This window comes from Malania oleifera, chromosome 10, assembly GCF_029873635.1.
Source record: "Malania oleifera isolate guangnan ecotype guangnan chromosome 10, ASM2987363v1, whole genome shotgun sequence".
Lineage (NCBI taxonomy): Eukaryota > Viridiplantae > Streptophyta > Magnoliopsida > Santalales > Ximeniaceae > Malania > Malania oleifera.
In genome coordinates, this window is record NC_080426.1 from 7,341,999 (window position 1) to 7,411,422 (window position 69,424).

General features: G+C 35.1%; 2 protein-coding genes across 7 annotated transcripts; one reads left to right on the forward strand and one right to left on the reverse strand.

Annotated features, from left to right (window-relative positions):
* Positions 1 to 9,045: 9,045 nt before the first annotated feature.
* On the forward strand, positions 9,046 to 20,881 carry LOC131165836 (probable methyltransferase PMT11). 2 transcript variants are annotated; one of them, XM_058123942.1, is made up of 9 exons: positions 9,046 to 10,030; positions 10,406 to 10,555; positions 10,650 to 10,920; positions 11,238 to 11,348; positions 16,812 to 16,971; positions 18,464 to 18,721; positions 18,818 to 18,940; positions 19,755 to 19,832; positions 20,227 to 20,881. In XM_058123942.1, the coding sequence occupies exons 1-9, from the start codon at positions 9,338 to 9,340 to the stop codon at positions 20,432 to 20,434; spliced, it is 2,052 nt and encodes a 683-aa protein (XP_057979925.1). In that variant the 5' UTR covers positions 9,046 to 9,337; the 3' UTR covers positions 20,435 to 20,881. The 2 variants fall into 2 exon arrangements, with proteins under 2 accessions (XP_057979925.1, XP_057979926.1); XM_058123943.1 differs by lacking the exon at positions 20,227 to 20,881 and adding an exon at positions 20,007 to 20,111 and having other exon boundaries at positions 9,123 to 10,030.
* A 575-nt stretch (positions 20,882 to 21,456) lies between these two features.
* Positions 21,457 to 36,290, reverse strand: LOC131165837 (protein HESO1). 5 transcript variants are annotated; one of them, XM_058123947.1, is made up of 9 exons: positions 35,962 to 36,290; positions 34,440 to 34,688; positions 32,515 to 32,679; positions 29,998 to 30,173; positions 29,810 to 29,905; positions 29,196 to 29,265; positions 24,659 to 24,789; positions 22,202 to 22,312; positions 21,457 to 22,109 (listed from the first exon to the last, which is right to left on the reverse strand). In XM_058123947.1, exons 2-9 carry the CDS (start codon positions 34,576 to 34,578, stop codon positions 21,711 to 21,713), a joined length of 1,287 nt encoding a protein of 428 aa, XP_057979930.1. In that variant the 5' UTR covers positions 34,579 to 34,688; positions 35,962 to 36,290; the 3' UTR covers positions 21,457 to 21,710. The 5 variants fall into 5 exon arrangements, with proteins under 5 accessions (XP_057979930.1, XP_057979927.1, XP_057979929.1 ...); XM_058123944.1 differs by having other exon boundaries at positions 35,807 to 36,285; XM_058123946.1 differs by having other exon boundaries at positions 35,912 to 36,284.
* Positions 36,291 to 69,424: the final 33,134 nt, after the last annotated feature.

The window sequence follows — 69,424 nt, forward strand, 5'->3', positions numbered from 1 at the left end:
AATCGGAAATAGAAGGAAGCCATAGACTTCGTCGACAACATTGCATTTCGGAAGAGAAAAACAAAAAGGGGGAGTTTCAGGGCTTCGTCGACGAATCCCCTGTATTTGTCGACGAAGGTTTAAGAGAATTCATAGACGAACACAGGGCCTCGTCGACGAGAAAATACCGAGAGAGGTTCAGAGGCAGCCTGAATTTCATCGATGAACACAGGGCCTCGTCGATGAAATTTGTGAAGGACTCGTCGACGAAGAACGGGCTCGTCGACGAAATCCTGTTTTATAAGAACGAAAAATCTGGGAGAAATATCACTTTTTAACGAAACCCCTCTCTCTCTACGACTCTCTCTCCCTTCTCTCTACATTTTCGGCTCCATCAGTCGTCAGATCGACGATCCGAAGTCACCATGACGCTCCTGGCGGAGTTCTCTCCAAATCTACTGGAGCGGATCGTGGGAGAAAGCTAGTTGGAAATCATCCCAAAGTTGAGGTAAGACCTTTTAAGTCATATTTGGTCTTACGCTAGTTAGAAGAAGTGTCATACGCATGAAAATACTGAAATTTAATACTAGGGGTTTTCAGTTTCGGAATATTGGTCAGGAAACCCCTCAGGTGTTAAACTTGAATGCTTTTGGGTGAAAACTTTCTACCCAATATTTGAGTTTTTAGCAGTTGAGGAAAATATTGTATGCTTCGAAATACTGAACTTTAATTCTAGGATTTTTTATTTTCAGGGTGTTGAGTTAGGAACCCTGCGGGTGCGGGGCAATTTTATTAGGGGCTATTCAGGAATCAGGTAAGGGGATAAACTAAGCTAGTTCTTTTTGTAATATGTATGTATATATTTATGACACTCGTTTTCAGGAAAAATACATATGTTATGTATATGTTTTATACTTGAGAAAACCCTGTTGAAAATAATGATATGTTGTATACGTGGAAAACTGGTTTAGTGTGGCATGAGTAGTAATGATTGTGACATACCGTTGTTCTGGGAATGTGGTGATATGGTTATTATGATGGGAAAACCAGCTTATGGACCGAGATTTTTATGATGAGATTTTGTGTGATTTTTCGGTGTACGGGTCGTGCCATGTGATGTGAGTTGCCGGCGTACGGGCCATGCTATGTGATGAGATTTGCCGGCGTATGGGCCGTGCGATGTGATGTGATTTGCCGGCGTATGAGCCGAGCTATGTGATGTGATTTGCCAGCGTAAGGGCTGTGCTATGTGTAGCTGGTGTACGAGCTGAGCTACGATATAATGTGTAATACCGGCGTACAGGCCGATGATTTTCATGATACACTTATATATGTAAAATGATATGATTAATGTGAAAATGAAAGATATGATATATCTCTGTATCACAATTTTAGTATATGTATATGTTATCAAAACCTAGTTGGCTTGGTTTAGGCTAGCACTTGCACAGTACCGTTGCTATGTGTCCATGGTCCTCGTGCTCATGATATCTATGTTAACGCCACTATACAGAGTGGTGTGAGATTGGATGGTCGATGTGGTCATGTTTGAGGAGTGTGTTATTATCGCCCTTGGTGTATAGACCAGTTTGGGTAGACCCATCGGACCTAAAGACTAGACTATCGACTTGATAATAGTCGGCCAACCATTGTCAGGTCCCGCCTTCGGCCCACACAATCCAGTCATGTGGAGGTAATACATGATAACAGCCAGCTAACCTACCAGGATGTTTTTATTTTATTATTATGATATGAGATGAGTTATGTTATGAAATGCAGTATGTTCTGCCATGATTTTGATATACGTATGTTTTCCCAAATTTGTTAAACAGTATTGGATATGATATGTATGATATATGTAGAACACGGATTACTCATGTTGCCACACACTAGTATTAGTTTATTTCCCTTATTGAGAGGTGTCTCACCCCTAAAATTCATACATTTTTCAGGAGCCCCTGATAGGAGAGCGAGAAAGGCCCCGCTGAACTAGATTAGTTGTTTGCCCTCTTTGGAAGGGTAAGTTTTGGTAGGGATAGTATGGTTTTGTGAGAATGGTCCCTAGATTTCATTTTTGAGATGTATATATGGGAGTACAGTGACTGTAGTAACTCTGGTACATTGTGATGTATGTTATGATGAAATGAATATGATTGTATATTTTCTGCTGCGTATGCTTCTGCTGTATGTTGTGTTTTATCGTTGGTACCCATGGGTCCAAGTGAATGGTGACCTGCTGAGTTGGATGTGGAATTTGTGTAATGATATGATAAAAAAAAAAAAATGTGTAAAATGAGCAGGTCGTGACATGATATGTTATCGGGGTTCGGCCAACTGTGCCTACGTCCTCGCCTCTAACTCGCAAGCCCAAGGATTCAACTAATGGCTCACTTAACGGGTGGAGCGGCACCATTACAACCAGGTCAATTAGCACAGGACTGACCTCAACCTACACGCCTTAACAGGATGGCGCACCTAGCTTTCATAACCGGGTCTAAGCCAATCCGGGACTATTTCAAAGGGCTAGTCTCTCTCTTCAGGCCCGTGCCTGAAAATACAACAGTGTTTGAAATACAACGAAATGGTACAGTGATTATGTTTTCATGTAAAGCAGATGTGTACCCAGATACGCGCAGTATACTTAATCAATCAAATGCACATCAACAATGTAGGTAAATGTAAGCTCAGTGATGTGTATTTTTTGTGCAAGCTACACTCAATAAGATATGATCGCTAATATGCTTAAAAGTGTTCTTAAACAAACATTATCTTGGAATCTAAGCAATGCACAACTCAATAGCAAATTAATATTCCAAATATATGAATCAGATAATCAAACTAGTTTAATAAGATTTTCCTCCATGAAATACGCACAATACTAGTTTGAAAATGTTTTGCTTGTTTGAAAAATATTTGCACAACAAAAACCAAGCTATTGGACACTTGTAATAATAATGCAAATATCCTAAGCTTACTAGGTTATCCCAACACAAGATTTATAGTATGAAAATCTGTGGGATAAACCTAAACTAAACCCCCTAATAATAGTATTTCAATCACACAAGCACACTGGGAGTATTAGCAATACTTAATATATACTAGCACAACAAATATACTCTCATAATACTAAAATATATCAAAGGAATAGAAAATTTGAAATTATTTGGACAAAAAGAGTATTTGAGATAAAGAGGATTTTTACTAATGATTTTTGCTAATCTGTTACTAATCCTCACTAATGAACCCATATTTATAGGCAAAGGTAAAATTATAACCGTTGGGGACTTGTTGGGAATAATTAGAAAAGATTCAAAAACTTAAAAGCTCATTAACCCAACTTAACCCAATTTTACCGTGGTTAATTTAATTTTAACTCGCCGAGGTTCGGGTGGCTGAACCGAGGTTCGGTCGCCCGTGTCGTGTTTCGGCAGCACGAATCAAAGTCAGAAACATTTGTTCGTGACTTCGGGTGCCCGGTCCTGGGTTCGGTAGCCCGAACTCTTGTGTTCGGTCGCCCGGGGTCTGATTTGAACTAAAAGGTTCGTTTGCTCGGGTTGGTGAAAAGTTCCCTTTAAAGGGTTCAGGTGCCCAAGGAAGATAGCTCAAAATGGTTCGGGTGCCCGAACAAAAGTCAACAAGTTGACTTGTCCAGGGTTCGGTCGCTTGAAGCGTTTTAAACGCAATGGGTTCGGTCGCCCGAACACTCATAATATTTTCAATTAAGTCCATTTTTATCCTATTTTAATTCCCCTGATATAGTGAATGATAATGGGGATTTTCTTTTGTGCGAGTGTTGGGACCTAGGGTCTTTTCTAATACGCCCAAAAACCTGGCGTCGGTCGACCGAAGGGTGCCCTAAAGTCATTCGGTCCCTATGGTCATTCTACGGTCTTGTTGAGAGCTTACAAATACCTACATGCATGACATGCAGAGATTATTACAGACCGATATAATTAGTTACTATTACATACCAAAATTACACAAAATATAAATTACAATAAGTCTTCATGGTCTTTAGTCTTCAAGTCTACATGTGCCATTAATTGGTTTGCTAATATAAACCTGGACAAAAACTTGGCAAACGTTAAATACCAAGAGTATTTGTCATTATCAAAACAAGGTGTGACCCATGGGGTCAACATATATATATATATATATATATATATATCTAATGTATATTATATTATTATTATTTAATTAATAATAATAATTTATTTATTTATTTATTAATTATTATTTTTTTATTCACAAACCTATCACTTTCTGGGGCGTTACAAAATAAGTTTAGTTTAACAACTATAATATATGATTATAAAATTTTACTGCTATAGATGATAGTAAAAGTTTTATACAAAATTTTTTAACTTTATATTTATTTAAAAGAAGTTTTGAAGTTATAATATTAAATACTATTTTACTAAATTATAATATTACGAAAGCTTATTTTGGCCACACACTAATCGTTATCTTATTTACTTACTGAGCGTCGTCTCACCCCAATCATTATTTTACATTTTAGATAATTTTGAATAGCGTACCAGAAATCTGGCGTAGCAAGTGCATGAGTGGGAGTAGAAAAAACATAGTAGAATAAAAATTTAGCATAATATAATTTAAAATATGTTTGTGTATTTTAAAATTTTAGAAATTTTAATTTTAATATTTGAGACATATATTTATAATAAAGCTAATTAGTGCTCTAGTAATAAAAACAATTGAAATTTATTGCGTCCGCTGAAAAATTTATATGTAGGAACCCACTCGGGTTCGGGTCCTTACAGTGTGTGTGTGTGTGTGTTTGTATATATAGTATAAATTTGTAGTAAAACTAATTATTAAATTTTATCTTTTTTCGCATACAATTTGTAATATAGCAAAAATTATTGATTACTAAACAAACTCTTATACAATAACAACAAAATCAAGCCTTATTCCCACTGGGTAGGGTCGACTATATGAATCATTTTCTACCAATTTATGCGATCATGGACAATTTCTTTTTATATAATCAAGGATATTAAATTCTTACTATCTCCTTCCAAGTTATTTTAGGTCTATCCCCACCTCTTCTATTGCCCCCCACAGTAACAAAGTCACTCTTCCTCGCAGGTGCACTATGTAACCTACGTTGCAAGTGTCCATACCATCTGAATCGTCCTTCCTTTATAATATCTTTTACAAGAGCTACACCTAACTTACAGGAGTTACACCAATTTATATTTAGCTTCACTAACGGCTTTTTTTGCATCTTTTATTACCTCCTTATATTTTTCAAAGTTATCTTTATTTCAGCATTTTTGCCATGTTTTATACCAAAATTTTGTTGTCTTTATGATTTTTTGTACATCTTTATCCCACCACCAACTCTATTTGCTATTCGAGAATCTTCTTCTTGATTCATCTAAAATCTTTTGCTATCTTTTTAATAAAACTAGCTAATCCATTCCAAATAGTATTTGTATCTATCCCATCCTCTATAGTCCAATCCCCATCTTTTATCATTTTATCTTTAAATTTTATTATATTTTCTCCTTTTAGGTTTCACCATTTAGTTCTCTTACACTGGTTTATTTTATTTTATTTTTTTCAATTATTTAATACATATATATATAACACCAAAACTCTATGTTGTATGGTTAGATTTTCACTTGGAATAACTTTATAACCCTTGCATGATAAACGATATATCCTCCTAGTTATATATATATATATGACTTCTATTTTGTCCACTTTTAAATATTATTAAGTGTTTTTCTCTCTTCTTAAAGTAAGTATTCATTATACTAAAATCATAAGACATAACAAAATCTAAAATCATCTTCCTATACTCATTTTTGCTTTCATATCCATATCCTCTATGTATCACCTCATAATTTTTGTCATCTCTTTTAATGTGTCAATTCAAATCTCCTCCTATAAATATTTTCTCAGTCCCTAGTATGCCTTATATAATACCATCTATATCTTCCTAAAATTGTCTCTTTAGATTTTTTATTGAGCCAACTTGAGTATAAGCACTAATGATATTTATTATCTCTTGTCATAATACCATCTTGATTTTTATAATTATATCCCCTACTCTAGTTACTTTCACAATGTCATCTTTTAAGTTTTTGTCTATAATAATGTTTATTCCCATTTTATGTTTTTCTTTTTTAGTGTACCAAAGTTTAAAACTTGATTTATCAATTTCTCTAACTTTCTCCCCTATCCACTTAGTTTATTAAAGGCAGATTATATTAATTATTCTTCTGATCATTGTATCCACAATTTCCATGCTTTTACCCTTAAGCATCCTTATATTCCAAGTTGCTAATCTAATCATAATTTCTTGAATTAACGTCTTTACCTGTCCATGTCCAAAATGATACAGGAACTCTCGTATATTTGACATCATACTCGAGCGCCGACACGGCGCGTCCCTTTTCCTTTATTCAGGCTTGGGACCGGCTATGTTAAAAAGGTTTTGTATACATATATCTTTATATTTATGTTATTTTTATTTTGTGTGCATTGGCTTTTATAGTTTTTCTTGGTATGAATACTTTAGAAATACATTTCAAAGATCATTAGCTCATGGAGATTAAAATTTCACGCCCAATGGTGCATTTCAATAACCTTGCATTACTAGCTTATTGCTTAATTTTATTGCATATTATGACTTTTTTGAACAACACGCATGCTTCTAAGGTTGGTAAAAAAAAAAAAAAAAACAAATATGACAAAGTATAATTCTATATATATATATATATATAGCAAAAAATAAGTAAAAAAATTAAAGAAAACAAGACAAAAAAGGAAATTTAAACTTGATAATGAGAAAATATAAAAATAAAAATAATAAAATGGGACGCTGAACTCAAAATTTGATAGTTTTGAATGAAAAAAGGTGGGTACAATTAGTAAAATACGTGAAATTATGTTATATTTAGAAAATATTGCCAAGTGAGGTTACAAGATTGCGTTTAAGCCATTTTACTTAGAATTTATTTGAGATTGTGATTGTAGTTAACAGTTATTGTGATATTTTGATTTATTACTACTGTTGGGGTTGGAAGATATACTTTATTTTTTTTTGTAATTTGGAGTTAGTTTTTAATTAGTAGTTTATTTTAGAATGGTATTTTTTTTTCTTTTTGTGAAATAGTCATTTGTCCGACAATAATTATGAGTCTAACTTGAAAAAGTACAAGTTAACATTTACTAATTAGATTGCTGTGACCTTGGCACATGCTTATTAAACCATGAGAACAAATATAAATTAACTTAAAAGATGAGCGGTTGTAGACTCTTGAACATTTTAGGAATTTTTAAAAATGCTAAAAAAACATTAAATAAGGAAAATTGTTTGTATTGGAAAAAAGAATAACATTTCTAACATTATCCCAGTGCTCAAATAATTTTAAATTCATCCATAATATATATATATATATATATATTTTGCCTTTGCACGCGTTACAATACCATAATACTTCTCTTTTGATTTTTGAACCAGAGATTCAACCTAGCGTAAACACGTAGCGCTAGATTTTTTTTTTTAACTTGTGTATTTTATAACAAGGGGCCCTGTGCAGGCCCCACTATTTTTTTTTAAAAATATATTTTTTCTAATAAATGCAGAGCCCACCACCTAGGTCTCACAAATTTTTTTTAACCTTTCTTATTTCTTTTTCCCTCATTTGCTCTCTTAATTATTTTCTCTCAGCACAGGTTAGCCCCACAAATTTCTTTAATAGTTTTAAGTTTATTTTTTTTATTTTTTTCATTTTCTTTTAATCCCGGGTCCCACTAAATTCCTCTCTCTATTTGATTTCATTAATTTTAAAAAAATATTTCAAAAATATTTTCTCTTTTTTATAGACAAAATTTAAAAATTCAAATATTAATGAATTTCACTAAATATTTTTTTTGAAAAATAAGTCAAATTCAACAACTTTCCATCACTTTCTTTTTTAATAATTTTATATTATAAAGTTAATTCAAATTACACATCTACTAAAAGTGTAGAATTAATTTTAATTATTCTACGTGTTTCAAAATAATATTTAGTTTTATACTAAAATGATATATTATTACAATTTTGTATTTTCCAAAATTCCCATTGACCTAGAAAGTTAGGTTAATACACTTTTCTCGTAATTTAATTGACAATTAATCTCACTAAAAACATACAAAAAAATTATATTTGAATTTTTTTTTGTACTATACATGTTTAAAGATACTATTTAATGAAATTATCTGTTTTAAATATATTTTTCTTATACAGTTTTACTAAAAGTAAGATTGTATTTACATTCAAACTTTATGCTATAAATATATGTTATTGCAATTTTGTATTGTTAACATTGGTTTTAATATTTAGATTGATTTTTTAACTTATTTAATATGTATTTTTTTTTCTTTTAAATTATCCCGCCTCAAAGAATTTTGTATTGTTAACCTTTACCTTAATATTTAGATTTATTTTTTAATTTATTTCTTATATATTTTATTTTTTCTTTTTTATTCCTGCAAAGTGCGAGTAGTCTCTCTAGTATTATTTAATATTACAAACAATTTTAAGTAGATACAAATATTGTCATGTTATATGTGTAATTTTTAATTTTTTTGAAGTATTCAAAATATTTTTGAATATTTAATTATAAGGAGATGAAGGATGAAAATTTCCCCTTTTTTTTTATAAAAAATATCTACGATTAGTTATGCAAACCCAAGATAATTTTTCAGTATTTTTTAAAATAAAAACTCTAAATGCCCACTAAATTGTATAAGTTTTCAAATAATAATAAACAAATTAAAATAAGAACAAAGATATAAATTATATTTTACAATATCTTTGATTTTAAATAAACCACATTCTTTATTTTCCCATAAAAAAATTTCTAAAATATCTATACTATATTTTAAAAATAAAAAACTAATAAATTAATTTTAAATTATTAAAATATCTCTACACACTAATACACGCCCAAGACTAATTTTAAATTAAAATAAAATTTTAATAATTCATTAACTAATTAATCAATTAATGTTTATTAAAAACAAGCAACCCATCCCAATTCCCACGGCTGTCTTAATTCTAAAATTTAAAATCGTGGACCCATAGTTATGAAACACTGCATGAAGCGGTGAACTATGAGGAGCCGGATCCCAATGCGGTCTATCCGGGTCCCCGCCCAACTTTCCACGTGCCTTGCGATCGATCAAGGTTGAATACTTGAATCCAATGCCATTCATGTAATGTAAATCCGGAGTTCCGCAGCTCTGCGCCTGCAGAGCTCTTGCGTGATCGAGGAGAAGAGGTGGTCGACGCCGCGAGATCTGATAGGCGAGAGAGTGTGCTCGTTGAAGTTCAGCTATGAATGCTCTCAGCAATGGCGGAGAATTTGCAAGAGCTTCGTTATTTCTCAAAATCTCCGCACTCCTCTTCACAGCATTCGCCTTCTTCTACCTCGGAAGGCACTGGTACGATGGGTACCAACAGCTCATATTCTTCACCAACAAACAGACCCCTTTCCTCTCCCCTAAAACCCCCAGCGTTGCCGTTTCTCCAAACAATCACAAGACATTCGACCTCTTGTCTCTCACTGTCAACAATCAAACCCAGGCAGTCTCCGACCAAACCCTACCTTCGAATCCTCCGTCTAGGGTCAGTTCGCCGCCGCCTCCGCCGCCAGCAATTCTCGCTCCTCCTCCGGTGCAGCGGTTTGGAGTCGTGGACGAGAACGGGGTGATGAAAGATGAGTTTGAGATCGGGGAGTTTGACCCGGAGTATGTGGAGAATTGGAACGTGACGGAGACACAAGTTGAGGATGGAATTGGACGTGGGAGGTCCAGGGTTAGGGTTAAGAAGTATGCGCTGTGTTCGCTGCGCATGAAAGAGTATATTCCCTGCATGGATAACTTGGAGGCTATTCGGAAACTGAAGTCTACGGCGAGAGGGGAGAAGTTTGAACGACATTGTCCGGAAAAAGGTCAGGGCCTGAATTGCTTGGTTCCGCCACCCAAGGGTTACAAGGTCCCGATCCCGTGGCCGAAAAGCAGGGATGAGGTGTGTCCTTAAAAAAAAGTTAATGTTTCCTAAATTTGTTTACTTCTGTGCTATGATTTTTGTGAATTATAACGTATAATGTTGTCAACCATGTGAAATGTGTTTGAGGTTTGCGGCTTTTGCAAATTCATTTCGACAATCATATTCTGGAAAATTTAGGAATAGCTTGCTTCGCAGTTTTAGATTAATTTAATGGTCACTTGAAGCAGTAAGTGCACAGTTTTTTACCACTTGAGTACAGTTTAATCCCTAGAAGAAGCTGGTCGAAGGGCATGGTACTTGAATATATATACTTTTTAGGAGAATCATTTAACAAGAAGTTTGCTCTTTAGTAAAGCCCAAGTTAAGTGGCTAAAAGTTGTTGTGCTATTACAGGTGTGGTTCAACAATGTTCCCCATACACGTCTTGTTGAAGATAAAGGGGGTCAAAACTGGATAGCCAAAGTGAAGGATAAGTTCAAGTTTCCAGGAGGCGGCACACAGTTTATACATGGTGCAGATCAATACTTAAATCAGATTGAACAGGTAATTCTGTTATTGAATTTAGCTCTTGGACTGACAGCATAAAAAATCAGGGTCTGTATCTTATGTTGATTCTTTATTACATTTGTAAATGTAGATGGTCCCTGATATTACATTAGGTACCCATACCCGAGTTGTCTTGGATGTTGGATGTGGAGTGGCAAGCTTTGGTGCCTACTTATTCTCGCGTAATGTTACTACCTTGTCTATTGCTCCCAAAGATGTTCATGAGAACCAGATACAATTTGCTCTTGAGCGAGGTGTTCCTGCAATGGTGGCAGCTTTTGTAACACGCAGATTGTTGTATCCTAGCCAAGCCTTTGAGTTGATACATTGTTCAAGATGTAGAATCAACTGGACTCGTGATGGTATGCCTTTCCTATCTGATACACCTTTCCTCTAATTTATTGGTAAAAAGACCGAATACATTTGTAGTAGACTTTGTTTTCTCCTTCAAAGTTTGTCTGTTTGCCATTCTGCAGTTCTCTTATCAAGTATGTTGAGACAAGCCACACTCAAAATCCCATGGCTCATTTTTTCAAAGGAAAAAACACTATCAATGAAAATACATTGGATATATTGTTACTGAGCACCAGTCAAGCTAGAATATTTTCTTCAAACTTAAGACTCTCTTTGGGGTATATTTTATGATGGGCTCTTTTACTTTCATTTCATTGTGATGAAGATGGAATTTTGCTACTTGAGGTCAATAGGATGCTGCGAGGAGGAGGATACTTCGCTTGGGCAGCGCAGCCAGTTTATAAGCATGAAGAGAACCTAGAAGAACAGTGGAAAGGTAATGCTTCCAATATTTTTCTTCTCCATTATCCACCATCAAGGCTTCAACGATGAAATAATTTTAGTTTTGGTAAAATGGTTTACATTTGCTTATTAAGAAACTGCAAAACTGTTAAACTTGTTTTAATTTCTACAATTTTTGTTTGTGGTCATTAAACTTAGAGCTACTGTAAATTAGCTACTATCCACCAAAAAATTTTGTCAATTTAATCATGTTTCCAATTTCCAAGAAAAATTGAATTATCTAAAGTCTAAACTTGGATTTCAAAACCAATGAAAAGCAGTTCGGCTTGTAGGATGGGTTAAAAATGATGAGAGAAGTCAAATAACCAATGATCACCTAAAGATGATTGGAGCTAATTATCTAAACAATGTAGAATTGAGAGAGAGAGAGAGAAAATAATCAATGATCTCCTGAAGTTGATTGGAGCTAATTATCTAAGCAGTATGGAATCGAGAGGGAGAGCTTATTGTCATTGTTTTGGCGAGAGATGCCCACTTATATGAAACATGCACGATGCCTTATTCCTATAAAAGACACGTGATGTTGCATGCATTGGCATGTATTGCATAGAATCCTTTGGTGCATCGTTCTTGTAGTTGTAGGATTAGACACATTTATTAGTGCAACATTAAGTTCAAATTGAGGCATGCAAATGCATCATTCACTTGAAGCAACCATGTTAAAATGTGACCATAAGATGGCATATATGCATACACAAGTTTACTATGAGCAGTGCATTTAAGATCTAGGATATTACACTATTGGAATTTACTTCTCTACATTCATAACTAATCAATCAAACAAGTGCGTGTACATTTCTTGCATCTCATCTTCGCTTTCTGATCACTTCCTCAATATTGTGGTGCTGAACTACTTTTGCTAATGACCTTGGTTCTTACTTGAATTGCTTCATGCGTCCACATATGTCAAGTCTTCTTAAATTTCAATTAGCTCATGTTCTATTACATGGGAAGGATCAAGATGCTTCCTTAGCATGGAAACATAAATCATATACACCTAACATTGAAGTTGGTAAAGTCACTTGGTAAGCCAGATTATGCACTCTTCCAAATTTCAGAAGATTTGATGGATTGTGGCACAATTTCTCTTTTTTGCCAGGCCTTATGATTAGCATCATGGATTTGTAGCCATGAGAGAAGGTAGGAGGGATTGGAGGGCGGGGCGGGGGAAGAAGGAAGAGAAAGGAAGGAGATACAAGGGGGGAACACCACACGTTAGCTTCTTAATTCAAATTAATCAATAACCTAAATCTTACATGGCTTTCATATGCTATTTATAAGAAAGCCTAAAACACAATGAATTACACATATACCTATAAAGATACATTAAATTGGTCTCAAATATTTTAAATTCTGCCCATTTCACTGATACACAGGCCGTACCATCGAATAGTGTCATACTTTGCGTGATGTCATATATGACATGAAAGATGAAAAGTGTATCAATTGGAACAAAGTTAAGGCATACTTGAAAGTCGCCAATTTCACTGAAGCTACTAATATGGGGATCTATACTAATCCAATCCACAACATCAAGGGGAACAAGTCACTACTCAGAAACTTACACCAGTACTAACTAATCTAGGACCTTTTGCCAGCATAACACTATCCAAGCTCACACTGCCTCTCGAAGAGAGATGCCTGTGAAATGATGTTTCCCCAATAACCAAATACTTTTGTTTGTAAATACTACATATTTAATTCCATCCATAAATTGGTGACCTTGGCATCAATGATGAGGGTAATATGGGGATCCATACTAATCCAATGCCACAACATCAAGGGGAACAAGTCATTACTCAGAGAGCATCAATGATATTGATAATGGTGATAGAAGGGACCATTGTTTAACCTTTCCAAGGAGATACTTGGGACGTCCCATCATACTGCTTGATGATAGAAGATGAAGATGGAAAGCCCTAGTATTATGATATCAAGTGGCGTATTCAGCATTGTGAGTATCCTCTTGGTATCTTTAAAGTTGACGAGAGCATTTGCAGATTGGTAATGGGTTTCTTTCTCAATGGAGAAAGATTTTGCAAAACAAACGAAGTGAAACTTCTATGCTATTGAGATATGTAGGATGCCGAAGGGGCAAAAAGTATCATGGAAGAAATGCATGAAGATGCACCAAGCCTCCAAATACACATAATACCATATTAATTAAACTAAACACACATAATAAACTAATTTATTAAACACAACAGCCCTTGTCCAATTCTTCTCCATTAATCTCCAACAAGGGTCAACCCATGGTTTGGCTTCTTGTTCTACATTAGACCTCCCACAGTCAGAAAAATTCGGCTGGGGCTTGAATGATGCAAGGAACCACATTCCTTCGGCAGTAGCATAGACTTGAATTGAAAATTGACATTAAGGAATACACTGGGAATGAAAAACTCAACATTAGGAATGTTTGAAAGACTTTGTGTGTTGTTAAACCCATGCATTCCCCTGTTCGTAGTGTCTTCAAGTTGAGCAACTTTGACATGATCAGTAATCTCTGGTTCTCTGTCCTGGTTGATTGGTGGAGCAGGCTTCAAAATGATCTTCTTACCATTATAGTGGAAGATGTATGTTTTCTCATGTCCTTGAGTCACACCCAAACCATTGAACCAAGGAGAACAAAGGAGTAAATGGCCAATATTCATGGGTATGATATTATGCCAAAGATTGTGAAAATAGTCACCCATTTGGATAGAAACCTAAACCTTTCACAAACATGTAAAGCAGTATTATCAATCCAAGATATGTCATAAGACTTTGAGTGGGGTTCAAGATTAAGTTGCATACTAGTGACTCCATTTCTAGAAACCACATTCAGAGAACGTCTTCCATCAGTGATTTATTTGTATTTATTGCAACTATATATCACCAAAATTCCTTGAGAAAATTTGCCCACAAGCCTGACTCCTAACTTCTCAAGAACCACCTGCAATTCACATGCAGTCACATAGAAAACTAAAAAATGCAGCAATGTGAACTGACTTTCATTGCTGGCAGTGACCAATCCAGCTCCAAAGTGCTGATGGTACACTAATACTTCAAAGTCTTTCATATCAAAATATCTCACTTGTTCACAAAATATTACGCCGCATATGAAAATGTAATGGAAAAATCAAAATATTAGTTCGTGATGGTTTTTTCTCTTTTGTTCTTTAGTCTGTAGGTTGTTCCCTTGTGTTTTTTATCTAGATTTTCCAGACTTTGTTAAGGAGAAGTCTTATTCTCCTAGTTGTATATTCTTATTCTATTAATGAATTCTTCTTGTATTGTCAAAAATAAAATATAAACAAAAATTCTAATGCCTTTCAATGATGCCTTGGGCCAAGCTCACCGACCATAGAACTTTTTGGATTTAGCCAAAAATGCTTTAGTCAAGTTGCATGGTAGTAGGTTTACCCAATCTCTAAAGCCACACAAACCTTCCTTTAACAATCAATGTGGGACAGTGAAGCAATATCAGCATAAATTTTCTGCACTTGCTTGATTTGCCTCATTCGGAGGATAGAGAAGCTTTAAAGGTGAAGAAATTTTTGGAAAAGTTGAAGCTAGAGTTGGAAGATGACCAATAATATTGGGGTCAATCTGGTGTTGCTCAATTTACCAACTTGGCAAGGGAAAAGAATCAACAAGAAGCCTAGAACTTTTGTATCAAACTAACAGGTGCATGGTGATAAATCATTTCCAAATCGATTGATGGTCAGGTTGATTTGTAGTTTTTGTAGGAAGAATCATCATATTGAAGCTTGTTCGAAGAAGGCTGATGAGTGCATGAGATGTGGTTCAGAAAATGACATAATACAAGATTGTCCTCAAATGAAACCCCTACAACTACAAAATGTTAAAAGCCAAGAGGTAAGAAAACCATATGGGAAGTGGGATGTTACCTAGAACGTGGAACATTAGTGGTATACTTACATAGATATATTTGTGGAAAATATGTTATGACACTTGTATATTTTGGGGAGGATGTTGAAGTGTTTTAAAATCTAGAAGAGATTTTCTTTTTGTTAAACAGATAAATACTGAATTTGGATGGAATTCTAATGTGATAATTCTCCACTTTAACTAATAAAAAGAATGTCTTATGTGACAAAGTCTGATGTAAAACTTAGAATCATCAGATTTAGTGTTCTAAAATGAAAATGTATCACATTTGGGAACATTTGTACCAATAAGTGGTTTGCTAGGGTGGTGTTACAGCATTTTTTGGTAACTCTGGCGCAGACCAAAAATTCAGGGGCAAAATATTTGATTTGGATCAACAGGTTGCCCAAGGTTCTAATGTTGTTTTTCAAGGTATTTTGTATCTTTGACAACATACGACACTGGTTCTGATTGATCTTTTTGTTAACCTCATTCTAATGTTGCATAGTAATACCCGATAGATTGCCATACTTGCTAATGGTGAGTTCACTGATGGGAGAAACCAAAATCACTGATATGATATTTGTTTTGATGTTGTTCTGGGTGAGGCTTATATGCTGAATTTAATCATAATACCTATACCAGATGTGTTATTAAGACCACCTCCACTCTCCAAAACATATTATCAAACAGCTCTATTAGAGTTAAAAGAATTGAAAATACAACTATTAGACTTATTGGATAAATAGTTTATTCGGCCTAGTACATCACATGGGGAGCACAAGAAGAATTTTCTTGAGCTTGTGCATAGGCTATCGCCAATTAAACCAGGTGATCATCAAATAATTTTCTTTTACCACTCATTGATAATTTGATAGATCAATTGCAAGGAATTGCAGTGTTTTCTAATATTGAGTTGAGGCCTAGCAGTCAAAAGTCAAAAGAAGACATACCCAGCTATAAGTTTCTTGTAATGCCCTTCAGAGTTGGCAATGCATCTGTGGTTTTCATGGAGTTTATGAATCGTATATTCAAACCTTATTTGGATGATTTTGCTTGTATTTATTGTTGATATCAAGAATGGGGAAGATCAGGAGCTACATCTTTGACCTGTGTTACAGCTATGTAGGGAGAAAAAGTTGTATGCTAAATTTAGTAAATGTGAATTTTGCTTTATAGTGTTGTTTTTCTAGGATGCAAGGTACCTTTTGCCGGGTTGCAGTGGTGTGTTATGTTTAAAGATCCAAAATAACTCGCAATAAAGCTCTAGTTTTTTGTCAGACATTATACATGCTCTTGTTTCAGTCTCAAAATGGGTGTCGGGCATCAAGTTTATTTCTGTTTCAGTCTCAAGAAAGACGGCTGCTAAAGCATTAGCTATCATTAATTTGTTAGCATGACCAGGGTCAGCCCACAGGCTTAACTAATTGAACCAACAATGACCTGTTGGTTGTCCAAGTGCATTTTGCCATGCCTTCTATGACTGCTGGATCTTAAATTACAGCACATAATTATGCTTTTTCTCCTTTTTTTTATCTTTTTTTTTTTTTTCAAAAAAAAAAATCAGAGATGGTTAACCTTACCTCTCGTCTTTGCTGGGAGCTTGTCAAGAAGGAGGGATATATTGCAATATGGCAGAAGCCCTTTAACAACAGCTGCTATTTAAGCCGTGAGGCAGGCACCAAACCTCCTCTTTGTGATCCAGATGATGATCCAGACAATGTTTGGTATGTGCAAGACTCTGCAAACCTCTCCATTTGTGTGTGTGTGTGTGGTTACAAAAGTTCATTAAGCTTTCAAAAGTCAGACACTTGCAACATAAAATATGGTGGAAATTGGGTTTTTTTTTTTCATGGAAATTTTATATTTAGATGGATTTTTATAGCCTTTTCTTGTTTCCTTTTTGCCTTCAAATGCTGAAGAGTAGTTATGTGGTCAAGCAAGCAAAAACTCCTAGACAAATCTATAGAAGAAAATACTAAAGAAATTTTTTTTTGACCACTAAGCAATTATATTTATTTGAGTGCCCCAGAACCTTATGAAACCCAAATGCTGGAAATTATGGTTAAGCAAGTGATGACTATAAAACAAATTAAACAAGGAATACTTGATCATTTTTTTAGACATTAAGCATTTTATTTGAGTGCACAATAGCCCAATGAAACTCCAAATTCGAAGGCATTGGGGAAGAGAAGTCTTTTCTGTATCATTTTATTCCTACTTGTGTTAATTTAAATGTAGTTGCAACTTGCCAGTGTACTTCATCCTAATTCTGAGAGATTTCTTCTTTAAATCTTTTTTTTTTTTTTTATGATGCGGGAACTTCAGCCACGAGTCTCATTGGACCCCACAGTGCGGTACCAAACCCATGGGATGCTGACCAGCCCCACAGCCAGCAATCCAGGTAAATCATGAGTCTGATCTCAGGGGCAGCGGACTCGAACCCTCGACCATCTGGCAGACCAAGCCCAAGCCTTACCAACTGAGCAACCCTAAGGGGGCACCCATTTAAATCTTTTATGTGCTTGAAGCACCCAGTTTTCCTTTTATCCCTAGATCCAGCTTTATTATTGTTTTGTTTTTGTTTTTGTGCTTGCCCTTCTCTCCCCTCCCCCTGGGTCTCTCCCCCGCCCACATGGTCTACCTTGCTTTGGTGCTTGATCTCATGGTTGCAGAATTATCAGTGTCATAAAATGTGCATATTGTGATCAAATTTTAGGTCTATGCGACATCAATTAAGGTTACCATATCATCTAGCTATAATCTATTAAAAAACATGGTAATTTTCACCTGAGATGCATTGGCAAGAAATTCTCTCAAAGATGTGTTGAAATGTTACGGGAGCTACAAGAAAATCAAATACCTTTCAGGAGTATCAATACTGTTAATGAATTGTAATGCATGAATGTGATGTATGGAGTGATTGGAATCTGCGGTTCCTAATGGAATGGAAACAAAGCTACTCTCCCAGGCACTGCTACTAAATCCCTCTCCCGACTCCCTGAAAGTCAACCTGGTGCTCATTGTTGCACTTGGAACCATTGCACCAGGTGGTGCTAAAGCATGGGTGTTTTATGGAGAATTTCTAAGGATAAATGCTGTCCATTATGAGTTCCTATGATAATTTAAAATTAATGTGACTTGTAATGACTTATGAGTGTTTCTATGGTTCCTCAATTTACAGGATTAATGATTATGCTATTTGCACAATTATTTTAGGTATGTTGATCTGAAGGCATGCATCTCTCGACTACCTGATAATGGGTATGGAGCAAATGTTACCACGTGGCCAGCACGCCTGCAAAATCCACCCGCTAGGCTTCAGAGCATCCAAATGGATGCCTACATTTCTAGAAAAGAGCTCTTCAAGGCAGAATCAAAATACTGGAATGAGATTATTGCCAGTTATGTTCGTTCTCTACATTGGAAGAAGATCAAAATGAGAAATGTGATGGACATGAGAGCTGGTTTTGGAGGGTATCAGATATATGCATATCTTGCTCATGTTGTTCCATTTTATTATTTTATTTTGAATTTTATCAGTTTTTAATGGCCAATTTCATGGTTTTGCAGGTTTGCAGCCGCATTAATCCATCATGGAATTGATTGTTGGGTTATGAATGTTGTCCCAGTCAGTGGACCCAACACCTTACCTGTTATTTATGACCGTGGACTCATAGGAGTTGTGCATGACTGGTATTTTCAAAACTGTTGTCTTTTAGTCATCTGTATTGTTCATTGGATTAACATTTTGTTACTTACATTGGTCCCACTTGGATACATCTTTTATGAGAATCTTATATAGGAGAAATGTTAGGATATATATATATATATATATTTGATTAAGATTTGAAGGAGTCAATATTTGTTTATCTTTAAATATTTCTACTTATCTTCTTTGTTGACCTTTACAACAGTCAGCATGACTTCCATATCACTTCTTAAGATGCAATTATTTTCTTGTGAGATTATTTTGATGTCTTAGTGATGTAGGACAATAAGCTGGACCATGGGCAAACCCTTGTTGGAGACTCATTCAAAAGAATCGGGTCAAGGATTATTGCGCTTAGTTAATAGTTTGTTATGTGTTTAGTTTAATTAGTATAGCATTATGTGTACTTGGGGGCTTGTTTGGAACATCTGTGTAATCTAGGGGTTTGTTTGTAGTTTCATGTTGTTTTAGTAGGTTGTTGAATTTGAATTTTCTCGTTGTATCTCCTCTCCTCTCGCCCCCTTCTCTTCAATTTCAACTTTCTCCCATGACTGCAGATCCTCGATGCTGCCCCTGCATCACTTAGCTATTCACAATAGAAGCTATGTTTCTAAATTGTATTGCCTGTGTACAGATATATAGGTACATTCATGTGTTTGTGCGCGCATACGTTTGTGTATTATGGCCTTCATATTAAATGTTGCATTAAAACATTTTAGAAGTGGATTATTAGTCAGTCTCTTCTGGTTCTTGAGCTGAATTTTTATTAGTGGTCTAACAGTAAAAATTCTTTTCCAGGTGTGAACCATTTGACACCTACCCCAGGACCTACGATCTATTGCATGCATCTGGCCTCTTCTCTATTGAGCAAAGAAGGTAAGTTTTTTTCACATCCATCTTTTTGCTTGTTAAGTTTTATGTCCTTGTTTCGCTTGCCTATGCTACACTCTTTATGGGGGGGGTAGCAGGTCGTGGGGAGGGCCACAAGCACCCCCTAGTATAATATTAGGTCCTTGGTTTGAATCTCATTGGGAGCAAATAACTTCTTAGGGAATGGGACCATCCCAAAACCTAAGCATCATGATGGATTGGTACATTTTGGTGTCTGATGGATTCACCGGCACCTCTGCCTTATAAAAAAAAAAATTGTCATGATATGGGCAGGGCTTGTTCTGGATGAGGTATTGTTTGTTTAGTTTTTTTTTTTTCTTGTTAATAGCTTTTCATCTGTTTTGTTATTTGATTTGATTTGATTTATTTATCTTTACAGATGCAATGTATCTAGCATCCTGCTTGAGATGGATAGAATGCTGAGACCTGGCGGGCGTGCGTACATCCGTGATTCCCTCGCCATCATGGATGAACTTCAAGAGATTTCCAAGGCCATGGGTTGGCATACAGCTCTGCGAGAAACGGCAGAGGGCCCTCACGCAAGTTACAGGGTAATAACATGTGATAAACGACTCTTGCGTGCTTGAAGCAATAATGTCTTTGTAGGAAGACTTGTTTTTCCCCCCTCGACAATGTTTTAACTGTGAAGGGAACATAGAGGACAGGGACAAGTGATCTCAAGCCAAAGCTCGTCGTACAGATCCTTCATTTACTTTATTTTATATTTTTGTTTCTTTATTTTTTGGGTGGAGAGAGAAGAGGGAGAGAGAATTGATTAATTTGTGTAGTGCAGCGTAGTGTATGTCAGCGGCAAAAAACAATTAGACATCAAACGCTGATTGGTTCGTAATACAGAGGGCCACTTGGTACTTGGTACAAGATGCGGAGCAATGGAGAGGGATTCAACTCAAATTTGGCAGTTTTTTCTTTCTTGTATTTTATACGTGTACGTGACATTATAAAAGATGTCAAGTCTTTCAGTCATTAACTTCTTAACATCCGTTGTCAATTAATTCACTTACCATCGGCAGTTATTATTTGTGAATTTATTATTATTATTATTATCTGCTTTAGGATCTGATCTGCTCAAGAACTAGTAACAAGACAAGTTATTACACCCCTCATAAAATGTGTATATTGAGCTCCCATCTCTGAAATTGTAATTTTACTTTTTGAAAAGTGTAAAGTTAAATATCATTATGCAGAATTCAAGCATTAACCAATCCAATAAAACGTCAGAGCGCAACTACAACTTTTACCCCAAAAAATGGACTTTGTTTTCCAAAATTTGTTAACATTACAGTAGTCATATGTAAACAGTTATGATCCAATAATGCTTCATATTACAAAATCAGCTCATGTTTGAAGAAAAATTCATGTCTTTTTATCAAATCTCAAAATAGGTATGCATCTTTTACCCTAAAAATTACTGTTCTTTTAATAATTAATAACAGCTCCACGCTCGGCATACAGGCAATGGAGCATTAATATATTAATTTTATCGGATTTTTTTAAATCCATGATGATGAAGAGTCTAATGGGTCAAAATATACCTAAACTTTACAATCACCAGGCCCTAATCAAGGAGTAAGTGCAAACCCAATACAAAGGATTCAAACCCCAGCACATCCTCCATTAATTTTATCTTCTTAGAATTTTGGATGTCCCATCATATATAAAATCCTGCGGATGAAGTCTTATGGGTCAAAACATACCAGAACTTTCCAATCACCAGGTCCTAATCAAGTAGTAGGTGCAAACCCAATACAAAAATATTCGAACCCCAGCATATATACCTGCAAACTTCTTTGTTCTTGTAAGGCATCAAATTAATCGGACCATCCAAGATGCTTTCTAAACCATTTATCTATCAGACCTCGGCCTCCACACCATTTGTGGTTGACCATGACCAGACTGCGGAGGTCTTTGGTTTGAGACGGCCTTGGGACGGGCTGAGCGGGTCCCACGAGACATGTTCTGAAACTGAGGGCGCAATTGTGCAGTAGAGTATGCAGCTCTTCGCACCTGTTGGCGGGCCTGTGGGGGCCCTCTGCCAGAAGTGCCTGGGCTTCGAACCGGTGCTGTTCCTCCAATGAATCTTGATATTTGTGGCCTAACTAGAGTGGCGATGATAGAATTACGATTCTGATTTGCTGAGACAAGCTCACTATGGGTTCTCTTAAATGCTTCAGATATCCTTGTTAGCTGCCCGCTGCTCACGGTCCTCGCAGTATTGTCCGGCTGCTCAAAAGGATCCTCAATCTAGGCAGCCATCAGCGATCAAGAAAATGATAATTGTTAGCTTTTCATTTTCTTTGTGTGTGTGTGTGTGTGTTGAGAGGCAAGGAATTTACAAAAAATGTGTATGTCTTGGGCTGCCATCTCATATTGGTTCTTATGTCCTCCCATTTTCCTGCGAAGGGGCAAAGGCCTTGCTCCGAGGCCCTTAAAGCAATGTCAGAGAACTGCAAAACATAAAACCAAAAAAGGCAAAAAAATAAAATAAAAATCAAGCTAACTTTTTAATACACTTAATTATATATTGAAAGGGAATTCCCCATTTCGGCCCCTTTTTATTTCCTAAAATATGCAATAAAAATTAAGCAACCTCCTGAATAAAAGGGGCATTTGTATGTGAGTATTCACTCAATTACATATTGAAAGGGAATTCCCCCATTTTGGTCTCCTTTTCATTTCCTAAAATATCCATGTATAAATATTGATTAAATAGTACAGCTAATGAAGTATAGGAAAATATTAAGGATCCCATTTCATAAGTAGTAACTATCCCAGAATATCACTCAGTAAATTCAAAACTTCAATTGATAGAATTTACTATTATTTGATCATATTCCATATTTGTGCAGCAACTCACAATAAATCATAATAAACTAGAGAATAATTCTTAAGAGACTAGAAAATTTTTAATTAACTTAAAAAATTGATGTTTTAAAAGGCAGAAGAGTAAGGCAAGACATTTTAACCCACAAGAAGGGAGCCTTTTTGGGTGCATTTGGTTTGGTGGCTAAGGCTTATAGGATTGGACTGACTATAGCTATTATACTATCCCATGTTTGAATTAGAATAGCCATTGAATAGGCTAATCATTCAAAAGATCAAAATACCATTCAACAAAAAGATACATAAAATTTGATTTATCTTTAAATTTAATTAAGTGAATTGGTGTTTTTTAAGGATTCTGAATGGCTTTGATGGGCTGCGTGCACCACTAGCAAGGGTCCTCAACTGATAAAAGGTGGGGAAGGGGAAATCAAGGGATGGGGATTCCACTGGTGTTGGTGATGTGATGAAAAAAGAGCAGGAACTTAGGATTTCAAAAGGGCTATTGGCTGGAGAGGTTAGGGCAGGGTGTGGACAACGACAAAATTTTAGGGGAAAGGGTTTCAGGGGGTTCTGGTTATGTAGGTAGTGGAGGTGTCTTGAAAATCATCTGGGAAATAGATGTTAGAAAGATTGGAGACACGATTGGAATTTTCGAAAAGTTCAAAACTGCTCTTCCTTTTCCTTTTTTTTTTAAGATTGAAATTCAGAAATAGAGAGAGATAGAAAGAATTAAGAAAATGAAGAAGAGAAAAGAAGAAGAAAATGGAGGATTGGAGGAATTGCTGTACAGAAACTGCTACAAGTAGAGGAGACAGGAACAAATTCAGTAATCAGAAAGATAGTTGAGAGAGTTATGGAAAAAAAAATAAGGGAGCACGAAGAAGAAGAAGAAGAAGAAGAAGAAGAAGGAGGAGGAGGAGGAGAAGAGAAACAGATAAAAAGAAAGAGCAGAATGCGGCTGGGCAGCAGGGGATTAGGGACAGAACGGGAGAGCAGAACAGAGAAAAGAAGGAGGAACAAGAGGGGAAGAAAAAGAAAAGAAGAAGGGAAGAAAGAGGAAGATGGGGGAATTGAAATGGAAGAATGAGATCATGGTTGGGCTCTGATACCAAATGATGCAGGGGCAGCATCAATGGTCTGCAACTAAGGGAGAAATAACAAGGAAATTGAAGAGAGGAAGAGGAAGAGAGGAGAGGAGATATAAGGGGGAAACTCACATTAGTTCAATTCAAATTGCACATCAATTGCTTGCAACATGGCTTTCACACACCATTTATAAGAAAGCCTCTTCACAGGAAATTACATATAAACCCCTAAAACTGCATTACATTGCAAACACACCCCTAGAATACACAAATACTACAAACAAGCTCCCGAATACACATAATAACATACTAATTAAAATAAACACATAATAAACTACTAACTAAACTCAATAATCCGTCAACCTAATTCTTCTTAATTATTCTCCAACATAGATCTTCCCAAGGTCTTGATTCTTGTCCTACATCAACCAGGTTCTTGAATCTTTTCTTTTCCATATGGTTTGGGCATTCTTTCCCGAGATTCTGGTTTCCTTGCTAGAAACTTTCACTGACCTCTTGTGTGAGAGCTAAATTTAGAGAGAGAGAGAGAGCAGTTGGACCAATACACATGCTATAGGAAGGGGGTAGGGGAGGGAGAATAACTATCCACCCACTTTCTTTTTAAGTAACTATATGTGCCCTTGTCATGCATGTGTTGCCCATTGACTTCAGTTTGTGTGTTTGTGTATTGTAAGTTAAATAGCACATAAGGTGGTAAAGGAACCATAAATATTGAATGCCTTTAAAACTGAAGTAACTAAAAAAAAATCACTCAATATATTTTCTACAACTCGCCTGTGGAACATGCTATCAAATTATCTCACTAGGTGTTCTATAATACACATCTAATGGTAGCAAATCATGATGAAAAAAAAAAGTTACCTTTGCAAAGAACGAAATGAAGAGCACAGACAAAGAACTTCGATTAGCCGGTATTTTGCAATCTGATTTAAACCTGGCTATGTTAGCAGCACAAGTTTCCTCAATCTGTCTCTCCACGACATCCCTCACACCTGCATGAATACAAGGTCCTATTACAAACCTACATTCCAGGGGTATTTAAAATACTTTACATACTATTACCAGATACAATTCCAGAAATATCTTGGTTCTTGCTATCTTCAATGAAAAATTTTTAGGATGTTGAAATGACGTTTCAAACAAGTCTCTAGTACTATTACAAGAAAAAAAAGAGCAGGAAGCACCAAATGAAAAGTGAGGATCAGGGAACTCAACCTAAGGGTTCTATATTATTGGTTAAGAAATTTGTATAATGAGTAATCTCAACTCACCAAAATCACTAAACTATTGGTATAATCCACCCAAAAAGACCATTATCTCAAGACATTCTTTTACTAATTGAAAAAGAAAAAGAAAAAGAGAGAAGTCCTGCCCTCTAGGAATCATCACCTAATGCAATGACAAAGTCCCAGGCTGTCGAAAGGAAGTACGTGGGTTCAAGTCATGGAGCAGCCACATCATACAAAAATGCTGAAGGTTGGGACCATATCCAAACCTTTCCTCCAGGAACACCAGAGAGTAGAACCAGCACTGGGTAATGGCCTTTATATCACTTCGACTTTCAAGTAAAACCACCACAAAAAAAGCTAGGGGGAAAAGTTACTATTGCACATTATTACATACAGAAATGACCAAACAAATGGAAGACTTCTTTTCAAGAGTCCCATACCAAGAAACAGATAATCTATCCCTAAACTTCTTTAACTTCTAAATACAAAAGCCGCACAAACAAGGGGTTTTGCCTCTCTCTCTCTCATGGACACATCTGTACACGAAAAGACGCATCTTGTGAGCCACAGAGAAATCTTAATCTGCAATAATTCAGATCATTTGCTATGTAGAGCTTGTGTCCTATCATGTTCAAAAAAAATTTGTCCAACTTTCAGCCTCACTCACACAAATGGATGTTCTTGACCAAAGAACAAAACCATACTCTTGAAGCCATGCTAACCAGTCTTATCCTACCAGCAATATGATCTTCATCACCGATATACTACTCGCTAGTCTTCATCACCAATAAATCATCTTTATTCAAACTAAATTTTTTATTGAACAAATTTTTGTCTCTACATATTAATTTCAAAAGTGCTGAGTTTAACTGAAAACATTTTCTAATAACGTAACTGGAATAGCAGGCTTGGATAAATCCTCATCCTTGCTTCATCTTCAAATATTTGTCAGCACAAAAATTAGCCCCAGAACTTCCAATGCTCCAACATATACCGTTAATTAAGGGATTATAAAGTTTAGTTTGGTTCAGAATTAAGAGTAAAATTTGATAAATCAGTTTCTTGGTAACTTGAATTCCCAAACAAAGCCATACCAAACAGACCAATACCAATTTTTTTTTTTCTGGTTTTAACTACTTTTAAAATATTGCTATACTTGATTGTTGGATTGCCACTGTACCTAAAAGCTTAAGCTATTTAGGTTGTGGGCCAACAATGTAGATCAAGCTTTAATACTCTCCTGCATGTATAGCCTAGCAGCATGTGGAGAGATAAACACACGGTAGATACACCCATTAGAGGGAATAAAACAATTTTTTTAAGCACCACATAGTAAATGCGGGAAACAAGACTAGAACCCAGGATCTTCTGGTAACCAAATTTGATACCATGTTAGATTACCACTTTACCTAAAAGGTCGAGCTGTTTATGTTGGGGGCCAACAATGTATATCAAGCTTTAACATTAATATATGTTTAATACTGTGCAAGGTCATATTTTGGTAATTCACTGGGGAAAAAAAAAAACTAAAATTGGAAATGAAACTGTCTCCCACAAGTAAAGATGCCTTAAAATTTTCTTCTTACAAAACATAAATTCATCTGCTGACATCAAATCAACAAAGCCAAAATTATACTCATGACCATGATGGTTAATCCAATACATTGAAGCAAGACAAATTCTCTCCCCTTCATGTAGAAGCACTCTTAAAATGCTCAACCTTATTTAAAACTACATTATAATCACCACTCTTTCAGGACTCAAGGATGCCCTTTCAAATTGCACATCACAATTGTCCTCTTCAAGTAATCATGGAACGTGCACTTATAGATACATCCTTGAGTCATCAAGGCCCTCATAATCTTGGAATTCATTTAGTCATCCACAAATTTCTTACAACAATAACCACTAGAGATTCTTCAGTCTTTCCAAACACTACAAATTTGGATCATTAACAGTGGGCGTGGCTTTCCAAGAAACCATTTAAATAAACCAGAAGGATAGAGATCATAGAGACTTGAGCCACAAACACAGCGGCGCCAGTACCAGACCACACTGCATAATAGCAGCAAGTCAAAATTAAGGAAAAGATGTGAGTTGGCATTTAAGAATACAACAACAATAAAAAAACCAAGTCTTAGGCCCTTAAGTCCCACTATGTGGGGTCAGTTACATAAATCATTTTCTGCCAATTTATGCGATCATGGACAATTTCCTAACTCCTATGATCAATTTCCTTGGAAAAATTCATGGCTATTTAAATTTTTACTATCTCATTCCAAATTGTTATAGGTCTACCCCTATCCCTTCTACTACTTCTCATAGTAACTAATTCACTTTTCCTCATTGGCGCACAATGTGACATTGTGACCTACATTGCAAATGCCTAAACCATTTGAGTCATCCCTCCCTTATCTAATCTTTTACAAGAGCTACACCTAACTCACCACAAATATGTTCATTTCTTAATTTATCTTTTAACGTTATACCACTCATCCATCTAAGCATTCTCATCTCGGCAACTTTTACTTTTTGGATATGTTGTTTCTTAGTTGCCCAATATTCTAATCCATATAGCATAGTTGCTGGTCTTACAATTGTTCTATAAAATTTTCCTTTTAATTTTAAGGGTATTCTACAATCACAAAGCGCATTTGAAGCACTTCTCCATTTTCCCCGACTTGCTTATACTCTATTCAATTTCTCCTTCAGCTTGCATAATAAATCCAAGGTATCAAAAAAAGTGCTATTGATTTCTTCATTATCAAGTTTAACTTTGTCTCCAATATTCGCCCTACTATTACTGAAATTACATTTCATATATTCTGTCTTATTTCTACTTATCCTAAAGCCTCTAGATTCTAAAACTTCTCTCCATAATACTAACTTTAGATTCTACTCTATCCCTAGTTTCATCAATCAAAACAATCTCATCTACAAACAACATATACCACAATATCTCATTTTGGATACTCCTAGTAAGTTCATCCATCACTTAAACAAAAAGACAAAAGGCTCAAAGCAAATTCTTGATGTATATTTGTTGACATTGGAAATTCTCTAGTCCCTCCACCTATAGTACTAACACTAGTCATTACTCCATCATACATATCCTTAATGACATTAGTATACCTACTGCATACACCCTTTTTTTCTAAAACCCACCATAGAACTTCCTTATGTATCCTATTATATGCTTTCTCTAAGTTGATAAATACCATATGCAAGTCCCTCTTCTTTTCCCTAAACTTTTCCATTAATCTTATTAAAAGATATATAGCTCCTATACTAGATCTTCCAGGCATAAAACCAAATTAATTTTCTAAGACTTTCATTTCTAGCCTTAATCTTTGTTCAACTACCATTTCCTACAGTTTCATTGTATTACACGTAAGTTTAATTCTACCATAGTCATTATAATTTTGAATATCTCCTTTATTTATGTATACAGGTATTAAAGTATTTTTGCTCCGTTTGTTTGTTATTTTCTTAGTTTTTATAATTGTGTAAAATAAATTAGTCAACCATATAATTTTGTTATCATCTAAGCATTTCCAAACTTCAATTGGAATGTTATCCAGTCCTATAGTTTTTTCATTTTTCATCTTTTTTAGTGCAAACTTAACTTTATTAACTCTAATTCTAATATTATAAATAGATCTCATATTTTTAGTATTTTCCTCATTTGTCAATTCTAATCTTAAGCTTTCTACTTGGTTTTCATTAAATAGCTTACTAAAGTAATTTGGTCATTTTTCTTTTATGTCTTCTTCCTTAACTAAGACAATATCATTCTCATTTTTTATACATTTTACATTACCTAAGTCTTTACTCTTTCTTTCTCTAGCTCTAGCAAGTTTAAATGTCTTTTTCCCCTTCTTTTGTATCTAATCTAGCATACAAATTATTAAATAATCTATGTTTAGCTTCACTAACGGGTTTTTTTGCATCTTTTCTTGCCTCTTTATACTTTTCAAAGTTGTAATTTCTCTAGCACTTAACAACTTCATAAATTGCAAGACTTATTTTGATCAAGACACAAGTATAAAAATTAAGCACCCCCCTTCCCCCCCCCAAAAAAGAAAAAAAGGCAAAACCTAAACCTCTAAATTCAAGCAATAGAAGAAATGCAATTTTTGAGTTAAAAAGGAATCAAAGATCATAGTTACCTGAAAGATCATCAACAATATTTCCTGGATAGATTTCTTTAAGAGGAGGCAGAATGGCAGGTACACAAGTCTGGAAAAATACACTAAAAATAATCAGAATGAAGGAAAGGAAGCTCAGGTTCCTCATAGTAAGAACTAAAGATCACAGATGTACCATAAGGAACACATAAAGCTTCAAATGAAAAACAAAGAAACAAAAAATATGTAAAAGAGGATGCATAGATAAGCAGAATCAATTGTTTCAGGGATGTAGGGCAGAACGATTGGATCACACATTGAGAGCATCACACAACCAGCAAGATATATGATTTTAGCAGAATGAATGGCTGACAAATGCATACAATCCATCATTTCAGCATAAAAAATAGAGTACAAATTAAATCATTAGATAAAGCACAGAAGCAGTACAAGCATATTAACTCAACTGCTCTCCCACCCACTCACTGCCGCCGATCGCGCCGGGGCGGGGGGGAGCCTGCAATTTGTAATGCAACTTTTATCCACCCATTCAGCCATCTTGGATGCATGCCATGGAACAGCTGAACAAGTAGGGAATATTCCTTTTAACCCTGACAATTATGTGGATCAATTTAAGAAAACTTGACAAAAATTACCTGAAAATGGAAGATAACAAGCAGAGTGAGTGAGTATGAGTTCAAAGTTCCAGCCTTTGGATTATTGATGGCATGTGCTTTGGCCCATTCCTTGACCTACATTGAGGGGGGGAAGGAGGGGTTCAATATGTTTTATCATAGCACCATCCATCCATAGCAGCAAATATTGGAATATCATAATAAAGTACCAGCAAAACCAATTCACGAAAGCGTCCATCTATCCCACTTATCCAATATAAGAATTTGGACTTCATGAGTCCCTTCAGATTATCAATTGAGACGTCACAGGAGATGTTCTGGTGGTTCTCAAACTTTAAAATCGGGACTCTTGCATTGGGGATGAATTGCAATTTCCGACATCTACCTGCGAATCCATGTTATTATGGAACTGAAATACGAATCATTATTATAACTATCAACATACTAAAAAACTGGCAATCTATTTCCCCCAAGAGGTCATTCGTTCGCAGCATAAAAAATACTTCCATGGAATGACATCCCCGGGAATCTCATTCTTGGGAATAAGATGCCTGCCTCTTGGGAAGCTTTTTTGTTTGGTACGCGTTGTAAGATTCATAAGAATGTATACAGGATTCCCATGTCAATGTTTGGTTCAACATGAGAATTTTGGTAGGTAATAAAAAGATGACCATTATACCATTAGCATGTGAGTAACAAATATATGAAGAATAATAGTACTTTTCAATACAAAACCTACTAAGAATATGAACTTAGTTAAATCTATATCCTCATTTTCAATAATTATAAATTTAAAAAAATTAATATTTAATAATCAATTAGCCGATAATTGAGGTCACTATAGTGTCTAAATACAACTATTATATTAAAAAAAATTCTAAATAATATTACTTTTATTTAATAAATTACATATGCCAATTAAAATAAATATTAACACTTTTAATAAACATTTTAATATTGTCTAATTAAGAAATAAATTAAAATTTTCTGATTAATATTTTTAATTATGTTAAATAATATTTTTAATTGCCATTTTAATATTTTTACTTAAAATTTTGATTTATTTACTAATTAATAAATAATAAAATTTTAACTAAAAATTGTAATTTTAAATATTATATTAACATGTTACACATTTTTTCTAATTAAAATAACTAATATTTAAGCTGATTTAAATTTTTTACTTTTATTTTATGAATAATTTATTATTTTAAATCTAATAATAGAGCATGAATATATTATATTGTAAGGACATTATTATCCAAAATCCAAAATAGTGAGGGCAATTTGATCTAAAAATTAAGATTCCCAAGGGAATAGGATTCCCATGAAACTTAACACTGGGGGAGGGTGTGAATAGGATGCCCTAGTTTCATGGGGATCCTTACACTCCAGGGAATGCAAATATGCTTCCCAAGTCAGATACCCATACTCAAACAAACACCCCCTAAAGGATTTCTTTTGGTTGGGGATTGGGGGGCCCACAGGGGGGAGGGGCAGTAGGGTGGAAACCCAAATGGTAATGTTATATCATGCCCCTTGCTGCTAATGTCATCTCTAGTTCTCATTTATTAAAAATATATCTTATTCTGAAAACTGTGAAAAATGAAAACAGGAGGGGAAAAAAATATGCAGCAATTTAAGAAGCATTATCAATGGAATCCAAGGTAGTAAAAATCCAAAAGAATATCATGTAGAATGATGGAGAAGGCTTCCATAGATCCATAGGCAACTTAGTCAAAGGCTTTGAAGTTGGAGAGTGCAGGAATTCAAAGGGAATTACTTCTCAACTTCTATATGCCAAACATACATTGATTTGCTGCAATATGTAGAAAGACCTAGCAAGACTCCTAACATGTATTCTCATTTGCTTTTAGGCAGTTTCAGGGTTATCAAGTAATCTAGGAAAGATTGAGTTGATTATGGGGAATGCATCAGAGCAGGGATCTTGGATACAAGGTTTGTCAATTTCCATCTTTATCTCTAGGGATTTTTTCTTCTGTGGTCCTATATGTGCAACCCAGACCACCTATTCACAAACAGGATGGAGGTTATTTTGAGATGGATAAGCACGTTAAGTCGGACAGTTTTCACCCCTCATCTTAGGCATCTAATCTACACTACTTTTTTTCAGATAAATAAAGAAATTTTAGCAAGAATATAAGGAGAATGACTAAAGGAAAAGATACACTCTTAAATCAAACAAAAACACCAAAAAAAAAGTGGAGAATCTATTAATTAAGAAAAGCACTCCAGTCTCTTCCAATCTGATCACTAAAAAGAAATATTTATTTTTAAAAATAAAAACCAAACAACACCAACATTAACATATTTATAACCTCAAGTTCCTAACTGATATTTTTTTTTTTCTTGAAAAAAAAACTCATATTTCAAAAAATACAAACTAGAATGCAGCATAAGGTTCATCCTACTAACACTTCTATGCATACAAAGGGTGTATTCCCAAATAAACAATCAACACCTATGGCTTCAATAACTTGAGTTAATCATGCGTCCTACAAAGATAAAGGCATACAAAAATTTGTCATAGCAATTCAAATGCATTAACTTGGATTAATGGCAAATTTTATATTGCATATGAATACCAAAAAAATGGATCCTTAAGAGGTACTTGACAGTAGAATTACATGTTTAAGAAATGACGCAAAATGTAGAAAACACATTCAAGAAAAAGAAATCAAAATCTTGAGATAGCAGCAAATTACCCATCCTCCTCAATGCATCCAATACATCCCCTAGTAAATTGTGCTTGCGCTTCTTTCCAGCAAAAGAAATATATGAACCATTTGGTAACTCTATAGAAATATCCAAATCTCCCCATCTTGTGAATAGATTAGACACAAATGATCCAAATGGCTCCACAATTGCACCTGTTTGCACCATTTAATCAACAAACCAACTAATCAGTGAATTTGTAGCCAATAAAAATATTTTTTTATCACCTAATTGAAAAGTAGAAACTCTAAAAAATTTAATGAATGGCATGGCAAGAGAATCTAACATTGAATTGGACCGTATCATGGGTCCATCCCGAAGAATTTGTATCTTACTCACGTTGGGTCTCTTTGTCTTTGGGAAGAAGAAGAGTTTCATTAACAGGAAAGAGAAGAATTTACAAGGGATGGAGGATACGAGGCCCTCCTAAAGTAAATAGAGCAAACAGAACAAAGAAAATTACAATAATGCTCCCCTCCAGCCCCTTGGATAACAATCCCCACCGAAAAAATAAAATAAAAATAAAAATAAAAAGAAAACAAAGCAAATGAGTGAGCCCAAAAGGAAGCAAGGAAAACCACTCTATCCCAAAGAAGGCAAGAGGGAGTTGCTTTGCCATTAAAAACCCCGGCATTTCCTTTCTGTCCAAAGAGTATAATAGAGAGCAAAGATAGCAAATCTCGAAAGGGCCAGCCTTTTCTTAATTCTTCTAAAGCCTATAAGGCAATAACACACCTTCAAGAAGGTATCAACTCTAGGTCAAGAGGGCACAACACAGCCTCACCAAAGACCGAAAAGAAAAGGACCCAAAGCCGCTTAGCCACCCGAGTGTAAGAATAAGTGGTCAGTAATTTCATTTAACTCAGAGCACATAAAACACTCTGGACTGATAGCCTTATAAGGTCTCTTATGTCCAACAAATGATTGGAATTAAGCCGGTAAAGGACCAAAGTCCATGTGAAATCCCTTATTTGAAGGAACCCTTTGCCCTCCAAGCTCCAGATGCAATTATTCAAGGGGAAAGGACAAGAGCTCAAGGATTTCATATGTTGAGAGAAGAAAAATTTTGTGGAGAAAGTGCCAGAGGAGTCCCCTACCAAAATTCTCAAGTCATCTCTCATGTGGGGAGAAAAAGAAAACAACCTCTCCCTTTCTATATTCAAGAATCATGTTTGTACTGTCATCAACATAACAAAAATGAAACGAATAAAAAGACAAAGGAATGGAGTAACAGGCTAGGAGAATTACTAGAAGGGGTTCACCTGGTGTTCAAAATTTAGGGCTTTTAAAATCATTTTTTCCCTCGCTAAAGCACAGGCATGTCCTGTTGTAGCATAGAGTATCCATGAGTATCCATAATCACATAGATTTAACTTAAAGTTGCTCCATGGCTCACCAAATCTCTTCGAAGACTTCTCACCTAAATGTTCGTGTTCTATGCTTTGCAAATTGATAATTTGCTTCCTAGACTTTATTAGTTTTTTTGTGTAATTGGCTCTATAATTGCACATCCTACTTTGTAATGGTTGGTTCCTGCACTGTTTGGGGAATAAGTACGATAGTCTTCTTTGGGCTAAACATAAATTCAAGAAATGGCATTATTTCTTTCTTCCCTTTTTTCTCTTTTTTTTTCCACAAGCAACTGCAAACCATTCCCCTATATTGCTTCCTCTTATCCTCTCTTCTAAAACTTTTGGTGATTAAGCTAGGGGTGGGGCCTTAAAATGCACAAAAAATGGAACTATTCCATTCCCCATGGTACATTCACACAACCCTTTCAGTTTTTTTGATCGACATATCATTGGACAATTTAAGAAGGTGTTTAATGAATCTACATTATAAACCTTAAATTTAAAAATATGAACTCAAATGAAAATATAGAAACACAAAACCACTGCTATGCAGAATTAGTTACCTCTCAAACTTTCCACAGATTGAACAATATTACGAAACTCATTAACAATATGATGTCGTATTGTCCGATCATCCCTCAAGGGTTGGATCACAAGAAGGATGTCCTTGAGAATAGGCTCCAATATTATATAGGCATTCATCTTTGAATATTATATGGAATTGAAGCAAGCTGATGCAGCAGAACATGTCAAGGATTCAAGTGAACCTCGGACTGTAATGCCAAATTATTTCTCCAGGAAATTGAGTCTAGCTGCAAAACATCATGAACCATTTAATCAAAGCCTCAAAAACCCAACAAGCAATAATCATTGCATGAAAAATAGCCAACATTAATAGAGAGAGATTTTCTAGATCCATAAATTGCAACAGCCCCTACACCAAAGTTCATTCCATCCAACATGTGATACAAAGTAATATACCATTGACAAATTATTATACATTAGAATATAATTCTTCAAAGAGAACATGGGCATCGTAAAATGATCATACAAAATAAAAGTACAAAAGATGGAATGGTGATAAATATTTTTGTCGCCAAGTGACCCAAGCCCCAACCACTGAACATCACAACAAAGAATTCAAGGAATCCATGTAGAAAAGAAAAACAAACACTGACAGCTATAGTGATCTATGATCCATAATGTTTTCTATTCTTAATTTATTGAATCTTGAACGCATCTAATCTAAGACAATCTGGCATATTCATGCAGTCAATGTGACATGAACAAGTTGGCCTCTAATTACTTAGAGCTTTCTCTTTCTCTGTGAAAGGTGTATATCAAGTCTATCCAGTGTATCCAACAGATATCAATCCTAAATTCTTAATCGCCCTCTACAAGATTCTGCACCCACCAAATTATGTGGCCAAGAAGAAGGTCAAACTTATATAAAATATGCCTAATCTCCACCGATTTATGTAAAATATGCCCACATTTCCCCACAATCACTGCTAGAAACTCATGTCCTATAAACTAACCATCCTCTTACCAGCCAGTGCGGATATCTGAAAGTAAGCACAAGAAAGTTAAGAAACTTGCATTTCAATGTGTTATTTCTTGATAATTATTATACCTACAAAGTGGTGAACTCTAAATTAGAAATAACATAACTATGAAACGCACAACCACAAGAGATTTTTTTTTTCGGTCCCATTGGAAGCCTAATGGGCTACACAATACCACTCCCATACCCTTCCCACCTCCTTCCGAAGTTCGAACCAAAGACCTTGACCTGCGAAACTCGAAAATACCAAACCATTGACGAACAAGGGACGGATCTTGCAACAAAAGATAACCGGCGGCTGACCCAAGTTCCACTCGGGCAATCATACAAACAGATTACCGACTAAATCAAGAAAGATGGGATTACCCAGAGTACAACGGGCCAAGATCGAGAGGAACCACTGCGATCATCTTCGAAAATGCTCTACATATCTTGGATTTGCAATAAAATTTTCTGGGTCCGTTTACTTACTGGGAGGGGAGTGGTGTGAGGTGTGAACACTAGAAGGACTGAGCGCTTGCCTTTGCTCTTTGGCTCTTGCCTTCGCTTAATGAATCAAAAGGGCGTAATTATAAGAGACCAAAAGACATTGTAGGGTACGATGGAGGGTCGGCGGCTTTGCTTCGCGGGAAGGGTTTGCTTGTCTTCTTCTGTTTCTTGGTGGACTCACCAGCATTTGCTTCGGAGGCAGTCGTATGAGGAGAGGGAAAAGAGGTCTACTCCAAATACGATGGATCAATGCATTTCGATGACATGCATACACAGATTATATCTGCAATGGTCAGCGGAGACGAGAGTTGTTCCTATTTCACTTTCCATCAGCGTGTTATCTGAATCATCAACCATCAATCATGAGTTTTTTCGGGTTTTATCCCTTTTTTTTTTTTTTAATATATTAAAGAATATCTTTTTTGAAAAAATATTTCCCGAAATAACTCTGACGTAATCTCGCTACTTGAAATAGCGAGATTTGTCACGTGTCATTTCTATAAAAAAATATTATTTAATATATTTTTAAAAAAAAATAATAAATCTAGAAATAAATTATTCTGCATAATAAATTAAAAAATAAATTCTTTTAATATATATTTTTTAAAAATAATAAATTGAGAAATAAATTCTTACACGTAATAAATCGATTTATTACTATCATAATAATAAATGATATATTTATTTCCCGATTTATCATTTTTAAAAAATATATATTAAAAAAATTTATTGCATAATAAATTTGAAATTTGAACTTTATATAAATTACCAATTTTAATTGTAACTGAAATTAATATATATATATATATATATATTGACACAAAAAAAAATACTTTAATATTTATTTTAAGAAAACATTTACGTTTCTCCCATTTTTATATTTATTATTTTAAGAAATAATAATAAAAAGTTATGAAGATTTATTCAAATTTATAAATACAAAATCATTTATAAAACTATTATGTACTATATATATATATATATATATATATATATATTACACTATTTTAAAATTTTCTAAAATATTCATATAATTATTTGTAATTCTTACATTGCTTTGGTTCTTTAATTTTTTTTTAAAAAAATTCCAAAAACTGATAATTTAATTGAATTTAAATATCCCCTAATTTTTTTTATTTTTTTATTTTTTACCACGCATAATTTTAATATGTATAGGTCTTTTGGAACATCTCAAGTGACTCCAAACTACCTAATTAATCTCAATAATTAAAATTTAACAAAATAAGAGTTCGAAATTTTAAAAACAGTAAAAAATATTTGTTACCTTTTCTATATGAATTTTAAAAAATAAAGAACGTCGTTTTTAATTATTTAAAAAATAAAAAATTAAAAATAAAACTATTTTTACAAGAAAATAGTGTCAAATTTTTTATACTTTTAATTTATTTTAGAAAAAGTTTCTAAAAAATGAAAAATTAGCTATTTTTTAAAACTAAAAATAAATATTAAAAATATTTTCCATAACTAAATAGACCATTAATTTTTTTTAAAGTCTTCATGATATTTATTTTTACATTTAACTGGTGATTAGAAAGCCATATATGATGACAATTTTTATATTTTGAGAAATATAAAATTTAAAAAAATGTGACACTCTTATCTTTATGCTCACAAGTGACAATGTGTTAACCTTATAGGTCACGCCCTGGTTTTAATAATGATAAATACTCTTGTATTTAATAAATATCTAGTTCATGTGCAGGTTCATATTAGTATATCATCAATGTCACGTGAAAGCTCAAAGTTTAAAGACAAACTCTTGCTCTTAATTGTAATAATCTTAGTGAAATTTGTCTGTAATAGTAATTAGGGTATTCGTTTGTAATAAGCACACACATCACATGCATGATTTATTTTGTAAGCTCAAACCAAACCATGAATGAGAAAGAACCTTAGAAAGACCTTAGGGTGTACCCGAAGGTCGATCGACACCGGACTTTTTTAGTGTCTTCAATTTGGACCTCAAGTGTCAATAAGAAACACACATTTACACATATGTTTGTTAGGCACTTAAATAGGACTTGTTTGGTTCAATATAGGACCGAAATGCACACTTGGTGCACTTTCGGTCGACCGGCCAACACAATTCAATTTGACCTGGTCGACCGAACCGGCCCTGGGTCAACAGTTTGACCAAGGCCCGGTCGACCGAACTTCATAGTTCATTTCTTGCCGATCGACCGAACCACATGAAAGTCAACATTTTGACCTCCCGATCCACCGACCACTTTTGTACTCCAACTATCTGGTCGACCGGAGGATCCTCGGGAGAATTCCCAGTGATCTGGTCGACCGAACCATGCAGTTCAAAAAGGCCCGGTTGACCGAACCTCGGAAGTTTGGGAAATCTCCCTCCCCGGTCGACCAAGCCTTTCAGTTCAAATTATTCTTGGTCGACCGAGCCATTTGAGTCCTGGCCAACCGAACCATTTTTGGTCGACCGGACCTCTCAGGTTGCTCCTATTTTTTTACCGCGGTTAATAATTTTAAACAGGGTTAAATTGATTTAAATGTCATTAATCTTTTTTAATAATCCCTAATAGGTCCCCAACGGTCAAAATTTTTAGTATGTCTATATATACTATTTCATTTTGTGGATTAAGCACCGATTAGCAAAAAGATTAAGAAAATCTCTCTCAAACAAAAATATTTTATTATTTGTTCTCACAGCTCATACTTTTTTGAAAATCCACTCAAGCTTTCCTTCTTCATCTATCTATATCATTTTGTAAGTGTATTGAGTATTACTACTTAAAAGGTTTGCTTTTCCGTTTATTGCATATATGAATCAATTTTTCTTTGAGAGCACAACCTAAGTTTTCTTATAAGGCTTTGCCAATAAGTATATCCTAAGAAGACTTGCGGTGAATTCCCAAGTATTGTACTCTTATTGCAATAACTTAGGAAGTTCGTATTTTGTTTGGGGCTTGCAAAAATACTTTCAAACATACTCAAATATCCTGTGATATTCATATTGATATATTTGTGAAAAGGTATTTGTGTGTATGTTATATCTTTTTTTGTAGCAATATCCATACAAGTCTACATTATCTGCTGAAATACAAAGATTTAGTATATCTTGCAAACCAAACATATACATTGCTAGAGCTTCATATACATATATGTATTGAGAAAACTTAATGATTGAAATATATTGAGTTTGGAAAATATCTTTGTTTGAGCACTTAGATTGAATATCCTGTGATACAAAGATCATCTAGGTTTGCACTCTTATGCACTCATTACAGCTATAGTAAATCTATTTGAGAGTTGAAACTGTTTAGACCACACTGAGCTTACATTTTTAAATCACCTATGGTGTTTGTGTTTGTGCGCATTTGTGGTACAAATCTACTTTACGTGAAAACACTTATATATTGTGCTGTTTGATTGTATACCTGAGAGATTCCAAGCATGGCCTGAGGGGGCGGTAATCCAACCCGGTAAGGATTGGTGTAATGGTTGAGGTCAGCCACGTGGTAATTTGACCTAGTTTGTATAGGTGTCGCTCCACCCATTTAAGTGAGCAAGTTATTGTAATAATCCTCGTGCTGGTTAGCCAAGGTGGGGACGTAGGCAATTGGCCGAACCTCGATAACATATCTGCGTGCCCTTTTTTTTTTACTGCTTTCTGGTGTTTGTGTGATTGTTTAAACTGCTTTATTTAATTTATGGTATATTTACATTATTTGCACTAGATTGACCATAGGCTTGTGAACATACTGCTGTTATGAGGAATATCTAGGAGATAAATTTTAAAAATACCAATTCACCCCCCCTCTTGGGATCACTGTAAAGCTAACACAATGCTTACAAAATATGAAAATTTTAATTTCATGCAACTCATGAGAATTTTATGTAGAAATTTTATTTTTGTTATGAACCAAATAGAGAAATGGGTATCTTGTATACATTTTCTATATTTAAATCTAGTGAACAAAACAATACTTTTAAGTAAAAAAAATTTTCAAAAATATATTAAATAGAAAAAATAGATATAATTAAATAGGAATTTTTTTGTTCAAAAATTTATTATTCCAAAAGCAATAAGAGAAAGAATTATATTTTGTATTATTTTTCGATTTATTACATAGGAGATTTATTTCTCGATTTATCATTTTTAAAAAATATATATATTAAAAGAATTTTTTTCCCCATTTATTATGCAGGAGATTTTTATTTCTTGATTTTATCATTTTTTTAAAATATATATATTAAATAATATTTTTTTGGAAAAAAAATTCCCAAAATGACACGTGGCTTAAATCTCGCTATTCCAAGTAGCGAAATTACATCAGAATTATTCCGGGAATTATTTTCCCGAGAGAGGTCTTATTAAATATATTTTTCTTTGAAAATGACAAATGGGGAAAAAACTCATCAATCATGTATATTTTTCTTCATGTATGTCGGTGAACAAATATTTAATTTTATATATTTCTAATTTTTTGTTTTATTAAAATATTTTTTTACATAATATTTAATTTTTTATTTAAATAACATTTAATATGAAAATAAAATATAATGAAAAATTAATTTTCCCTTTAAATTTTTTTTTTCAAAATTTTAAAATTCTAACCCAAACAAAACCTTTAGCAGGAGAAAGGGTCTCGGCTTGCTTAATCATTTCTTATGTGTTTTTTATTTTTGGATATATAATTTTATAATATGTGCTGTATTTATGCCAATTATGAGAAGAAAAAAAAAAAGGTGGTTATCGCAGCTTAGATGAATTAAAGTTTTAGCGACGAAAATCTAAGTTGAATATATGTCAAAATAAAACTGGTGGGTTGGGGAGGGGTTTTGAAGATATGTAGCCGTTTGATGCAAACACATGAGAAAAGATAATGTACAAAAGGAATGTGTGGTCATTTCTCTTGGTATTTATCATTTAGGACTTGATTAGAGTGGTTTTTTTTTCTCTTTTTCTTTTCTTTGACTTTCTTTCCTTTTGAGTCTTGTTAGCAAAAAATATTTTGGACTCCTACAAATAAAAAATATTTTTTAATATAGATTCTAATAATGTGAATTTTAGCATTATTTTATTTAGTCTACATCTTAGTTGGTTATTAAAATTTTAATTAGTGATTGTATGCATACAACTTGCACCAAGTATGCACACTATAATCGCTAAATATTTTGTAAGGTGTACAAATGACTAAAATTGATCAAATATGACAATCTCGATTGATCACTGAAGTGCAGATAATGCTCGCACTCTTGAACTATAATATTTATCTTAAAATAAATAAATACTTTTTAGAAATGTCTCTAGGAGAACAACTTAATTTCATTAAATTTTTAACATTTTAAACTCTAACTCTATAATTAGTCCTCCACTAAAATGGTTAGGAGGCAATCTTGAGAGGAATGAGAAGAAAAAAAAAAAGAAGTATACTCCAGATACAATCAACTAATGTATTTCAATAACATACATATATAGATTTTTCCATTCCACTTTTCATGAATGTGTCATCTCAATCATCAATTATATTTGTTATGTTTATGTATGTTATTAGCTAATTTCAATTAGTCGCATACCACTAAAATTAACCCTTAAATGTTTTGTAAATTAATGAATAGATTTTAATTTCATATATTTTTAAAAAAATTTATTGTATTAAAAAAGAAACAAAAGACAACGCAAAGTGAAAATTGAGGGCGAAGGTAAAAATATAACTAATGTGTTTTCTTATATACTGACCTTATGAATAAGAAAAGTTACACTCATCTTTAATCATCTTAAATTGAAATTTTATTTTCACTTCAACTATAATACTTACTTATAAGATAAGATTTTGAAACTTTCTCAAGCTGTCAACCTGGCATATTCTATAATCATTTTTATAATGGAGGATTTTGCAGCTTCCTCAAGGTGCTTAAATAAGACATTCATTTCACAATGTTTATCTCTTTAATTTTATATATTCCCACGTAGCCTTTTCCTCTTCTAGTGTGTGCTCATTTCACATTTCTTTCTTTGCTTTGCACAAATTACTATGACATTGATTTTTTAAAAAATTTATTATTACTCTCATCACATGTCAAACATTGTTGGAACTCTCCCTGTACTTTTAAGATTTACAAGTTTTTTTTTTATGTCTCGATGACTCTGGTCATCATTGCGCCGCATTTGACACTTTGGTGCAACACCAAACTCAGGGGATCTTTAGCAAACCCCATCACCAACATCTTGTTAGTATCTGAAGTATGATCTCAGGGGCGACGGGCTCAAACCCTTGACCACGTGGTAGACAAAGTGGTTTATTTCACGAGTTTATTTTATATATATATATTTCCTAACTTATGTCTTATGACCCTTTTTTTTTTCAGTCATGAATTCTAAGATTTGTTTCTAATTATGAATTATTATTTATGTCATGAACTTTGTACTTACAAATTATTGCTTTAGATGATTACATGTGAAGGTAAAATCTTTTAACAAGTTTTGAATTTTTTTTAATTAATATTTTATAAATTAAAAGCATTTAATTCAACAATATATGTACATTCATATTAGGTCATTTTATTATCCTATTTCTCTAAACATTAAACAATCATATTGTGTATTATACATTATGTTAATAACTGATGCATAACATAATATGTTGTGTATACTAGATTAACATGTTCATATAATAAGAATGCGTGCATAGATAACAAACATTACAGTAGTCAATCAATACATTACTATTTTTAATTATAATATTATAATGTCATTTGTTAGAACATAGCATTTGCAACTTAAGTTTTAAATTTTAATTTGTACAATTCAAAATCAAATGACGAGTTACGTATACACAATATAATTTATTAATAATTAGTATAAGAAATAAAAAAAAATATTTTGAAAGACTACAAATACTAACATGTTATGTTGAATCAAATGCAGGTTTCAAACTATAAAACATGAGAAATAAAATATTGGAGAAAAGTCTATCACTTTAACAACAAATACTGAGATGTTGACAAATGATAAAAAAACGATTGATATAAAAATAATGCAACATGATTGAAGAATTAAGTACAAATTGAATAAATTTATAACTACGTAAACTATAGTTGATAATAAATAGATATGTGTGTATCTAAATACATAAATTGATAATTACATATATAGACACACGTAATGGAGATTAAGTGCTCAAATAATTATATTTTTAATATTTTCTACCGGTTTATTTTCACTATTTGCAACTATAATACTAACAATTTAGTCATATAATTTTGAGAAATTTGATATTTTTATTAATATAGAGGGAAAGTAGCATTGTTTTATTAAAGTTTAAATTTATAAAATAATATTTAACAATCTTTATTCTCATTACTAGAAAATTATTAACAATATTTAATAGAAAAAATTTCATGCTTTTTTTATTGAAAAATTATGAGAATATTTTATGTTACTTTAGTACTTTTGAAAAGAAGAATATAGGGAGCGTTTGTTTTTTTTTTTTTTTTTTTTTTAACTAAAGGAGGGCGGCACCTCCAAATATTTAGAATCATAATTGAAATTAAAATTTTTCAGAATCAAAAAAGGAGTGTCAAATTCCTTTTTCATGTTTGGTTCGACACAAAATTAGAATTGAAATTATATTCCAAAGTTTGTTAAATATAGACATAAGAATTGAAAATGACTTTAGTTTATCAATTATGACATTATAATATAAAAATTCATTCAATTGATTTAATATGAAATAATATTATTATAAAAAATATAATTATTATTTTTTATAATGAAATTATTTTGAAATCATGTACCAGATTATACTTAGTATGTAATGACATGCTATTTAACTGGGGTTTATATATATAGTAACTGGGAAAAATAAAATTAAATAATAATAATAATAATAAATAATAAAATAAGATTAATTAATTAAATTAACAAGTAAAATAAATAGTATGATAAGGAATATATATATATATATATATATATATATATATAAAAGTTATTAGGATATATATGTAATATATATAAGTTAAAAGTAATAATATATATATATATAATATATGTAAGTTATCTTAAAGTGAGCTTCTCCAAAAAGTTTTGTTTAATTAATGGTTATCATGATATTAATATATATATATATATATATATATATATATATATATATATAATTGTATTAGGAGTTTGTTTTAATTAATAGTTAGTATGATATTAATACATATATATATATAATAGTGCAAGCTTCTCCAAGAAGCTTGCTTTAAGTTTGGAAGTGCTCTCTCTCTCTCTCTTCGATTCTAGGCCAGTTTTACGCCGGATCGACAAACCGAAACCACCACGACGCTCTTGGCGAAGTTTTCTACAAATCTGTCGGAGCTGGTCGTTAGGAAAACGAAGTTGGATTTCATCCCAAATCCAGGGTAAGGCTTTATACTCAATATTTGGATTTTTGATAGTAGAAGAAAGTGATATACGCATTGAAATATTAAAGTTTAATACTGGGAGTTTTCGTTTCCAGGGACGTTGATTGGGAACGTTGGGAATCATCCCTAAGTTGAGGTATGACTTTTTAAACTGAATTTGACTTAGTGGTAGTTATAAAAAATGTTGTACGTACGAAAATACTGAACTTTAATTCTGCGAGTTTTTGTTTCTAGGGTTGTTGAGTTGGGAACCCGGCGGGTGCAGGGAAGATTTTCTTAAGGGCTTTGCAGGAGTCAGGTAAGGGGATAAATTAAGTTAGTTTTGTTTTGAGAAAATGCATGTATATATATATATGTAGTATCTGGTTATATTTATATATATAATTTATATTTGAAAAATACTGTTTAAATGATGATATGTTGAATACGTGAAAAATTTGTTCAGTGTGGCATGAGTATAAAAATATTGTGAAATACTATTTTCTGGGAATGGGGATGATATGGATTTCTATGATGGAAAACCGGCGTATGGGCCGAGATATTTATATATATATATATATATGTGTGTGTGTGTGTGTGTGTGTGTGTGTGTGATTTGCCGGCGTACGGGCTGTGATATGTGGATATGTTTGTCGGCGTACGGGCCGTGCTATGTGGATGAGATTTGTCAGCGTACGGGCTGTGCTATGTGATTTGCCGGCGTACGAGCCGATGATTTTCATGAAATATGTATATGTGAAAAATGATATGATTGATTTGATGATTATTGATATGAGATATCCATGTATTACGATTTTTAGTATATGTATATGATATAAGAACCTGGTTGGTTTGGTCTAAGCTAGCACTTGTACGGTACCGTTGCTATGTGTCTATGGTCCTCGTGATCATGATATCTGTGTTAACGCTGCTGTACGGAGTGGTGTGAGATTGGATGGTCAATGTGGTTATTTTCAAGAAGTGTGCTGTTATCGCCCCTAGTGTACGGACCAGTCTCAGGTAGACCCATCGGACCTACAGACTATTGTTTGACTTGGCAATGGTCGGCCAACCATTGTCAGGTCCCGCCTTCGGGCCACACAACCCAGTCATGTGGGGGTAATACATGACAACAGTCAGCTAACCTACCAGAATTGTTTTATGTTATTATTATTATGAGATGAGATATGTTATGAAAAGCAGTACGTTCTGCCATGTTTTAATTTATATATAAGTTTTCCCATATTTGATAAACAGTACTGAATATGTTATGTATGATATATGTTGAACACAGAATACTCATCTTGCCACACACTAGTATTAGTTTATTTCCCTTACTGAGAGGTGTCTCACCCCTAAATCTTATTAACTTTTCAGGAGCTCCGGATAGGAGAGCGAGAAAAGCCCCGCTGATATAGTACAGTCTATCTGCTATTTTTGAAGGGTAAGTTTTGTAGGGACAGTTGGATTTTGTGGAAATGTCCCTAAGTTTTATTTTTGGGATGTATATATGAAAATACAGTGATTATAGTAACTATGGTATATTGTGGTATATGGTATTGAGATGTACATGTTTGTATATTTTCTGCTACTTGGACTTCTGCTTTATGTTCTAATATATCCCTGGTGCCCACGGGTCCAGGTGGATTGTGACCTGCTGAGTTAGAATATGGGATATGTGATATTGATAATATAAATAAAAAAAAATATGTGGAAAAATGAGCAGGTCGTGACAGTGCCAACTTGTGACTTGAGTGAGGGCATTAGAGTTGGGGGAACGCTCGATTGATCGGTTGGGTAGGTCTCGAAGATGCAGCTAATTGGCTCGCCCGTTTCAAGTGGGGAGTTGAGGCATGAGGCCCGTCCGAAGGCTTAGGCCATGCGTCTCCTAAAGAGGGAGGGCACAACGTTAGACTGGCTTCACAGAGCCAGCGAACACCTCCCGCTCTTCACGATGGAAGGATAACGGGTCGGTGCATTTCGGGTTCACATTACCCAGTCCGATAGTTAGGATCAAACCCCCAATTTTAAAAAAGGAAAAATGAGCAAGTCGTGACAATATATATACTGTAACATTTATAGTGCTCTGATACAAAACTGGATTAAACCCAACCATCAACTTAAGCAGCGAGAAGCATAAATCAAATAAACACAACCATATGTAATTATATACAATACCACAGTGCTAAAAGGTTCCTCAAAACATACATAGAAGATCGTTTCCCAAATACCCTCAACTGGTTAGGGCTATACAAAAATATACTCCCAAAAATATACTCACTCTCTATTGACAAGGCAGTACTAAGGCCCCTCTATCTGCGAGTCTGGTCTACTCGCCTACCTGGATCACCTAAAAAAAAATGTTAAAGTAACGGGATGAGCCAACACTCAGTAAGATGAAATATGCTATTGCTAGTGTGTGGCAGATGAATTACAATATTATGAAAATTTGTTTCTATAAAATCATGTATAATTGGATCTATAAATACAGTACAGGTAATAGAAACCACCACCATTTCCATGTTACTTAACATATCAGTATTTTAGGTTACTATTTAAAATACTTCTAATGTACATAAGTATATTCTCTGTCTCTGTAAATTTGTATATACATAATAATAAACTAAAACTTCCCTGTGGATAACTATGTATCATGATTTAATCCTTCATGACAGGGTTGTGCGGCCCATAGGCGGAATCTACCTTGGCTAGCCGACCAGGGTAAACCACTATACTCCCTTAGTCAAATCGGCCACTCCTCAACCCATATCTCATGGGGAGCCTGTCCACGTATAGGCACGATTGACCTACTACCACATATTATCTAAATAGGTGGTTGCACTCTGAACTAAATATCTGTAGCTACGGTACCATGCTCTGTTGTATGGTCCAACAGGGTTTGCTACTATATAATATATTTCTATATACAACTATCTGATTTACTATGATTCTGAAATAACTGTATTAACCATAACACTGAAATAAATTGTAACTGTATCAACTGTATTTCTGAACTGAACTGTAATCTATAAATCATTGTACTGAAAACTATATAATCATGGTATTCTGTAATTACTATAAAACATATCCACTGGCTGTATATTCCGTAAGACGTACCCTAAAAATACTGTAAAACATGCTTTTGTACTATATTTATATTCTCAAGCCACACAGTAATTTAATACATAATAATCATAATTAATAAAGTGTATAAAGTCCTGCTATTAATAATAACCTGGTAAAAATATACTGTAACGTCCCTCAATTTCTTAACATAAAATATTACATAATAAATAAAAATGGTCAACCCGAACCCGTGGGTAGCGGCGACACCTGTCAAACACAGCGGAAAACCTAGCAGCAGTAAACATAAAATCTCAAACATCCAATCATAAAACATAATACCAGAACTTTCTATAACATTATGATACTGTACTACTATACATCCTCATATACATCAAAATATCTCTAGGGTCAAACACAAAATAATTCTAACCCTAGTACAAAATCTTACCCTCCTCACGGGGTAATCTCACTAATCTCAACGGCGGCCTTGACCCGCCGGTCTCTCAGGGACTCCTGAAAAATGTAATAATATTGAGGGTGAGACACTTCTCAGTAAGGGAAAATAAACTAAATACAGCTGTATGGCAACATGAATATTTAATGCATTTATACGTATATAGTACATTTCATAATTCCATAAACATCATCATATCGTACTGGGTAAACATATATTTTCACATTTGTTAATAATTCATATCATACATAAAATCATTTGTTATAACTGTAGTACTAAAAATAAACACAGGATGAATAGCTAGCTAGTGTCATGTATTACCCCCCATGACGGGTTGTGCAGCCCGAAGGTGGGACCCGACAATGGCTGGCCGACCACTGCCGAATCAAATATGTCTGTAAGTACGATGAGCCCGCCACACCCTGGTCCGGACTGCCAGGTGGACGTCCACACTCTACTGAAAGCCACATCGACTATCCATCTCCCATCCCCTCGTGGGACGGTAGCACTAATAAGGCCTCGTGCCAAAATGAACCCATAGCTACGGTACCGAGCTCCTGGTCTGAACTAAACTAACATCATGGTTGTGAAAACATATAATACATGATCATACGTAACATCATTATGGCCTCGTGCCGAAAACATAGATACGGCCTTTCGCCGAAATCATACATATGGCCTCACGCCAAAATCATAGTAAATATGGCCTCGCGCCAATAATATAAATACGGCCTCGTGCCGATAACATAGATTCGGCCTCGTGCCGATAACATAAATACATGGCCTCGCGCCAATAACATAAATACGGCCTCGTACCAATAACATAAATATATGGCCTCGCGCCAAAATTGTTTCAGGTATATATATACTGAAAATACATCATTTATCACAACATAACTCATATTTCCATAAATGCTTGGTTCGTAAAATCTTTCACATCATAATACATTTCACATAAAATAATATTCATGCCACACATATGCTGTTAAAAGTCATACTTCATATTCTAAAATCGTGAATTCTTTACATCTCATACATACATATACATTTTAATCATTATAGCAGTATTTTCCCAATCGTACATTTCATTCGAAATACACAATATAACATATGTTTTTCTGAAAATAAATTTACTCGTAATCAATAATAATTTGTATGGAAAATTACTGCTTTAGTTTATTCCCTTACCTGGCTATTGAGAAATTCCTTAGGACCCAAATCCTATGCCCTTAGCGCCCGAAATTTAATTCCTGCAATTTACATTTTTCCCCAAATTTATTAATCTATTTCTCCAAAATAATACTCATCTAGCCTTCCTTAGGCTCCATATACCTCAAATTAATATTTAAACTATTATTTAATATCCCTACTTAATTTTTCAAATTTTGCCTGCGGGTCCCAAAATTACACCCGCGGCGCTCACCCGAGCCCTAAATTTCAGAAATCCTATTTCAGTCGCAGATGCTTAATATTTTAGCATTTCTAAATTAATGCTAATTAATTAAAAATAAACCCCTTAATAATCGCCGCACCCCAAATTTGGAGTTTTGGCCCGACACCCCCACGAGAATTCCGTCCCACTAGACTTGTAGAGAATCATCCCTAGATTCTCGTGGTGGTGTCCGTTCGTCAATTGGGCTTATATTTTGCAAGAAATTAAAGAAAAATGGAGAAATGGCTTACCCCAGGGAATATGCCTACGCCGCTCCTACCATCGATCCGCTCCAGTAGAAATGAGGGCAGCAGAGAATGGAGTCCAGTGGTATCTTCGGATTTTCGATCGGGCGAAAATCCGTCGCGAAATCGAGGAGAGAGGGAGAGAGAACGTGAGGAGAGAGAGAAGGTTCCTGAGAGTTGCAGAAGAAAAGAATAAAAATGAAGAAGAAGAAGAATCTGGGGGGGGGTGAATTTTAAGAATCCTAATAATAATAATATATATATATTTAATTAATATTAATAATAATATATTTTATTAAAAAAATAAAAATAAAAATAAATTTAATTAATTTTTTTTTCTTTTTCTTTTAAATCCGATTAATTAATTAGTTAATTAATTAAAAATTTAATTAATTATTTTTTTTTTAAAATCAATTCACTAATTTTTTTATATCTCTATTTTTGGGGTTTTTACATTTATAATTTTATACTGGAAAGCATTTTAGAACTATCTAGCATAGCATATTTCCCTTACCTAATTTCTGCTAAAATCCCCCTACTGAGACGGGTCCTACACCAGCAGGGTTCTCCACTCAACACCCTAAAAATCATATGTCCCAAAACAAAACGTCACTATTTCTACGTCTGCAGCATTTCCTACAACTGCTGGGAAGTCAAATTCCAAATAAAAGACCTTACCCTAAATTTGGGATGAATTCCAACGATCCGCTCTATCAGACTTGCAGAGAACTCCATCAAGAGTGTCGTGGTGACCTCATATCGTCGATCCGGTGACTAACGGGGCCGAAATCGAAGAGAGAAGGGGGAAGGGCCGTAGGAGAGAGAGAGAGAGGAGAGGGTTTGCGGCCAAATTTCTGCGATTAAAATCAATTTAGGGCTATTTATACTGCGAGATTCATCGACGAGCCATATCACCTCGTCGACAAGTCCTGTAGAAAGTTCATCGACGAACCTGCACCCTCGTCGACGAATTTCAGACTTCCAAAAATTCTCTCGCGGTATCTTCTCGTCGATAAAACATTCCCTCATCGACGAGACCCTCTTGTACCCTCGTCGACGAATCCCCTGTGTTCGCCGACGAGGCCATCAGAAAATTCCTTGGGTTATTATATTCAAAATGCAATGTCGTTGACGAAGTTGACTGCCTCCTTCTTTTACTGTTTCCATTTTCCTCCCTCTTTATTATTTAAATATCATCATTCTTCGAGTCGTTACATTCTCCCCTCCTTATAAAATTTTGTCCTCGAAATTTACTACTCATATAGCTTATCATCCCTTAAAGGCAAAACGATCTATTTATTTTATTACTTGCCCTCACTTATAGCGGAGGAATACCGTGGTTACATTAGTAGTCCCGGGAGATTACAACCATAAAAGAAAATTTCCCCCAAAACCAAAATACTACCTAACCTATGCTCTACATTACAATTACACTAGACTCAACAAAATAAAATTACCATCCTAGCATATACATAAATACTATACTTCATCGAACAAGTGGGGATATTTCCTTTTGATTTCATCTTCAAGCTCCCATAAAGCCTCCTCAATCGTGTGGTTTCTCCATAGAACTTTTACTAATGGTATCTTCTTGCTGCGCAATTCTTGTTCTTTTCTATCTAAAATTTATATTGGAGCTTCTCCATATGCTAAAGCCTCACTAACTTCCAGTTCTACATGGCTAATGATATGAAAAGGATCTGGAACATATTTCCTTAGTATGGAAACATGAAATACGTCATAAACTCGAAATAAAGATGGCGGTAAGGCTAACCGATAGGCTACTGCCCCAATCTTCTCAAGTATCTCAAATGGGCCAATAAACCTAGGGCTCAACTTACCCTTCTTTCCAAATCTCAAGATCCCCTTCAGTGGAGTTATTCTCAGAAATACGTGATCGCCCACTTTAAATTTCAGTTCTCGGCGGTGAGTATCCGCGTAGCTTTTCTGTCGACTTTGCGCTACACTAATCCTGTCTCGAATAAGTCGGACTTTATCACACGCTTGCTGAATTATCTCTAGACCCAAAACTCGTCTTTCACCTACATCATCCCAGAAAAGAGGAGATCGGCATCTCCTACCATATAATGCCTCGTAAGGTGCCATGTCGATACTAGTCTGATATCTGTTATTATAAGCAAATTCAACTAGCGGCAAAAATTGAATCTAGCTACCTCCAAAGTCTAGCACATAGGCATGAAGCATATCTTCTAATACCTGGATTGTTCTCTTAGTCTGACCATCGGTCTAAGGGTGGAAAGCAGTGCTGAATGCTAATTGAGTCCCCAAAGCCTCCTGTAGACTCTTTCAAAATCGTGATGTAAAACGAGGGTCACGATCTGAGACTATGGATACCGGCACTCCATGGGGTCGAACAATCTCCTGTATATAAATCTCTGCTAACCTGTTCATAGGGTAGCTGACTTTAATGGGCAGAAAATGCGCAGTCTTCGTCAACCTATCAACCACCACTCAAATGGCATTCTGACCATGCGGCGCTAGCGGTAGCCCAGTAACAAAATTCATGGATACGTGATTCCACCTCCATTCAGGAATGAAAAGTGACTGTAACTGACCAGTCGGTCTCTGGTGCTTAGCCTTAACCTTTTGACACGTCAAACACTGCTGCACAAATTCTGCTATTTCGTTTTTCGTGCCATTCCACCAGAAATAATCCTGTAGATCCCTATACACTTTCGTACTGCCAGGATGAATAGTGTATAGAGATTTGTGTGCCTCTTCTAGAATTGTTCTTCTGATATTGACATCCACATGCATACACAATCTGGTGCGAAATCTGAGGGCCCATCATCGACAATACTGAATTCCTATCCCTGACTATCCTGTATTCTGGCTATCACTTCTGCCAATTTCGGATCATCTCTCTAAGTAGCTTTAATCCTCTCATAAAGTGTAGGCGGTACCACTAAACTGGAAATAAGCACATGAGGATCATCCTTCACTAATTTCACACCGAGTCTTTCCAAGTCCATTTGAATCGGGTGCTGAATTGCTACTACTAACTGCATTGTATCCTCTGACTTACAACTCAAGCATCAACCACCACATTTGCTTTACCTGGGTGGTAACTGATGGTGCAGTCGTAATCCTTAATGAGTTCCAACAATCTCCTCTGCCGCATGTTCAACTCTTTTTTGTTTGAATAAATACTTTAGGCTCTTATGGTCAAAGAATATTTCACATCTCTCACCATATAAGTAATGTCTCCAGATCTTTAGTGCTTGCACCTCTGCAGCCAATTCCAGATCGTGAGTAAGGTAGTTCTTTTCATATTCTTTCAACTTCTTGGATGCATACGCCACCACCCTACTGTGCTGCATTAGTACACAACCGAGTCCTTGCAGAGATGCATCACTGTGGATAACATAAGCATCACCTCTCGATGGAATCGTTAGTACTGGTGTAGTGACGAGCCGCTGCTTTAATTCTTAGAAGCTCTGCTTGCATTCTTCATCCCACACAAACCTGGCATTCTTCCTGGTCAAATGCATGAGAGGTCCTGATAAAACTGAAAACCCCTCAACTAAACGACAGCAATAATCTGTCAGTCCTAAGAAACTCCTAACTTCTTGCACATTCCTTGGCCTGGCCCAACTCACCACCGAATCGATCTTGCTAGGATCCACTGATATACCGTCTATTGAGATCACGTGGCCTAAAAATGCAACATTCTTAAGCCAGAACTCACATTTACTAAACTTAGCATAGAGTTTCTCTTCCCTGAGTGTCTGCAATACCTGCCTTAAATACACCTCATGATCCTCAAAACTCCTTAAGTAGACCAGTATATCATCAATAAAAACCACCACAAATTGGTCCAAATACTGGATAAAGACTTTATTCATCAAATCCATGAACACAACTAGAGCATTTGTCAAACCAAAAGGCATAACGAGAAATTCATAGTGCCTATACCTGGTCCTGAAAGCCGTCTTTGCAACATCCTCTGCATTTTCCCTTACCTGATGATAACCTGATATGAGGTCGATCTTTGAATATACCAGTGTACCTTGGAGCTGATCAAACAAATCGTCTATACGGGGTAGAGGATATTTATTTTTAATAGTAACCTTATTGATTTCTTTGTAATCGACACACATCCTCGTAGACCCGTATTTCTTCTTTACGAACAACACTGGAGCTCCCCATGGTGATACACTGGGTCGTATAAACCCCTTGTCCAGCAAGCCTTGCAACTGTTCCTTTAATTCTCCCAACTCGGCTGGAGCCATATGGTAAGGAACCTTAGAAATCAGTGCGGTCCCTGGAGGTAAATCTATAGGAAAATCCACCTCGCACACAAGAGGCAACCCAGGTAACTCCTCTGGAAAAACATCTAGAAATTCTCGTACGACTGGGGTACTGTCAAGCTTCAATTCATTTTCAGATACTTCTTTCACAAATGCTATAAACCCCTGACCTCCGTCCAGGAGTAATCTGTTCGCTTGCATGGCTGACACCAGCTGCGTTGGAGCACGTACGCGTGAACCAACGAATCTGAATTCCTGCATACCAGGGGGTCTGAAAATTACCTCTTTCTGATGAAAATCAATGCTGGCGTGATTGGCAGCCAACCAGTCCATACCCAGCATTATATCAAACCCACATATATCAAATACAATCAAGTCAGCTGGTAACACTTTCCCTTGAATTTCTATCGGATAGCCCCTAAGTACCTTTTGACATCTGATCACTGACCCTAATGGTGTAGCTACTGACAGCGCTATATCTAATGACTGGGTCTCACCCTCAGATAATTTAACATAAGATGCATAAATGAAAGAATGAGTAGCACCCAAGTCAAATGGAATAATAACTGGATATGATAAAACAGCAAATGTACCTATCACTACATCCGTAGCAGCCTCAGCATCACCTGGCATCAGAGCGTATACTTGCATTGGGGCCACATTCCTCTACTGGCCTCCACGAGGCGCCTGATATCCTCCTCGATAAGGCATAGGAGCTGGAACTTGGTCCTACGGTCCTTGGCATGCATGTGCCATATGGCCGGGTCTCCCACAACGGTAGCATACGCTTCTCCCTGCCAGGCACTCCCCCGAATGATATCTCCCGCACGTCTGACATACCTGTAATGACCCGAATAATAAAAATGGTATTTAAATAGAGAGGAAGGGAAATGGAAGCAGTAACAGAAGGAATAACCAAAGGAAATTATCAAGGCCTCGTCGATGAACACATGGGATTCGTCGACGAGGGTATAAGAGGACCTCATCGACAAAGACAAGATTCGTCAACGAGAAGATACCAAGAGAGGGTTTTGGGGAAGTCTAAAATTCATCGATAAAGGTGCAGGTTCGTCGACGAACTTTCTACAGGACTCATCGACGAGGTGACGTGTCTCGTCGACGAATCCAGTCCTATAAATATCAAAAACCTGGATTTAAACATTAAAATTTAGAAAAATCTCACTCTTTCTCTCTCTCCATTCGGTTTCTGTCCCTTATCTATTCAATTATGGCTCCATTGCTTGCCGGATCGACTATCTGAAGCCACCACGACACTCATGAAGAAGTTCTCTGCATATCTGCCGGAGCGGATCGTCGGGGGAACTCCGTTGAAAATCATCCCTGAGTTGAGGTAAGGCTTTTTAAGCCAAATTTGGTCCTACTATAGTTATAGGAAATGATATTCACGTGAAAATACTGAAGTTTAGTACTGGGAGTTTTCATTTTCCGGGTATTGAGCAGGAAATCCTACGGGTGTGAGTCCAGAATTTATAGGGGTTTTCTCAGTAGTCAAGTAAGGGAATAAACTAAAGTAGTTATTTTCTATGCAAATTATTATTATTTATGAGAAAAGTTATTTTCAGAAAAACACGTATTATATCTGTATACTACGAGGGAAATGCATATTTGAAAAAATACTACTATTATGTTGAAATGTATATGTATGTATGAGATGCCAGAAATTATGATTTTAGAATACAATGTATGGTTTTAATACAATAAATGTGTGGCATGAATATTATTTTACGTGAGAAGTATTATGATATGACTATGTTATGAATGAAGCATGTTTTCAAGAATATGAAATATACAATACAAAATGATGTTGAAAATACATGATAATTGATTTATTATTCAGAATGATATGTATGAAATATTTGGCGCAAGGCCGTGATTGATAGCCGGTGCGAGGCCGGCCATATTTATGAAATATTCAGCACAAGGTCGTATTTATGAAATGTTCGGCACAAGACCATATTTATGAAATGTTCAGCACGAGGCCGTACTTATGAAATGTTTGACATGAGGCCATATTTATGAAATTATAGAAATGCTATCAATCTAATTAAGTTAAACGCTATATTATCATATATTATATGTTATCAGAACCCGGATGTTAGTTTAGTTTAGTTCAGGAGCACGGTACCGTAACTTATAGATCAGATATCTATGATCAGATTGGTGCTAACCACCCCACGAGGGGGTGGGAGATGGATAGTCGATGTGGTTTTCAATGTAGAGTGTGGACGCCCACCTAACAGTCCGGACCAGGGGTGTGGCGGGCCCATCATACTTACATACATTTTTAACTCGACAGCGATCGGCCAGCCATTGTCGAGTCCCACCTTTGGGCTGCACAACCCGTCATAGGGGGTAATACATGACATCAGCTAGCTATTCATTCTGGGCATGTTTTCAGTATTATTAGCTATACCAGACAGTTATGATTAGTATGATGTATTAGAAATATGAAAGTATACATTCTATGCAATTACTAAATGATGAATGTTTTCTGGTATAAAGTTTGTACTGTATATCTATATTATCATTAAATGTTCATGATGTCACACAACTGTATTTAGTTTATTTTCCCTTACTGAGAAGTGTCTCACCCCTGAACATTAAATTATTTTCAGGAAACCCAGAAAGACCAGTGGAGCGTGACCGCCGTTGAGTTTATCGAGTTACCCCGTTAAGAGGGTAAGTCTTGTACTAAGATCAGGAGATTTTTATTGTATGATCCTAGGTTTATTTTGGCATTTTTGGAGATTATATATAAACATAGTATTATTGAATTATAGTAGACTCTGGTATTATGTATTCTATGGTTTTGAGAATGTGATTTATATTTACTGCTGCTTAGGTTTCCGCTATAAAGGACAGGTGTCCCCGTTACTCACGGGTTCGGGTTGACTGTTTTGTTTATTTTAATTTTATTATATGAATTTATAAGCAAGTCGTTACAGTTTGGTATCAGAGCCTAAGATACTAGGTTCTGTAAACTCTAGAGTACAGCAGTAATAATACTAGAGTATAGGATAAGGGGATTTGAGGTCTAGTTTTGTAGTCTAGATGCAAGACTTTCGTGGTGGTTTATGTGATTTTTCCTAGGGTGACATTTTCAGGAAAGTCACGGTAAACTATTGTCGGGTTGAGAATCTAGGTTGCAGGATTGAACCTTGAATTAAGATCAGGAGAGATGAATTAATTAGAATAATATATTATATGAGTTAAGTGATATGAATAGAAAAGGGGTTTTGAGTTAAGTTACTTGTTTTTCAGGATGGACCTGGTGGCAATTGTAACGACCAGGAAAATAATGATATTTAAATACTAAGAGAGAGAGAAATGAAAACAAAAATAGAAGGAGGCAGTAGGCTTCATCGACGAACGCTTCACATTCGTCAACGACATCGCATTTTGGAGATAATAATAATTGGGGATAGTAATAATAATAATTTTAAGGAATTGCTAGAACCCGTTGACGAATATAGGGTTTCGTCGACAAGTACATAAGGAAATTCGTCGACGAATACAGGGAGTTGTCGACGAATTTACTGAAGAATTCATCGACGAAGTGACGTGTCTCGTCAACAAATCTGACAGTATAAATAGTGGAAAATTGGGATATTTTGTCATTTTCATCGCCCCTCTCTCTCTCTCTCTCCTATGACTCTCTTTCTCTCTTCGATTCCGGGCTAGTTTTATGCCGGATCGACAAACCTAAGTCACGACGACGCTCCTGGGGAAGTTCTCTCCAAATTTGCCGGAGCGGATCATTGGTGAAAGCGAGTTGGAAATCATCTCTAAGTTGAGGTAAGACTTTTTAAGCCATATTTGGTCTTGCCATAGTTATAGGAAATGATGTATGCATGAAAATACTTAAGTTTAATATTGGGAGTTTTCATGTTCGGGGTATTGGCCAGGAAATCCTACGGGAGTTAAACTTGAATATTTTGGGGGCTTTCTCAGTGGCCAGGTAAGGGGATAAACTAAGTTAGTTCTTTTTCAGAAAGTGTATGTATATATATATATATATATATAGCATTTGGTTCCTGGAAAGTAAATATATTTATATATGATATATGATTTATATTTGGGAAATAATGTTGAATATGATCGTATGTTGAATATGGAAAACTTGTTCAGTGTGGCATGAGTAGAAATGGCTATGAGATACTGTTTTCTGGAAATGTGATTATGATGCGGATTTTTATGATGGAAAACCGGTGTATGGGCCAAGATTTTATGGTATGTTTGCCGGCGTACGGGCTGTGCTATAACATGATTTTCCAGCGTACGAGCTGTGTTATGATATGTTTGCCGGTGTAGGGGCTGTGCTATGATGTGATTTGCTAGTGTACGAGTTGTGCTATGATTTACCGGCGTATGGGCCGAGCTATGATAAAATGTGTAATACCGGCGTATAGGCTGATGATTTTCATGATACACATTTATACGCAAAATGATATGATTAATGTGAAAATAAATGATATGAGATATCTATGTATCACAGTTTTAGTATATGTTATATGATATCAGAACCTAGTTGGCTTGGTATAGGCTAGCACTTGCACGGTACCGTTGCTATGTGTCCATGGTCTTCGTGATCATGATATTTGTGTTAACGCCGCTGTATGGAGTGGTGTGAGATTGGATGGTCGATGTGGTTATTAAGAAGTGTGTGTGATCGTCCCTGGTGTACGTACCAAGTCAAGCAGACCCATCGAACTTATAGACTGTATGTTTGACTTCGCAGTGGTCGGCCAACCATTATCAGGTCCCGCCTTCGGGCCACACAACCTAGTCATGTGGGGGTAATACAAGACAACATCCAGCTAACCTACCAGGAATGTTTTTATGTTATCATTACTCTATGAGATGAGATATGATTTTGAAAATGCAATATGTTATGCCATGATTTGATATGTATATTTTTTCCCATATTTGACAAAATAGTTACTGGATATGTTCTGTATGGGATATGTATAACACAGTTTACTCATGTTGCCACACACTAGTATTAGTTTATTTCCCTTACTGAGAAGTGTCTCACCCTTAAATTTTATAAACTTTTTAGGAACCCCAGATAGGAGAGCGAGAAAAGCCCTGCTGATCTAGAGCAATTACCCGTCCTTTTTGAAGGGTAAGTCTTGTAGGGATAGTTAGGTTTTTTTTGGGAAATGTCCCCGGATTTTATTTTTGTGATGTATATATTGGATTACAGTGAAAGTAGTGACTTTGGTATTTGTGTAATGAGATGGATGTTTTGTGTTCATAATACTACGATTATATGTTTCCTACTGCTTAGGCTTCCGTGTTGTGTTCTGATTTATCCCTGGTACCCACAGGTCCAGGTGTACTATGATCTGCTAAGCTGGGCTTTATGATATTGATTATAAAAAAAATGAAGAAAATAAGCAGGTCGTCACAACAATAGTGCCCATGCTAGTAGGAGTGAGGGTGCTAGACCCTCAGGCGTTGCGGGTAGTGATTCAAATGTCGTCTTACGCAACGTGGCACAGCAGGTTATGGTAGAAATTGCTAGGAGTTTGAAGGAACAAGGTGGTCCATTGGCAGGCCACGGTAGCTTGATAAAGAAGTTCATTAAGATGAATCCTCTAGCTTCCTCAGGGGGAACAGATCTTGCAGTCGCGGAAAACTGGATGCAGGAAATCGAGAAAATATTTGCAGTGCTGCAGTGTTCAGAGGAGTAGAGGGTGTTGTTTGCCACCTATAGATTGACTGGGGAGGCTGAGAGATGGTGGTCGGCAGTGATATTATTAGAGTAGTAAAGGACAGTACCTGTGGAGATGACATGGGAGCGGTTTAAGGAGACATTCTCCGACAGGTATTTTTCAGCCTCGCCCAGGGAAGCTAAGATTGAGGAGTTCCTGAATCTGAAGCAGGGACAGTAAACCGTACAGCAGTACGTGGCGAGGTTTATTGAATTATCTCGCTTCGTCCCATACATTATACCAGATGAAGCAAAGAAGGTACAGTAGTTTGAGAGAGAAATGAGGAGAGAAATTTATAAGCAGGTACATTCCGCCATATACTGTACATACATACAATCCTCAAAAACACCAAAAGATAAATCTAAGATCTTACATAAAAAACCTATTGACCCTAGTTTAAACGACTCACCCTTCTAGTGGGGTAGTAGAACCACCTCAACGGCGCGGGGCTCGATCCACCTGTCTTTCTAGGTTTCCTAAAATGGTTTAAACTGGGGTAAGACACCTCTCGGTAAGGGAAATAAACTAAATACATATGACAACATGAATATTTGTTAGCTATAATAAATATACAGTACTTGTTTCATGCTTGAAAAACACTAATAATATCATAACTAAATAAATACATCATTTCATAATTATACTAAATTATATTGAATCTCACTGTTCATAAAACCATTTGATATAACTAGTAATTCTGAAATTTACCCAGGATGAATAGCTAGCTGATGTCACGTATTACCCCCCATGACAGGTTGTGTAGTCCGAAGGCAGGACACGACAATGGCTGGCTGGCCACTGTCAATTCAAAAATGTCTGTAAGTCCGATGTGCCTGCCACACCCTGGTCTGGACTGCCAGGTGGACGTCTACAACTCTATACTGAAAACCATATTGACTATCCATCTCCCACTGCCTCTACTGGCAGGGGCGGTTAGCACAAGTTTGAACTGAACTGAGCTGTATAGCTATGGTACCGTGCTCCTAAAACTGATTTGAACTATCATCCGGGTTCTGATAACATATAGTACATAATAATATACTGTTTTAACATAAATAGATTGATAGCATTATCTGAATTTTGTAATAACATAAATAATTACGGCCTTGCGTCGGATACATACATAACTACGACCCTGCACCGGCTATCAATCACGGTCTTGCGCTGAACATATCATAAATACTGAACTAAGCATAAGTACTGTTTATCATATATTCTGAAACCATAATTTCCTATTTTATCATGTTATTCCTGAAAATAACTAAAACATGCTTTTTCTGTAAAATTGACTCAACATAATACAATATGCGTAAAATAATATTCATGCCACACAAACTGAATAAAATCATGAATTTATTTTGAAATCACATTTCCTGACATTTCATACTAAAAATATATATATATTCCTGTGTAACAGCAGTATTTTCTCAAATATACATTTTCACAAATATGCTCATATATAATATATGCTTTCTGAAAATTAATCTGCTATTGAATAATAATAATTTTCATGAAAAATTACTACTTTAGTTTACTCCCTTACCTGACTATTAGAAGCCCCTAAAACCGCTAGTCTTACACCTACAGGGTTCCCAGCTCAACACCCTGAAAACAATATTTACCTGAACAAAACTTCAGTATTTCTTCAAATATTACCTTTCCTACAATTGTAGGAAATCCAAATACTCAACATAAAGTCTTACCTTGAATTTGGGATGGAGTCCAAGTTAACCCCACAAACGATCTACTCCAGCAGACTTGGAGAGAACTTCACCAGGAGTAGTGTGGTAGCTTTGAATCGTCGATCCGGCGAATAATGGACCCAAAATCTTAGAGAGAAGGGAGGAAAACCGAAGATGAGTGAGAGAGAGAAATTATTTGCGTGGTTCCTACTGCAAAAACTGAGTTTAGGCTATTTATACACCTGCGCTCGTCGACGAGACACGTCACCTCGCCGACGAGGCTACGAAGGGAATTCGTCGACGAATGCTTATTCCTCGTCAACGAAATTCAAAATTGAAAATTGCCTCTCAGTATCTTCTCGTCGACGAGATACGTGTCCCCCTCGACGATCCCATCAAGTGTGTTTGTCGACGAACGTGCTACGTTCGTAGACGAGACCCCTATTGAATTCCAATTTCAATTTACTTTCCTTCCCTCCTCCTATTATTTAATTAATATAATTCACCGGATCTCTACATATACCGTACATATTACAATTATTATAGATTAAAATACAACTGTATATCTGAGTTTTCTAGTTACATATAATTCTAGCATTATAATAAATCTGCTGCTGTATTATAGATCTGTATATATATATATATATATAAACAACTGTGATAATACCTTGGGAACTGAATGTCATGATTTAACCCCTCATGACAGTGTTGTGCAGCTCGTAAGCGGGACTTAACACTGGTTGGCCCACCAGGTAAGTCAATCTGAAACTCTACCAATCATCAATCCGACCCACTGCAATCTCTCCAGGCACAATAACTAGTCTCTCCCTTGTCAAATCGGCCACCTCAACCCAGACCTTTGGGGAGACTGCAATCTCTCCAGGCACGGCAGACGGTAACCCACACACTATCTGAGATATGTGGTTGTATTCTGATCTAAAATAGCAACGGTACCATGCTTTGCTGTCTGAATCTGACTGAATAATTCATCAGGGTCTGATACTATTTAGTACTGATACTTATAACTATCTTATTGTTTTTACCATGATTTTGTAATAACCATAACATTTTTAAGTTGATCTGTATAATTTGAATATTTAATTGAATAACTAAACAACTGAGTGTTATGGTTCTGAAGTCATGACATTCTGAAAAATATTATACATCATATTTTCTGAAAATTGCATATTGATATTTTCTACTAATATACTGTAAAATATTTGTCTGTATAATATCTGTAAAATATTTTTCTGATAAATATTTGTCTGAAAAATATATATGTTTGTATCATATATGTCTGTAAAATATATTTGTATATACATATGCGCTGTAATTCATAATTCTGTAAAATCTAGTAAAACATGTTTTTATGCAAAAACATTGTAAACCATGATATTCTGAAAAACTATATAAATCCTGAACTGATCCAATATTAACTCATGCCACACAATTAAATAAACAAAAACCCCTGTAATAAAATCTGTATTTTTTGGTAATAAAATTAATTTATACCTTGTAGAATTCACCCCGAAAGACATATATACTACAGATGAAATTTCTGAAATTTCTAGCATAACATATTTCCCTTACTTATCTGACTAGGAGGCTGACCTCTACTAAACTCTCGTACCCTCGATGTATCAACCCCAAAAACCTGCATTTACATATTCAAATTTTCTAATAAATCAATACACCCATATTTCCTGAGATTTCCTATTCATAATTTCTTGGACTATAATTTACCTTGACTCCTGAACATATACTTGCTAGGGTTCTCAACCCATGACTATAGGGGCCCATGTGATGACCAAAAAAAAAATATATACGATTAAAGCATGATAATAATAATAATAATAATAATAATAATAATAATAATAATAATAATAATAAAATAACAAAAATGCTCATTAAGTTAATATCAATACAGAAGTGCTCTTTTATACGATCTTTGATTTCATGTTTGATGCCTAAGAAAAATCTTGTCTTAGCGAGTGCTAAGAGACTGTTGCGGCTCAGTCGCTCCTTGGAGGTCGATCTGGTCAAAATGAAATTTCATAGGATAAAGATGATAGACACTGTTTGTACACGTAAATAAGTACATATACATAAAATAGTGTTTTGACAGACATAATTTGTAGAAATACATGGTAAAATAATAATAATATATGTATCTTATGTGTGGCTCATAAGAAAATGAAATTTCATAGGACAAACAAGATAGACACTGTTTGTACACGTAAATAAGTGCATGTACAAAAAATAGTGTTTTGACAAACATAATTTGTATAAATACATGGTAAAATAATAATAATAATAATATAGGTATCCTATGTGGGGCTCACAAGACTGTGTGGGGCTCATATGAGTCCCAAAGTCGTGTGGGGTCCGCATGAGTCCTAAAGTTATGTAGGGCTCATAAAACCGTGTGAAAACTTTTGGAGTTACGTAGGACTCACTTGGGTCTCGAAGTTGTGTGGGACCCACAAGACCATGTGGGGACCACTTAAGTTTTTGAAATTCAAATTTAATTCTTAAAAAAAATACTTAAACGTGGCTTTAAAATAATAACAATGATAATAATAATAATAATGATTTAAAAAATATATAAAATAAATAAATAAATAAATAATTAATTAATTAAAAATTAATTAAAGGGGAGTGGTGGCAGACACTCCCACATGACCTCCATCTCTATCCCATACCTAATTCATGCCTAATCCATCCCATGCCCATTTTTTAATTTAAAAAAATTTTAATTTCACCCCTCTCTTTGCACTTTTATAAATTCTATTTTCTTCCCCAATATTTTCCTATAAATAGGAAGCTCTCAACCTTCATTTTTCATAAAAATTTTCAAAGAAAGAGAAGAATTAATGAGTGAAAGAATTAGTGGTGAAGAGAGAATTTTTGAGTAAGTTCTCATTCACCCACTCTTTCCGATCTTATTTCTTAGAGATAGTCATTGTATTTGTAGCACAAGGTAAAATAAGAGGTAAGTAAATTTGATTATGTTATATTTTTATTTAAAATTCATATCCGAGTTTATTTGTAAGTAAATTTGATTATGTTAGATTTTTATCTAAAATTCATACATGAGTTTATTTGTAAGTAAATTTCAATTATGTTAGTTAGTTTCATAAAATTCTCTTGAGTTTATTTTTACACACATTTAATTATACTAGTTTTATCTTTAATATACTCGCATTTATTTTTGAATTAAGAAATGTTCTAAATCCCTTGGGTATTTTACAGTATTAATTTTTATTTAAGAAAATATTTTTAACACGAAAATTGTGTGGCATGAGTTAATTTTTACGTTACATATTTCATGAAAATATGAGCAAAAATGACATGCGTTAATTTTTTTACGCTGTGTATTTCACGAAAATATGAGTAAAAATGAGATTTTCATTATATTATTGTAATTTAATAAATTCTATAATAAGATATTTTCAAAAACCTCTTATGACACAGATGATACAAAAAGTTACGAATGCTCGATATCGCAGCTTAAAGTTTAAACGGATCAGAGTGCACCCACACTGTTTACAGAGTGGTTTTATATGGTAGTGAATTTCTTCTGAGTGCACACATGGGTTGGACCAGAGTTTAATAGGGAAAATCTCACTTAATGATGATGTACGTTGATTTAGTTTGGTCGGCCAGCCAACTAAGTTCAGCCTTCGAACCGCACAATCCAGTCATGAGGGTAAAACATGACTTACAATTAACAGGTCTAAGGGTGATTTTTACAATATATGTATATACATATTTAATTACGTGTACAGAGTTATTGATGATTTGAAGGTAAAGTATAAGTTTATATGAACATGGCAATTACTGTGCCTAAATGATGATTTAAAGGAAACGTATAAGGAAAAGTATATATATATGTATATAATTAAAAATAATAATTACAGTTTTTAAAGTTAAAAGTTTAATTTAATAGTTATAGTATATAGTTATAAAATTTTACTGTTGTAGTTGATGGCAAAAGTTTTTATGAATAAATTTTTAAATTTACATTTATTTTAAAAGCATTTTTGAAGTTATAGTATTTTACAAAATTATGAAAACTCATTTTGGTCACACACTAATAATAATCTTATTTACTTTCCGAGCGTCATCTCACCCCAATCATTATTTTACGTTTCAGATCATTTTGAGGAGCGTACCAGAAATCTGGAGTAACAAGTACATGAGCGGGAATAGAAAGACTAGAGTAAAATAAAAATTTAGCATAATATAATTTAGAATACGTTTGTGTATTTTAGAATTTTGCATTTTAATAACTGAGACATATATTTGTAATAAAACTAATTAGTGCTCTCGTAATAAAAAAATTTTAGATTTATTTGCGTTTGTTGAAAAATTTATATATAGGAACCACTTGGGTTCGCGTCCTTATAGCCCAAAACACCCTATTCCTGAAAATACGACACCCAAATTTATTCCAAAAAACACTAGTATGTTCTCATAGAATACAAAATCTGGCCTCAAATAATACTAGTAATACTGAAAATACCCAAAAATCCATTTACCCAAATTTTAGGATGGTTCCCAAACTGCTCAAATTGAATTTTCGCTTCAGTTAGGTTGTAGATAATCTCCCCAGGATCACCGTGGTAGCTTATGATCGTCGAACTAGGGAGTATCGGAGCCAGAAATCTAGAGATAAGTGAGAGAAACTATTTTCTAGAGAGAGAAAATGAGAGAGAGAGAGAGAGAGAGAGAAATTTTTAGCTGAAAAACTGTTTTCTGCATATTTATAGGTAGCTAATCACGTGGCCTCGTTAACGAGCCACGTCGCCTCATCGACAAGTCCATGAAGGTGGTGCCCTCGTCAACGAAATTCAGGCCCTGAAAATAGCCTCTCGATAAATTCTTGTTGACAAGGCACGTGTCCACGTCGACAAGCCCAAGAAGACAATTCGTCAATGAATGCTCCATGTTCGTCGACGAGACCTTGTCCCTTTTGTGAAATTTTCCTTTTATTTCCTTTTCTTATTATTTAATTACTATAAATTCTTTGGGTTTCTACATTCTTCCCTCCTTATAAAATTTTATCCTCGAAATTTACTATCTGTATTATACACCACTTTCTGAAGAAAATTGGCTACTTATTTTATTAATTACCCTCACTTGTGACGGAGAAATACCGTGGTTAGATTCAAGGTCCTGGGAGATTACAAATATACTCATAAAAGAAAATTCTCCCAAAACCAAAACATTACCTATCCTATAATCTAAACTAAAACCATATATGTATCATTTTATACTAAACAAACTTTGTCTTTATCTGAACAACACTGACTAATACTATAATTCATTAAATAAGTGTGGGTACTTTTGTCTAATTTCTTCGTCAAGCTCCCACGAATCTTCTTCTATAGCATAGTTTCTCCACAAAACTTTCACCAACTGAATTTCCTTGGTACACAATTCCTGTGTCTTTCAGTCTAAGATCTGTACTGGTGCTTCCTTATAGGCTAGTGAATCTCTAAGCTCTATTTCTGCATATCTGATTATGTGGGACAGGTCTGGGACGTATTTCCTTAACATGGCAACATGGAATACATCGTATATTCTAGACAAAGCTGGTGGCAGAGTTAGCCCGTAGGCAACTGACCCCACTTTCTCGAGTATCTCAAAAGGACCAATATACCTAGGGCTCAGCTTGCTCTTTTTCCAAAACCTCATAACCCCTCTCATAGGAGTTACCTTCAAGAATATCTAATCCCCCGCATCAAATTCTAACTCCGGACAGTGAGTGTCTGCGTAGCTCTTCTGCCGATTCTGAGCTGTACTGATTCTTTCTTTAATTAATCGAACTTTATCATACGCTTGCTGCACCATCTCCAGACCCAAAACTTGCCTCTCGTGTACTTCAGCCCAGAAAAGAGGAGAACGACACCTCCTACCATAAAGCGCCTCGTAAGGTGTCATGTCGATGCTGGCCTGATAGCTGTTATTGTAAGAAAACTCAACTAACGGCATAAACTGGGTCTAGCTACCCCCAAAATCCAGCACGCGTGCACGAAGCATATCCTTTAATAATAGGATCGTCCTCTCAGCCCGACCATCCGTCTGAGGGTGAAAAGCGGTGCTGAATGCTAACTGTGTTCTTATAGCCTCCTAAAAGCTTTTCCAAAATCGTGAAGTAAACCGAGGATCTCGATCTAAGATTATGAATACCGGCACACCATGGGCGAGAAATATTTCCTAAACATATATTTCTGCCAGTCTGTACATGGAATAATTGACTTTAATAGGGATGAAGTGAGTGGTCTTTGTCAGACAATGAACAATCACCCAAATAGCATTCAACCCTTATCGCACTGGTGGTAGCCTGGTAACAAAATCCATAGAAACGTGATCCCATTTCTACTCTGGAATGAAGAGTGGCTGCAACTACCCCACGGGTCTCTGGTGCTCAGCCTTTATTTGCTGGCACGTCAAGCACTGCTTTATAAATTCACCAATATCCTTCTTCATACCGCTCCACCAAAAAGATTCTCGTAGATCTCGATACATTTTAGTACGACCTGGATATACGGTTTATAGAGATCTATGAGCCCCCTCCAATATAGTTCTCCTGATCTCGACATCTGTAGGAACATATAGTCTGGTATGGAACCGCAAGGCTCCATCATTTAATATGCTGAAATCCTCCTCCTGTCCATCTTGCACTTTCTCTATCAACTCCGCTAACTCTGGGTCAAAATTCTGGCCAGCTTTAATCCTTTCTTGCAACGTAGGCTGAATCACCAGGTTAGCAATGAATGACTGGTGATCATCCTTTATTAGCTCCATGCCTAATCACTCCAAATCCATCAGAATAGGGTGCTGAATCTCCACTGCTGATAATACTGCTCCCACTAACTTTCGCCTCAATGCATCAACCACCACGTTTGCTTTCCCTAGATGGTAGGCAATAGTGCAGTCATAATCTTTAATAAGTCTCAGCCACCTTCTTTGCCTCATATTTAGCTCTTTCTAAGTGAAAAAATATTTTAAACTTTTGTGGTCCGTAAAGATTTCACATTTCTCTCCATACAGATAATGCCTCCAAATCTTGAGAGCGTATACCACTGCAGCTAGTTCCAAATCATGCACAGGATAGTTTTTCTCATATTCTTTAAGCTGCCTAGAAGCATATGCGATAACCCTACCGTTTTGCATCAATATGCACCTAAGTCCCTTTTAGGGACGCATCACTGTATATAACGAACCTATCCTCTCCTGATGGAATAGCTAACACTAAGGCGGTGACCAACCACTGCTTCAATTCCTAAAAGCTCTATTTACAATTATCGGTTTAGTCAAACCTCACATTTTTCCTCGTGAGTCGCGTCAGCGGACCCGATAATGTGAAGAAATCAACAACAAAGCATCAGTAGTAGCCTACCAAACCCAAAAAACTTCTAACCTCTTGGACATTCCTTGGTCTCACCCAACTCACCACTACTTCTATCTTACTCGGGTCAACTGATATGCCGGCCCCAGAGATCACAAGGCTAATTTATCATATATTTTTTTCCACATAATAACATGCCAATAATCATGATAACCATAAACATAATCCATCCAAACTCGTGGGTACTGGGGAATAAACCTGTTATATATCACTGAAACCCTAGCAGCGGAAAACATACATTATATACATAACAAATTAACCATCCAAATATAATGCCAAAGTTTACAACCAGCCATATAAATATACACACATCCCAAAATGATCATAAAGTTTCCTAGGGTCACTGCCCAAAAGCCCATCTGACCCTAGCATAGCGACTTACCCTTCTGGCAGGGTAGATTGGGTAACCACTAATGCCGCGAAGCTCTATCCACTCCTTTACCCGGATTCCCTGAAATGTTTTAGAGTTGGGGTGAGACACCTCTTAGTAAGGGAAATAAACTAATATCAATGTGTGACAACATGAGTATTTTCATGTGTCATAAGCTTATACTGTATATAAATCTTATATGTGAAAACTGTCTGATAATTTACTGAATAAACATATTTAAAAGTAACATACATGTTATGCTATATCTCTGTATGTGTAAATCATCTTATACAATTGTATAATACGTGAAATAAATCACAGGATGGATAGCTGGCTAGTATCATATATTACCCCCACATGACTGAGTTGTGTGGCCTGAAGGCGGGACCTTGCAATGACTGGCCGACCATGCTAGATCAAAAACTCTGATCTGTAAGTACGATGGGC

What these genes read in the sequence shown, in the direction of transcription:
- LOC131165836 (XM_058123942.1), top strand. Translation starts at nt 9,338, where the DNA reads ATGAATGCTCTCAGCAATGGCGGAGAATTTGCAAGAGCTTCGTTATTT. An exon ending in ATAGGAGTTGTGCATGACTG is followed by an intron (nt 18,941 to 19,754) that starts GTATTTTCAAAA and finishes ATTCTTTTCCAG; the next exon opens with GTGTGAACCATTTGACACCT. An exon ending in TTCTCTATTGAGCAAAGAAG is followed by an intron (nt 19,833 to 20,226) that starts GTAAGTTTTTTT and finishes TTATCTTTACAG; the next exon opens with ATGCAATGTATCTAGCATCC.
- LOC131165837 (XM_058123947.1), bottom strand. Translation starts at nt 34,578, where the DNA reads ATGAATGCCTATATAATATTGGAGCCTATTCTCAAGGACATCCTTCTT. An exon ending in TTCGTGAATTGGTTTTGCTG is followed by an intron (nt 29,906 to 29,997) that starts GTACTTTATTAT and finishes CCCTCAATGTAG; the next exon opens with GTCAAGGAATGGGCCAAAGC. An exon ending in TTGTTATCTTCCATTTTCAG is followed by an intron (nt 29,266 to 29,809) that starts GTAATTTTTGTC and finishes GTATTTTTCCAG; the next exon opens with ACTTGTGTACCTGCCATTCT.